Source organism: Arvicola amphibius, chromosome 1 (assembly GCF_903992535.2).
Source record: "Arvicola amphibius chromosome 1, mArvAmp1.2, whole genome shotgun sequence".
Lineage (NCBI taxonomy): Eukaryota > Metazoa > Chordata > Mammalia > Rodentia > Cricetidae > Arvicola > Arvicola amphibius.
In genome coordinates, this window is record NC_052047.1 from 106,937,161 (window position 1) to 107,009,249 (window position 72,089).

Below are 72,089 nucleotides of genomic sequence, written 5' to 3' on the forward strand. Positions count from 1 at the left end.
TCATAAGTTCTATGCATGTTCCTTTCCATTTCTCTTTCTCATGTCCCTGCCTCTTCTACCAAAACCTTTATTCATCCCAAAAAGTTCCTCTCCAATTTTCAAGTCTTTTGGGGAAACACTTGTGTGTGCATTTATGTACAAGCATGTGTGTGTGTGTGTGTGTCTGTGTGCACACATGCATATGTATTATTATTAAACTTATTAAACTTAATCAAGATGACCACATGAGCATGTATAAGAAATAGATTCCTAAGTTTTTGCATTTCCCATTAACCAATATCCCTATGACTGTGCATGTTCCTTTGTTATCATTTGTCCACTTGTTCTTTTGTTCTTTTCAAATTGGAATATATAAGCTTAAATTTTATTAGTTACTTTATACATTGCTGCAACAAAATATATGACTAATCAGCTTTAAAAAAATGAATGGTTTATTTGGATTTGTATATTCAGTAAGATAGGCTCATCATACAGGAGAAGGCAAGTGGACAGGAGCTGGAAGCTGGGTGGTCACATTGTCTCCATAGTAAAACACCAGACAGCAAACAGTATTTTTTACTATAAAACCCAAGGTCTGCACCCTATAACATCCTTTCTCCATCCAGGCTCTTCCTTCTGAAGGTTCTACAACCTTTCTGAACATGTCACCAAATAAGGGTTAAGAGATCACATAGATATCATATCCAAACGACAACAGTAATAGACCAGATGATATTGAAGAACAGCACTTTAGAATTTATATCCTAAATTTATAATATAATATATAATTCTGTGATACTTAAACAAATTCAAACATGTATAGAGAGTCTCATTAAGAAAAACAAACGGAACTTGTAGACAGTCAGGCAGCTTGATTATAAAAAGCACAAAAAAACATTTACAAAAAGTGTGTACTTCATGACATAGAACTGCAAACAATTAGAGAACATGTAGACTTGCTGGTAAGTGATACAGCATGAAATTAATAGAATTTATAGCACTTATGTGCAGAAAACCAAATGAGATTTGCCCTTAAAATATTGCTTTTCAATGTGACATTTAAGAATAGTGTTTTTGAGATACAAGGGGAAAGTTGCACAAACTCAGAGTGATTGTAATAACATGCACGAGACCTGAGCAAGATCAGCCAGACAATACCATAGCATGAAGAGGTGATGTGGGTATGAAGTCCTATATTTAACTAAGGACTGTCTGGCAAATGTTGGGTTCTGGGACAGGAAGCATCAGTTTTATTTAAGGGAGTGACTCCTAACAAGTCAATTACATTCCTTTGGATTTCCTCTCACCTTAAGAGTAATTAGACAGCACAAATTGTACCTGAGTTTAAGATAATGAAGTCACAAAATTGAAATAGTAGAGAAGGGGGAAGATCTAAGAGGAGTTTAAGAAATATTAAGAAAACCTAATAAAATTCATTATATGAAGGTCTCAAAGAATCAAAAAGAGAAATGTTATTTTCTAACCTTGTGAGTTTGAGTAATGGCGTGACTTCATATGAAATTAGTAAACATGATACAAACAGAGGCTTAAAGAGATATTATAAATAAATGCTGATTACTGTCTCATTTGAAAACCTGAGAAAATGAAGAGTATGTCAAACTGAATGAAGTATAAGAGGCTATAAGGAAGAGAATGGATGTGAGCTCTAGGTTTTCAATCATAAGTGACTATGAGTGAGACTGTCTTTAACTATACAGCTACATTGTGATTTATCCTAAAGGAAAGTCTCATAAAAATAAAACAGGGTAACCCAGCCTAAAATAATTCTTTATTCAATGAAAGAATCTGAACTGAAAAAAGCAATATTTTAAGCCACAAACTGCACAAAAGTTGGTTATGTCACAAAAGCTAAATAATGCAACACAATGCAAGAGTCATTTGTAATGTGAATCCATGAACATATTATATGTGTTACCCATGAATATAAGAAATTATAATATAAATTTTAGTGGCAAATTATAGCATGCTGCCTACATTCACTAAGAATCTGTTTCTCGGCTTATGGCCCCAATTCAGACAAAGGCATGCTTATCTCATAGTGTCTGTGATGGGAACATCTAATTGGAAGCATCACCCAGAAAATCTTTTCCCCGGGAGTTGGTCAGAAGCATGAGTTTTGGGGTTAACACAGCTTTTTTAGGCACTTTCTACTGGATGTTGTAAGTATCTGATACAATGTTCTACTCTTTTTCTGCTGTTTTCTATATTACTATTTTGTCTAATCTTGTTGTATACATAACAAAATCATTCTTCAAAACAGAAAGTATTGCTATTGTAGATAATTCTCTACATAAAACAGATGTCTTAATATGGATATAATATTCAGCATATTTTAAGAGAAGAAACAACAAAAATATATATTTAAATGATACAAATAAAGATATTAAAAAGTAAAATTGATCAGGCAGTGGTGGCACATGCCTTTAATCACAGCACTCAAGGGGCAGAGGATGGATGATCTCTGTGAGCTCGATGCCAGCCTGATCTACAGAAGCTAGTTTTAGACAGAAAAACCCGTCTCAAAAAAAAACACAAAAAAGTAAAACTGATGCAGACTCTAAAATCATTGAAAAATTAGCCATTGATCATATTATGGCATAATGATCAAGGAGTTTCTAGACTTTTAAGGATGAGGGTGAATACTATTCAAGACATGTCAATGGATATGAAGGAGGATGTTCTCTCTCAGGCTTTTTGGTTTAAGGAGCTACAGTGTTAAAATACACCCAATCTCTAAAATTTCTACAGGAATGGTGTTTTCAAGAATAGGTTTTTTTTCTTAAAAGGAAAGTGAACAAAATGTCAATAATTTTTTAATGTGTAGATAGTAATTGTGCTCATGAAAACCTGCTAGAGGGCACTAATATTTTATAAGTTCAGAATAGGAGGTTAAGATTATACAGCATTGGGCACCTCACAGAACTGCCATATTTTTTAATTCTGGAGTTTATATAACCCAGCAATATCTGAGCATTTCCTCCAACCAAGACACTGTGCTAGTTCAACTGAAAAGTAAAGCTGAGAGAAATGTTACTTTAATGTCAGCACACAGAGAGTGAGAACAGCAGGCAACTCTAAATGAGGGCAAGGTAAACTGTGTAAGGGTGGCATGAACATACAGAAAGCACAAGGTCATACATGTAACAGTCATGGAGGACTGTCAGTGGGGAAGAATTAAAGGAAAGTACAAATGACTGATCCTGATTGCACATGCAAGACCTTCTGTCCCAAAGACAGAGATATATACTGTAAAATCACAAGTCACAACTAAATGTCTAAAGTATTATTGGTTACAAATGATGGCAATAGATAACAGTAGTTTCTATAGTTTACCATATGAACTTTATAGATTACCACAGAGAAAATGAAAGTTATAGGAAGAAATATTGAGAAATCTCAAATTACTCATCTCTGTAGCATATCCCCCTTTAAATGTAAACAAACATTTATAGACAATATTTGGGGAAATTGAGTATAGTTATTTCTCTCCAAACTGCTTTCTGCTGCTTATTTGTGCAAAGTATTTTCTTTGTGGGGTATTCACAGCAACTTTCAAGGTGTTCTCGGTCCATCAAACCACATTAGCCTGGAATGAAACCACAGGTTCTCATCCTCTGTGGAGACAAAAGAGAAACCTCTTTTCCAAAGCAACATATTCTTATACTGAAATTCTGAAGTCAAGATAACTTTATAATATACATGCTGGTTTAGCTAGCAGCCCACACAATGAAATGTCTCTTTGTACTTAGCTCCTTCACAGTAAAAAAATTCAAAGATAACAAAATAATATACATAATCCAGACTCTCTGTGTATAGTTCATCTTTATGTGGCTTTTTTTACTCTATTACTTTTTAATATTTATTTTATCAACTTTACTCCTTTAATCTATGACTGTCTGTACTCTGTCTCTTTAAAGACTTTACCTTTTTTAAGAACTAACTTTATTTTATGACTCTATACTTTTTTCTTCTCTCTTTCAAGCCTACATACATTATCCAACACTATGACTTATCTGTATTTGTTTTTATTGCATATCTGTAATTATTTTCTGACCAGAAGCACTTCTTAAAATGCTAAGCACTTAAGAATCTAAGCTGCAACATTACTAGGTCAAATATGGTACTGCCTACTTGCCCCACCCAGTTCAGCATGGCAGAGTTGCTTATACATTTGAGCAATGCACACCACCCCACTTCCAGGCACATACCTGGTCCAAGTTTCTACAAGCAAGCTGCATCAATTTGCTCACAAACCCCATACAAATGCTCCATCTCCCAAGAGAGCCAGAAGTCACACTGGCAGCACATCCCAGAAGCAGGCATTTTGAAATGACCGTGGCTATTTTCCTGCTATGGCCAAATCAAGAAAATCTCTCTCAAAGGAGCTGAAGCAGGCCACCAGCAAACAGCAAGAAGCTGTGTAAAACTCTGTATTTTTTCTATAATTCCTCTGAGGCTAGGTCATGACTATAGACTAAATTTTCCTATTTCCAGAATTTCCTTGTTCTTGTCGCCCTGCCTCTACTTCCTGTCTGGTTGTCCCACCATACTTCCTGCCTGTCTACTGGCCAAAAGTGTTTTATTAAAATATGATTAACAGTGTACAAAACATTATCCTACAGCATTTCCCCCTCTATTTTTTAAACAAGAACTCTGAATCTCATATTCTTTGCTTAGTTTTTTTTTTCCTGACCATTATAACAACTTGTAACCAACATTCTAAACAAAAGAAAATAAATATCCATAGTCCATTTTGGGGGAATGTGTACATATTTTTCCAGGTTACTTCCTGCTGATTGGGGACACTGATTATCTTATGGGGACCTAAAGCAAATTTAAAATTATGATAAAGTCATAACTGGAGTATCTTATGAGAGTTGATCATCTAGGCAGAAGTCTTTAATCTGTTCTGGATATAGAACTCAGATGTCTGGGTCATCTACTTCTATCAGAGATTTATCAGGGGGTCTTCCTTGTTCAAACCTGATTTTTCTTAACCCAGAATAAATCCATAGTCTCTCATTTCCTATGGAAACAAAAGAAAAACCTATTCTCCAAAGTAACATATCTTTTGACTTAAATTTTGAAGTCAAGGCATGTACAAAATATTTATGCTTTATTAATCCAGCAGCATTTCTATTCAAATGTCTTTTAGCAGCTCTTGCTCCTTCCTTAGCTGTCAAGCAATTCAAAGACAACATAATAATATACAGTGTTCTGATTCTCTGTGTATTTTCCATTTTTACATGGCTTTAGTTTAAATTCTATTTATTTTATTTTTATTTTAATTTTTTTTGAGACAGTATTTCTCTGTTTATCTTTGGCTAATTCACTTTGTAGGCCAGGCTGTCCTTGAACCCACAGAGATCCTCTTGCCTCTGCCTGCCAAGTGTTGGGATTAAGGGTGTGTGCCACCATACCCAACTACTCTCTTTCTTTTTTAAGTACTTTATCTCTTTTTTCTCAAAAGCCTACATATATTTTTAAACACATATAAACCATTTAGAAGTATTCTTTTTAATCTATCTTTACTGTATATCTCTCTTTTTCTGACCACATTAGTCATTAATCTGCTAAGCGATATGGATAGGATTAAAGCCATAGCTTTGACGGCTGGATCCAGCCCATTCCTTAGCTTTCTGAGATTCCAGCCTCATAGTGAAGATACCAACCAGAGCCATGTTTATTGCCTCAACTCTATGGCATTTCAAGGTCCCTGCCACCACCAAAAAGCTTTTCATCATCACCATTTAAAAGTTTTGTGGCAGGACCTCTTAAAAAAGCTTCAAGGCTTTTTTTTTTTTTTTACAGGAGGAGTGGGCCTGTTTTTCACCCCAGCCACTTGGCTAGCTTAACCCCTGAAATAATCACACAGAAATTGTATTAATTAAATCACTGCCTGGCCCATTAGCTCTAGCCTCTTATTGCCTAACTCTCACATCTTGATTCAACCCATTTCTAATAATCTGTATGTCACCATGAGGTTGAGGCTTACTGGGAAAGATTCAGCATGTCTGACCTGGCAGCTCCATGGAGGCTTCTCCATCTGCCTTTCTGTCCAGCATTCAGTTCTGTTCTCCCCACCTACCTAAGTGCTGCCCTATCAAAAGGCCAAAGCACTTTCTTTATTCAACCAATGAAAGTAACACATAGACAGAAGAACCTTCTACACCATTTCCCCTTTTCTGTTTAAAAAGTAAAGGAAGGCTTTAAATTTAACATAATAAAATTACATATAACAAAACAGTTATCAATCAAGAATTATAGTTACAATATTTAAATCTATTTTATCTTTTATAATAACAATGGAAAACTATAACTATCATTCAACTCCATTAAAGACTCCAGAAGGATATAATATTAACTAAGTAAACAGGAAGTACATTGTAAGCAACTCCCAAAACTCTAGAAATGACAGAGACATCTCGCTGCCTGGACAGACACCCAAAGTTATTCTGTACCATTGGCGCATCCATCTTCAGCCTACAGGCCCATAGTATCCAGCAAACTTTTCCATAAAGCAGGAAATTTCAAAAACAGTTCAGTCACTTTCTTCTGTATGCTGCAGAATGTCTTGCAGAATCTTTTATGAATCAGGAACCCCGAAGGATCATCTTACCTTTAGGCAAGTTCAGCAGTCCTCTCTCTGCAGGTTCTTTGTATCCAGCTTATGCAACAGTCCAGTCAAAAGCAGTTTCTTGCCCAAATGGCTAACCAACTCCATAAGGAGCCTCTTCAATGCCCATCTTCTTCTTGAAGCAGATTGGTGCTGCCAGGAGCAGACGTGACTCATTGTCATCAAAAACCTTAAGTTATTAAAACATCTTAAATGCCATATTCTGTAGTCTTTGAAAGATATGAAGAATGCCTATCTAACTGAAATATATCTCTCTATATAGAGAAAATCTAACTAACATGACTACAATCTTGACTATTATCAAATGATTATCCATTAACAATGGATAAATGATCTACACAATCACAATACCTTAATCAAGATCAGAAATTCATATTCATATAACAAAATTGACCTTAAATTTATATTAATAAATCAAGATTTATACCAATGTAAATTATTCATATCTATATCATATCCACCTTTAAATATAAACAAACAGTTATAAACATTATTTGGGAATATGAACATAGTTATTTCTTTCCAAACTTCTTCCTGCTGTATTAGGGTGCAGGTAATCAGATCCTTCATGGTATATCCTATGTGCCAGGTTCATCTCAGTTAGCAGTTGAGCAAAGTAAGTTTTTGATGGTGTTCACAGCAACCTTTTAGGAGGGCATGGTCTATCATACAATATTGGTCTAGAAACAAACCACAGGGTCTCATCCTCTGTGGAAACAAAAGAAGAACCTCTTTTCCAAAGCATCATATTCTTAGACCCAAATTCTGAAGTCATAATACCATTATAATATACATGATGATTTAGCTTATCCCATACAATGAAATGTCTCTTTGTACTTAGCTCATTTACAGTCAAATATTAAAAGAAAACATAATAAATAAGACTCTTCTGTGAATTTTTCATTTTTACGTAGCTTATTTTTATTTCTTTTTTTAATCTATGACTATCTGCACTCTGTCTCTTTAAAGATTTACACCCCTTTTTAAAGCATTAACTTTATTTTTTAACTTTACATACTCTTTTTTTCTATCTCCCAATCCTACGTACTTTAGCTAACACTATGACCCATTTAGAGGTCTTTTATGTCTGAATATGTCCTATTGCATTGTCTTCAATTCTCTATTATCTTGAAGAGCTTTTAAAATGCTAAGCTCTTAAGAATCTAAGCTGTGACAATCCAGGGTCAATACAGGTACTGACTGCTTGCCCCACCCAGCCCATCTAAAAGTTAACATTTACAAAATCTGGTGCCCCAAACAGCAAAGTCTCAAAATGTCTGATATGATAGCTAACAAAAATTACCACATACAGAAATAATTTTAAAAATATCTCAAAATAAAATGAGGAAGCATATTGGTTAGTTGAAGTTAGCGATAATGCTACAATTGGAGGATAAGAAGTTTGAGGTAATTACTGAACTTCAGTTCATATATTCAAAAAATTAAGATATAGACAATATATGGCAGACTTAAGCTTACCTTCCATAGCATAAAAGTATGGTCTGAAGTGGCAAAATAGAATCAGAGTATATTGAGCATTACATAAAGAAAAGCATGCCTTTTACTTCATTAAATGGGAATAGTTCCACTGAGTAAAGAGAAGCTTGCACTGAAACCTTCCCCTCAAGATTTGGGTGGGGGGAGCTGGAGAGATAGCTCAGTGGTTAAGAGCATTGCCTGCTCTTCCAAAGGTCCTGAGTTCAATTCCCAATAACCACACAGTGGCTCACAACCATCTGTAATGGGGTCTGGTACCGTCTTCTGGCCTACAGGCATACAAACAGACAGAATATTGTATACATAATAAATAATAAATAAATATTTTTTAAAAAGATTTTTTTGACTACTTCCACTTGCATTTTTATGATAATTGCTTCAGGACAAGAGTTGTGATAGGTTAACTCTGGATCATTAAGTTTTAGGGACTGTATCCATTCGATGGTGTATTCAGGAAGCAGACATAAACTATTTGTGGGCTCCATGAAAGACACTGAGTAGACGTGCAGCTAAATCTGAGCATGTGCAGAGGTGTGTGGACAAACCCTGTACCCAAGAGACTGACTTAGTCCCTGCTGGACAGCCAGCCAATATAGAAATAGATTACCAGGGAAGATTCCATTTTGAAAAAAAATATTAATTTTCTCTTGCATGTCTTCTTGTCTCTCCCAGAGGAATCTTTTGAGCTAGGGAGAAGATAAATCGAGATCACAGCAGTTAAGATACCTGAGGCCCATATGTATAACTACCCAGGCCATGTCTTGATCTTGCCAGAAATCTAGCATCCATGGATCCAGAAACTATGCTTTGAGTTCTTGGTAAGTGACTCTGAGAACAGGGTGTCAAAGGGTGTCCACTAACAGAAAATCGGAGACCTAACTCTTAAACCTAGACTTGTGTCTCTTTCCTGGTCATTACAACTGAAAGAGTGGAGACTATCTGTCTGGAATTAGGAAGCAAATGTGAGGAGCTGGCTTTTGACCTCTCTCTTTCTTTCTCTTCCTCCTTAACCCATCCCTTCTTTGCCTCTTCAAGAGGCCAGATTTTTAGTGGAGTGTGAAATGGAAAACCTAGACAGTACAGGCATTGTATAGAGCCCAGGGAGAATGATTGTAGAATGATGTTTTCAGCTATGAAGACAGAATTTCAGAGGTCTGGGGAAAAATATATATTGTTAAGTACATTATTGAGTAGTAAATAATTTTGGAAAGATAATTCTGCAAGTTTTAGTAGAAGTTAATGGATTGCTAAAAACAACAACTTCAAAACTAGAAAGTTATGCATGAAGAAACCACAATCTACTGCCTATTCTGTACACTCAACAATGTCTAAACTAACTTAGAACAGATTCCCTACATTCCCCTCTGGACTTCAGGAAGCCAGAGGAAACAACAATATTGTCACTTCTAGGAACAGGGATTCTCTCTAGTGCAGATCTGTGGCCTTTCAGTGGAAAGGCTCTGGCTGCAAGGTCGTTGTTTTGGGTTTGACCTAAGATTCCTAGGATTCCTCATCATGTCGCTGATTAGAACCAGAGACATTAGATAGATCTCAGCCCCAACGTTGTCATTTTCAACATTGTCTAGTCATAAACCAAGATTAAAAGAACAACTCAGGAGCTTAAATTTTTGGGCTGAACGGGTAGCTTCATACTTGTTGTAATGGGAACTGTAACTGAAAAATGTGCAGGGAAGGGAGAGGGAAGGTGGAACCGTGAATGAGAGGGAAAGAGATAAAATGATCACATGTCATCCTCCAACATTTTACCTAATGATGAAAATAGTTACACTAAAGCTCTATAAGACATAAAGCATACACATTCCTCTAGGCTCCTCCATCAACCTTCATGCTTCAGTCAGCAGATCTTCTATTTGATGGTAGCCTCTGGAGTTAAACCCAAAATTCTTCCTGTTTCCAATATCAAAGTCTTTCCTTTTTTCAGGAATTCTTTGTGATCCACCAGGAAAGTTTTTTGGTCACAGTGAGATGTAGCTCTGTGCATTGTAAAGAACAAATGTCAAGGAATTAGTCAGAAGATGAGGAAGCAATAAATAATAAAAGCAATAAAGAAAAATAAAGATGAATATAGTGATAATAAGGATATATGTAATTACATTGAAGCTGTATGTGCATACAAGTAAAGCAAACAGGGATTAGCTCAATTGTCAGAAATCATGGGCTTAACAGGTATTTGATTCATACCTCAAATACACAGTGAATTATTGAAATAGAAATACCAGGCAGAGGTTTTGATGTCTGTGTCATAGGGAAAGCCCCTCAGTTACAAACTCAGACTAGAAGATGCACTCTCTGGGGAATCTTAAGGCCACCCTCCATTGCTGTCCATCATCCACTCCACTAAGCACATTTAAAACTGCCAAAAAGGAGAAGCTAAAATTGGGGTTGAGGTATGAAGTTAGGAACTGGAAAATTAGGTAGGGGGAATAGGTTTGTCATTTTTTTATCAAACATTAAGATTTAGAATCCCAAAACCAAGAAAAAACAATAAAAATGAGTGAATGAATGAAGAAATTGAGACTTATGAACAATGAGCACAACAGGAGGAGCCCAGATGCTAACAAACTATACTTAGAACTGGGACCGGACATTATAGAAAATCCTAGATAGACAGGTAGAGCGGTAGGTAGGGGGGAGGGAGGTAGGTCAGTAGGTAGGTACATAGGTATGTAGGTAGAGAGATAGGTAGATAGATAGGTATGCATTTATTATGTGTTTGCATGTATCTGTGTATCATGGAGTTCTGGGTCTCCAGCTTCACTATGACTTTGATTCCTTTCTACTGTACCCCAACCCCTGAACTACTTATTTCCTAACATATTCCACTTTAAAAACTGCTAATTATATAATAGTTTAATGCTTTTTGTTTATATGGATGTCTCTATCTGGCCTTGAAATGGGGATCCTTCCTACCTCAGCCTCCCAAGTGTTGGGACTTCAGTTGTGAGCCACTGCCCCTGGAAGTGAGTAAGTCTCTAAGATCAGTGAAACAGGCACATTATCACAGAATCACCTACATCTTATCAGAGATTGCTAACTCCTAGACAGACTTACGTGCAACTGGCTGATTTGAAAGATTCTGTAATATCACAATCTGCCAAGCTACAGTGCTCTTTGAGGCTGTTCTCTGTTTGAGGAAGGGGAAGCATGTTAGAATCTCTGATGTCTGTGCTAGATAAAAACATTATCTACATGTTTTTCTCCTGCTTTTACGCAATGTGAGGAATAGCTTACTCCAAATAATCCGTGTTCATTCTTGGAAGGCACCACTGTGCCAGCACTTCATTCTAGATGCCCATTCTTACCATAGCTCTCTAATTTGTTATCACCATAATCCCACAGGGACTTTCCTACCTTACAAGGAAAGGTTGATTTTACTACCTTATAACAGAGTTTTACTACTTTACAAAGAAGGATAGCTTGGTTTTCCATTTTGTGTCCTTAGGTACTATGTGAATTATAAGGGAAAAAAACTACATGAGAAGAGACTTATAGCAATATGAAAGGTGTAAATATATCTCTGGGTCATGCAAAGAGAAAATAAACATGAACAGGGATAGAAGGTTTTAACAAATGAGCCCAATCATCTTCACTACTGAAATCAACCACTCTCCCTTAGTCTATAAGGTAGGACTACTAAAAGTATGGTGCTCTAAGAAACAGAGTAGGATCAACTATTTTATAAGGTACATTCTTAGCAGATAAAAATTACTTTTGAGGCAAAAAATTGATGGTTTTCACTGTAGAGTTGATAAAAATATATAATGAAAGCAACATAAACACAATTGAAAGGCTATGAAAATTAGATACATATATATGAGTACATTTGTGTCAAGCATTAGTTACAGTAGAGTAGTTAAATGAATAATTTACGCGAGCATTAAAAAGAAAATAAAGAGGAAAGGTATATGTAAAACATACACAGTTTCACCTGCATGTAAAATAACATCCTAAGTCTTTTTCTCAGTCTTAGTTTCTATAAAGATACACCAAGTCTTTTGAAAATGAAATCAAATGTATAGTCCTCTACCTAGTTAAGGTGACAGTAGTATCCAAGTGGAAAAGGTACCAGAAACAAGCAGATAAACTCAGTTGACTTGGATAACCTGTTACAGTTGTATCTAACCAAAGCAACTGGCTCTATCTTCATATGTTTACAGTTAAAATCTAATTATTTAAATTCTAATTTTACAGTTCCCTAAAGGAAAGCTGTAGGACTGTATGGCCAAATATGGCAGCACACAAGAACGACACCATCTCTACTGGAGTTTCAGACTTCCTCCTAAATTGTTTTCTCAGGTATCCCAGCTGGCAGCTCTGGCTCTCCCTGCCACTCAGCCTTCTCTTCCTCTTAGCCTTGGGGGCTAATGCTATTCTTCTGATCACCATTCGAATGGAGGCCTCTCTGCATGAGCCCATGTACTACTTGCTCAGCCTCCTCTCCATGCTGGACATTGTGCTCTGTCTCACTGTCATCCCCAAGGTACTAGCCATCTTCTGGTTTGATCTCAGGCTAATTAGCTTCACTGCCTGTTTTCTCCAGATGTATATCATGAACAGCTTCCTTGCTATGGAATCTTGCACATTCATGATCATGGCCTTTGATCGCTATATAGCCATCTGTCACCCACTGAGATATCCATCCATCATCACTGACCAATTTGTAGTCAGGGCTGCCACATTTATTTTGGTCAGAAATGCACTTATTCCTTTGCCCATCCCCATTCTTTCAGCACGACTCCATTACTGTTGGAGAAATGTCATTGAGAACTGCATCTGTGCCAACATGTCTGTCTCCCAGCTTTCTTGTGATGATGTCACAATCAATCGCCTTTATCAGTTTGCTGGAGGCTGGACTCTGCTGGGATCTGACCTCATCCTCATCTCCCTCTCCTACACCCTCATACTAAGAGCCGTGCTGAGACTCAAGGCAGAGGGTGCTGTAGCCAAAGCCCTGAGCACATGTGGCTCCCACTTCATCCTCATCCTATTCTTTAGCACCATTCTTTTGGTCTTTATCCTCACACATGTAGCTAAGGGGAAGGTCTCTTCCGAAGTGCCAGTCTTGCTCAATGTCCTCCACCATGTCATCCCTGCAGCCCTTAATCCCATTGTTTATGGGGTGCGAACCCAGGAGATCAAGCAAGGAATCAAGAGACTACTGAAGAAGGGGCGGTAACCAGGCCAGCTGTATCTCTGCATTCCTAGTGCACAATGAGTTGTTGTGTTGATAGGAAGTTGCTGAAGCACTAACTGAGGAAAGGAAGTCTAAAGACTCTTCCTGTCTATACCCTTCCTTTAGAAAACTCAATACCTCTCCACAAAAATTCTGTATCTCATCCAGCTGTAGTGGTTGCTGCCTTTAATCCCAGCATTTAGGAGGTAGAGGCAGGTGGATCTCTTTGAATGCTAGGCCAACCTAATCTATATAGTGAGTTCCAGGACAGGCAGAGCTGCTACACAGTAAAATCCTTTATCAAATAAATAAAAATCAAACAAACAAACTATCCTATATCTCTGTGACTTTTTAAGTTTTTCCAATATTTATGATTCTATTTTATCTAAATAGAATAGTGTTCAAAGGTGTGAATGCTATCCTAGAACAATTATTTCCAGCTTCTTCTACATGGGTAGTCTCTGCACATGTATTTTATTGTGACTGTAGACATTGGTGTCCTCAAGTGAAGCTCATTACCATTAATAATATGAATCCAATTGTGCAGTGAGATGATGAACAGTGCACAGTATTTTAAGGGTCAGCTCTTAATGATGTAATGTGGCTGAAGTCCAGATGCTAATCTGCTCTGTATATGTTCACCCAATCAACATCTTTCTCCCATTTTAGTCCGTGTTTTCATGCAAAGGTTCTTTGTTGATAGACGATGCTCTCAAAGGCGGAAGCTCCTTGAAGAACTGACATGTAAAGCATTTCATTCATCTCACTGGGTTTAGGAGAAGGAGTCATCTCATAGAGATTCTTCCTTAGTTTCTCCACACTATTGCTGTGTTTGGAACTTCATCTCTGGGATTCACAAACACCTGTACTCTGTGTACAGGGTAATGTTTATGTGTTTGTCTATATCCATACTGACTCTTAAATATACTACAGTCCAATACTAGTTGGGCAGAACTTTTCCAGTCAGCATCTTTTTTAATTCAGAGGTATTATTAGAGATTAGGTGTACAAAGATGAATGGAAATTCACAATTACTGAGAAATTTAGTTAATATTTAGGCAAAATACAATGGAATCCGGATTCCAGGAATATTGGCAAATTTTCAACCTGAATCCATTCTTTGGCCGAGAGGCATTTAGGTTGTTTCCATGTTCTGGCTATGACAACCAAAGCTGCTATGAACATAGTTGAGCACATGTCCTTGTGGCATGCTTGAGCATCCTTTGGTTATATATATCCAAAAGTGGTATTACTGGGTCTTGAGGAACGTTATTTCCTAATTTTCTCATAAATAACCACACTGACATCCAAAGGGGTTGTACCACCTTGCATCCCCACCAGCAATGCAGAAGTGTTCCCTTTTCCCCACAACCAAATGTGGCTCACAATTGAGGCAGATTGAGAAGCCAACAATAAAGGCACTGGGATTCATCTCTACTGCATGTACTGGCTTTTTGGGGGCCCTATTCTATTTGGATGCATACCTTCCTGTGCCTGGATGGAGGGGAGAAGGCCTTGGACTTCCCACAGGACAGGATAACCTGCCCTGTCTTAGGACTGCTGGAGGAGAGGGGAAACGTGAATGGGGGAGCAGGAGGGAAGTGGGAGGAGGGGAGGAAGTGGAAATTTTGAATGGTATTATTTATAAACTAATAAAAAATTATTAGAAAAAAACACTGATCAAGAAAATTTTTTTTAAAATGCATTTGTAGTCCTAAGAGTCTACAAAACTAATGACCATCATGAAACAGTCATCGTTCAAACTGAAGAGCCTTCTCTTCCCTTTAAGCACAGACATGGGCACTTCCTGTGTTGTTTCCTAAATTAAACAGAAAGAGGAAATGGAAACATTTCCAAATATTCACAGATCAAATTTGATTGTGCTTAAGGAGGGATTGTTTGTATATCCAACTGATTTATGGACCCACTTCCATCCAACTACTGAAAGCAAGCCTATGTTCCTGCTTGAGGAAAATATTCAAGCAGCTACTAGTGAATATTTCACTTTCTGTTTGCTAAAAGCTTTAGTGTTATCTTTTTTATGTGGTCATTCTGACTGGAGTGAGAAGGAATATGAAAAATAATCTAGTTTTGCTGTGAGGTAAGATGATGTTACTATTATTTTGAGAATTTTCAGTGGTATTGATTAATAAATATGCTCAATCAAGTCATTCTAACAAATTAATATTTTAAGTGATAGTCATGTTGGGTGAAGGTGCCCGTGTACTAATAAAGAGTATATTATATGAACTAGATTTTGACCCAATTTTAGGTGTAATTATGTCATATACTCTCAAAGAGACATAAAATGTGCATATGTCTCCCAGCAGGTTCTAACTGCACAGCAGCAGTAGGTCTCGAGACCACAGGAAAAAGTTCAATATTGATTTATTTCAATTACCATATAGGATGTGATAACAAATTCTGGCATGGATATGGGGAAGGGAAACCTTATATATGGTTGGCAGAAGCTGCTTTGGAAATCATTCTGGAGGTTTCACAAAACTAATGTCACCCTAGAAATAGACCTGGCCTATGCAGCTATTCTGGGCACCCTTCATCTGAGTACAGGCTCGTACATCCATTTCCATCACTGTTCTAGCCACAAGTCAGTGAGTCCAGTGTGATCCTCAAGGAAGAAAGCTCAATATTGATTTGGTTTTTTTTTCCCATACAAGATGTAACAAAAGTGACCAAACACATTGGGGAGTTTTTCTGGCTGTAGACTTACATGCATTTTTCATTAGGGGCATAGAAGGTAAGTGTTGTTTGATGTCAGTCATAGGTGCCACAGTAGAGAGAGAAGCTCATCAAGATGCTAAACCTTCATAAAAGACTGACACCCAGCTAGCTCACTCCAGTTACTTTATTCAAACATAAGCAAGGTTAATAGGGGCTGGGAAAGGTTCCAACTACCAAAGTCATCTTGTTCTTGTGAGAGCAGACAACCCACACGAATCTCACTCTATTTTGACTATGGCTTACCATAATCAAATTAAGAACTCCAGGTCTGCCAGGAGAGTCTTAGGACCAAGGTCGGTGTAGCTGCAGGCTCCCACATAGATGGTATCAAGTGCAGATTCTCTAGAGAGACTACATTTCTTCAAGTTTAAACAGTCTCAAAACAATTGCTTGCCTCTACTGATTAACTTGATCAAGCACAGCAAAGGTTTTGCTGAAACATTTCACTTGTAAATCCAGACAGTCTTTACTTTACATGCCACTACAGGCAGGAACATCTAATCTGTGGTTTAGTTTGGGAATTTCTTTGAATGAAATTGATATTATTCATATCAGTCTAGCAACATGATTATCTAAACACAGGATGAGTCCTCAGTATTTCAGAGATAAATATTTGTCTACTGAGGATTGTATTATTAAGTTCTAAAGCAAATATCTACTTAATTTATTAATTTCTGTGAGACTTGTGACTCGTGATTTCAATTTTCACTCACTCCCTTGGATCATCAATCATCTTAACTTAAAGTATTGAAAGAATCTTTTTTAAGTTCCCCAATATGCCTCATGTCCTTTCAAAAGTGTCCCCAAATCACTATTTTATAAAAACATGAGAGCTACTTGGAATGTAAAAATTGAAAACCACAGAGATGTTGATAAACTCAAATCCCATGGCTGAGTTATTGGAGGATCATGATCAGAAACAGTCAGAATGAAGAATGTAATGGATCCTTAACTGTTGATGTAGCATACATTTGTAGAGGGTGTGTATGTAAACATTGTAATAGTATTTCTAAAGTTGTAAGTTCAAGATGAAAGCAGCAGCAGCATAAATATCATGTTTTGTTCATTGTAGTATTCACATCAGACCACTAATAAAATATGTCCGGACTTTCACAAACATTCTAGAATGTCCTTCTTGTGCTAATGTGCCTCAGAACTAATGCTTGAATAGTTTGATGATCCCGTTTGATTTCCTGGGTTCGTACTCCATACACAATTGGATTTAGAGCAGGTGGGATGCGATGATGCAGAACATTGAGAAGGATGGGTACTTCTGAAGGTATCTTCTTTCCTGCCTTGTTTGTGAAGATGAAGACTAGCAACAGTGTATAGAAGAACAATATGAGGATGAAATGTGAACCACAAGTACTCAAGGCCTTGGTGACTGCACCTCCTGACTGCTGACACATAACAACCCTCAAGATGAAACAGTAAGACAGCAAGATGAGCACCAGATCAGAACCTAGTAGGCACCAGACACTCACAAATTGATAGAGCTTATTTAGGTGAATATCCCCGCAAGAGGGATTTGCTACAGAAATATTGGCACATATGCAATTCTCCACCACATTGCTGGCACAGTAATTGAGTCTAGCAGCCAGAACTGGAGTGGGCAGTGTAGCTAGCAGATTCCGAAACACAATAAAAATGGCTGCATTAATGACAAACTGTTCTGTGATGATAGACAGGTAGCGCAGAGGATGGCAGATGGCTACATAGTGATCATAGGCCATGACCAGAAAGGTAGAGGATTCCATTGGAAGGAAGGTATTCATGATGAACATCTGCAGGAAGCAACCCACAAAGCTGATGGGTTTCATGTTGAACCAGAAGATGAGCAGGACCTGCCAGAATTATTATCATTCTAAAAAACTCTACGTATTCATTAACATCCTAGAGTATCTACTCTTAAGACATTCATCAGGTGTATGGTTAGAACCACCCAAATCCTAAAACCACCAGGATGGCGCCCTAATTTGAAATACTCTCTAAGCCCTTGTTTATCTAAAGCAGTGGTTCTCAACCTCCCTAATGTTGTGACCCTTTAATACAGTTCCGATGTTGTGGTGGACCCCAGGCACAAATTATTTGAGTTACTACTTCATGACTGTAATTTTTCTACTATTAAGAATTGTGATGTAAATATCTGATATGTAGGATATCTGGTATGCAACCCCTGTTCAAGGGTAGTTTGCCCCCCCCTCAAGACCCATAGGTTGAGAACCACTGATCTACAGAATCTAATTTATACCTTTTCTATAAGGCTAGAGATCAAAATTTTATTGTAAAGACATTTGATGTCCTGGTCTTCAGTTGATCTCCTTGGTTCTAAACCAATTCCAGTGGATTCTTCTGAATCTCAGGATGCACATTGTCACAGGAGGATAAAAAAAAGTAAGTCCAGTGCTTATATTATAAGACTTTCCAATACCTTCATACTTTAAGAAATCTTTCTTAACATGCTTTCTATCTAATTACATGACAAAAAATCAAATTAAATCCCAGTGAACAAATTCTAGATCCCTTGGACATGGGAATAGGAAATTTCAGCGCCAAAAAAAAGAGTATCTCTCAAATTAGGAGAAATTTGAAATATCACTAACAGACCTTATGAAGTAAATCATCAGTTAGGAGATAATTAAAGCTTCAAAAAGTAGACATTTAGAATAAGATGCAGGAGATGGAAGCTGGAAAGATGCCTCAGCAGTTAAGACCTTCCATAGGTCCTGAGTTCAATTCCCAGCAACCACATGGTGGTTCACAACCATCTGTAATGAGATGTGGTCCCCTCTTCTGGGATGCAGGTGTACATGCAGGCAGAATGCTGTATACATAATAAGTGAATTTTTAAAAAGAACAAGAGGGGAGACAACTTGGAACTGAGAGGGATCTGGTAGGACTGTTAAGTGACACATTGAGTATTTTTCTTCAGAAGTGAGAGGACTCACAAAAGCAAAACAAATAATTATCTAGCTAATGATGAGAAATGAGTGGCCTGGAAGGCTCTGACCTTGGGGATGACTGTGAGGCAGAGGATGACATCAAGCACAGAGAGGATGGCAAGCAGATAGAACATGGGCTCATGCAGAGATGTGTCCCGATGGATGGTGAATAATAACACAAAGTTGGCACCGAGAGCCAAAACCAGGAGAGGAGCCAAGATAACAGATAGCCAGTGCTGTGTGTCCTGCATTCCTGGAAAGCAGATCATCAGAAATTCCATCACCTGAGTCCCTGTGTTGTTCAGAGATGATAGCATGATGTCAGGTAGGGCTGAAAACAGCAGAGAAGAAACAGACAAGAATGCAAGGGTCCCACTGTTTGTCTATAGCATTAATGCATGTCCATTTTCATTCTAATTGAGCCACACAACTTCCTCTTGAAACAATTTCCACTGGCACTCATCATTTTATGTAACTTCCTTCATTTAAGTTCTAAGCCCAAATAGACTCCACAGTTTACACTCAGATGCAGTCATTCTTAGAGAATATGTTTTGCTTTGTGTAAAACACAGTGAGCTTCACATGTATCATTTCTTTCCCTTAGAATACACCCTTTTGGGGAAAATAATTACCTCATTCTTGCTCCATTCTTACTTGTTCCAAAAGCTCCACTTCTTAGAAAAGAGATATCTTGTTAATCATTTTAAATGTCTCTTTTCTTTTACACCCTTGTGATCCTAAAATGGTCAGGCATACTGCTAATAAAATATTAATCAAACTTTCCTGGTCACACTTACATTTTGAATTCATTTTGTAAATGTTTTGGTTGGAATCTTATCTTTTTATTATAGCGCAGAAAAACATTAGTGAAATGGTGGAAGAGAGGCATTCAGTACCCCATTGCAGATGTATAGTCCTGATAGATTATCGGAAGCACCATGTTTTTGACAAATACACTGTGTTATTTACTGTCTCCATATTTTGCTCTGATGAAGACTACTATAACTGCTGCTTGATAATCAGGAATAAATGTGAATGAAGCAGAGAGTAAAACATTATTTCATGGTGAAACCTACTTAGCTCCATAATACAGAAACACAAGCTGGGACTGAGATGGAAGCCTCCTTCCTACCCACAACTTTGATAGTACCAGAATGTGCTATGCAGCCTGCTGGGGAGAAAGGGGGTCATTGTGAACTCTACAAATGATGATACCAACCTGACAAGCAAGATGTGTCTACTCGTACAACCGTGGCATTACTACTATGGGGATAACTCACCATTCTCTGCATTTGAGGCCCATGCCACAGGAGAGGACAGTGTCTAGCATTATAAACCCATCCTCTGGAGGCCATAGGAAGAGGAGCGGACTTAAATCTGTTGTTTGAATAAACTGACATAATACAGAACTACATTTTAAAATACATGTTTATACCCATAGACACTTACCACTATCAACCTTAATTGGAGAAGCCCTTTCTAATGGAGAAGTTCTTCCTAATGAACTGTGATGGAAGAAGAGACTTGCAGCTACTTATGGTACAGAGACTAAATGGTAGTTGGTTAGTGCTTAACCCTAAACAAAACTTTGATGTCATCTCTTCCAAGACTCAGGGGACATTGTAGAATAAGGAACAGAAAGGTACAGGGATGGGCCACAATATAGAGAGAAGTGCTTCTAAAGGACATCTTCTGGGCATTACAGTCACTGCAAACACAGACTGTCAACAACTACTGATGACACACTGAAGCTGCATAGGAAGGGGCTATCAACACCATGTGTGGCCGGAGGAGAGACCTAGGGGACCTTATCCCCACTGCTAAACTTTTACTCTGAATAGATTCCAAGAAAAGGAGTCATTGCCTTCAGCTATGAACCCACTGATGGCTCCCCTGTGTTCCAATGGACAGCCCCAACCTAACAGTCACACAGCTGGCCCTGATTAAATGTGTCCCACAACAAAACCAAAATCATTAATCTGGGAAACAGACAAGTAGGAAGGGACAATGTGGGAAGGCAGAAAAAGAAGGTTAAAAGAGTAACCATAATGCAATATATATGATAATCATATATATATATATGTGTGTGTGTGTATGTGTGTGTGTGTGTGTGTGTGTGTGTGTAATTATCAAAGAACTAACTTAATAAAAATAATAGTAACTAGTGGTAAAAAAAATAAAATAACTAAAGAGTGAAAAATCAACATAAAAAACACATCAATACTTTGGGAATTTGGTAAAGATCAAACATAACATCTGCATTTCCTGAAAAAATACAGGAGAATATACAGCAAATAAGATCCCTAATATAAGAAATGACTAAAGGAATCTCTAGTATCATCATTTTTCCTGAGAGGTTAACTTGGAAAGCTGGGTTGTGCTCACCTCTGGAGAGGCAAACTCATCTCATTTTGAATTTTGAGAATTCTGTTAGTGGTGTTTGTTATATACAATTCAAAAATATTCCTAGTCAAGACTTAGAGACATTCCTTTTTTTTTATTACATACGACAAGCTTCCCATAGCAGTTTTCTGATCAGTCTCAAATCTATTGGCTACTTCTCCCATTATCTTAAGCTACATATGCACAGATCTGACTAATCTCTAACCTTCCAATATGAAAGCACCCACCCCTTTGGGAAATTCTAGATTCCTTTTTCATAGTCTTATTCCTATCTGTGGATCTTTGCCACCTTTCTTCAAATGATCAACACACATAAAGACAGAAGACATGATGAGATTGTTTTTGTCAATGAGCAAGAATACAGACAAGCTCTATGAGCTTAGCTGATCCACACCCTGGCCTGCTCAAGTTCTTCTGACACCAATTATCCTCGGGATCTTCACATACTAGTGTTCACAGAACGTAAAAACATCCTGGAACAAATATCAAAGTTAGAGGACAAACTTCAAGGATCGCTTGAGCTTGGTTTTCTGACGCCCGGTTCTGAAGGACTTACTATGTTTTCTCTGAAGAACAGATTTGACCCCTGTGTGGCCTGGGGACAAAGTGTGGCTCCTCAACTTCTCACTGGATCTGTGATTGTGGCTTTGGTACCTGGACGCTTTTATAAAGATAAATAAACATGTAAGTAGATATAACAGCCATTCTCTAGTGGGTGGGAAGACATAGGTTTGGGAATGTTGCTCCCATGGGATCCTGCTTCTCTGAAGATACTGCTTCCATTGGGAATGAATATCACTCAGGGGCAGACAAGATGTGTGGATGATTTTTAAATTATTTTATTTTAATTATTACTGCTGAGCCATCTTTCCTGACTCAGTGACAGGGAAATCCATAGAAAAACGACATTGATAGTCTTCCTCACTCCTTTTATAATGACCATCACCAAGGAAAAAGTAGGTCATGATGGTAATGATGACAGATAGCAAAGACTCCTATACATTGTTGGGAAGATAAACTACTCCTCCCATTATGGAAATTGGCACAATGGTTCTGAAAAGAATTAAAAATAGAACTACCATATGACCTCCTTCTACCACCTCTTGGTCTCTATGCTTAGGAAAAGGCATAATTTGGGGATGAGAACAGTGGTTTGCCTAGTATGAAAAATCATAAAATCTTTTTGGGGAGCTAAAATAATTGAGACAGGATAAGTGTGATGTTATTGTTCGCATGCAGACATTTGAGACAATGGAGCAATTTACTTCCCTAATGAGTTCATTCATCATAATTTAGGGGTCGGTCCTCTTCTCTACTCATAATTGTGGGTGTAGCTGAATCTCACATGGATATTATCATCTATAAACAGTTACATGTGACATATTTAGGGCAAACACGGCAGAATTAGTGAGTCGGCGGGCTGCTATATGGTAAAGGAATATCCACAGAGAATTAAAACTTCGACTGGTGCATATACGGCCCCTCACCATTACAGCAGGGGTCCTTTCACAGCCAGCTGGCTTCTGCTGCTGCCTCAGGAAGCCCACTCACTGGTCCTGTGCCTTCCAGGCAGAGATGCTAAGCATATGGCGAGTAGCTGCCAAACAAGCAAATGAAGAGAGCTGAAGTAAGCCTTACTGTGGCTGTTTTCCTGCTGCCCCTCAGAAGCACAGTAAGGAGTCTGCTATACATATGGTAGGTGTAGCATATGCTTGGGCTGTAGAAGACACAGAAGTGACAGATGACACAAGAGAATTAGTCTGTGTCCTGCGCATTTAATGCATGCGGAGTGAGAGAGACTGAGGAGAAGAAAATGTGATTTCATCTAGGACTATGATTTCATGGAACATATAACAGTCAAAATAAGATGAAAATGTTTAAGAGAATTAAACATAAATTTTGGTTGAGGTAAAAAAAATGTGCACTGTTACTAAAGTGAAATAAAGTGACTGAATTTCTGAAATAGCAGAAACTTAGTAGAGTTGCTTATTTTCCACACATCTGCATGGGGACCACAGAAGAATGTTTGAAGGAAGTTCTGACTGCTCTGGAAGGAATATTGTGGAGGCATTTGAGGAGTTAGACCAGAGGCAGAGGAATATGAAAGGGTTCACACATAACAGGATATATTCGTGAGGCTTCAAATTAATGTTTCCAAAAGATACCCATATAACCCACCTACCTCCAAATTAATGTCTTATTCAGTTAACAGTCTATGGCTATTGCCTAAATACATAATAGCACAAATCTAAATACTTTTAATGTGTGGAGGTCTCTGCAAACACCACAGCCAGCAGAATGTCAATCCATGTGGGGCAAAAAGGAAGCCAGGTTCAACATGACTCAGTAGCCAGTGTTGGTTCAAACTTCAGGATTCTGATACCTGGCACTTTATTTAAGTACTGTACTTAAGTACAGTAAAATTTGGAAGGAAGATTCTTGGTGTAACTCAAGCCCATTTACACAATAAAGCTTAAAGTACAACCACATTGAAAGTCTCCAAAGCTCTTCTCTTCCATGAAAATACATTCTATATAGACTACACATGTCATTTTAAGGGTCTGGGGGAGGATCTGTTGTGTTCTCAATCATACAGATAATGCAGAGGTTGCAGGCTATCAACCACCTCTAGTTCTGTTTGTCAGAGTCAGGGGAGCCCCTGGCCATACAGACAGCACAGAGATCACCAGGCTATTAACCTCATACATTCCCAATCTTCTGGATGAAAAACAGGTTCTATATCTCTTTCTTTGAAGAGACAAATCTGAGAGTTTAATAGTCCTGGTTTTCCTAGGGCTTGTCTGTGAGGACAAGGACTTTGGACCCTCTACACCAATGGTGAAGGAGAGGCTGTACATTTAAATACAAAGAGAAACAGAGAATAAAGACTTAAAGCACTTTCCAAAAGCATCCTAAATTTCATGGAATTAGAGAAACTGGTGAGGTGGCTCAGTATGTAAAGGTGCTTGCCATGAGAGCTTAGCAACATGAATTCTGTTCCTGTAACCCACATTAATGTGGAGGGATAAAATAGACTCCTAATAGACTCCATAGAGTTGTCTGGCCCACACAAATGACAAAATGGCACACACACACATACACACACACACGGTGTGGGAAGTCCTTCTGTATATGTGTTGCTTTTATTGGTTAATAAAAAAGCTGCTTTTGGCCAATGGCTTAACAGAACATAGCCAGGCTAGAAGAGATAAATAGAGAGGGAGAGTAGGCAGAGTCAAGGAGAAGCCATGTAGCCCTGCCGGAAGATAGATGTAGGATGGAACTTTACCTGATAAGCCACAGCCACATGGCAATACACAGATTAATGAAGATGGGTTAGTTTAGGATATAAGAGTTAGCTAGAAATACTTAAGCTATTGGCCAAACAGCATTGCAAATAAAATAGTTTCTGAGTGATTATTTCATGGTCTGGGTAGCCAGGAATGAACAAGCATCCTCTTACAACACAGATGCACACACATGTACACACATTTCTAAAATTGTAATTGTATTCATTAATGTGCTCGTTTGTAATAGAAAGCTATATCACAGATTTAGGAGTAGACTCCCATTCTATTATGCATATATGTACACACATACATACACGAACATAAATACATACATACATGCACACATACACACACACATATATATATATACATACACCTCATATCATTTCACTCTCCCATTCTATTGCATTCCACACTTTATTAAGATATCCTAGAAGTATTTGCTATACATCTTTTATGATTTGTTAATCTACTTTACCTAGTAGGAAATGCAAAACTGGATGAAATTGATCCTGACATAATGGAACTAAAAAGATATTGAAGGAAGCACATCAAAAGTGAACGGAACACAACTTGGAAGGTGAGTAAGCAATAAGCCTGTTCCAGAGATACCAAGCTACTATATATTTGAAAACATTACTAAAGTCACTGACTTATCTTAACAGAAGGCATTTCTGCATGGCCTCGAGAAAATGTTGCAAGCAAGTAAGAGAAATTAAAATATATTTTTATAGGGCCATAGGTATAACTTAGTGGTAGTGTATTACCTAGTATATGAAATGCTATAGACAAGGAAGGGAGGGGAGATTAAGGGAGGGGGAGAACAAAAGGAAGGGGAAGGGAGGGGAAATAAAAGGTAGAAAGGGAAGAAAGAAGATTTCTCTACTAAATGACTGATCTGAGGTTGTTGGTATTCACAGACAGGTGTGTGTGAGAGTGGTGTGTGTGTGTGTGATGTGTGTGTATGGTGTGTGTAGTGTGGGGGGTGTGGTGTGTGTGTGGTGTGTGTGTGGTGTGTGTATGTGTGTGTGGTGCATGTGTATGTGTGTGTGGTGTGTGTGTATGTGTGTGTAGTGTGTGTGTGGTGTGTGTATGTGTGTGTGGTGTGTGTGTGGTGTGTGTATGTGTGTGTGGTGTGTGTGTGGTGTGGTGTGTGTATATGTGTGGTGTGGTGTGTGTGTGGTATGGTGTGTGGTGTGGTGTGTGTGTGTGTGTGTGTGTATGTGTGTGTGGTATGGTATGTGGTGTGGTGTGGTATGTGTATGTGTGTGTGTGTGTGTTCACATGGTATGCAGGATGCTTGCCCATGAAAGAGTATATGAAGGCTAGAGGATGACATCGGGATTTCTTTCCTCCACCATTCCTTCACCTTCCTTTTCTTGAGGGAGGCTCTCTCTCACTGAACTTTAAGTTAGCCCATTCCCACCAAAGTGGCCAACCAAAGAGGCCTGGACACTCCCACCTCTGCCCCTAGTACTGGAATTACAAGCATGTGCAGCCAAGCCAACTTTTTACATGGGTTCTGGGGATATGACCACAGGTCCTTATGCTTGCTCAGCTAATAGTTTACCCACTGGTCATTTCCCTAACTTCAAATCCACAGCTTCCTTTACTTATTTGTGCAGTGGTACCAGGCTCAACTCTGGGACCTAGAGCAAGTCAAATTAGACAGACAAGAGCTCTACCAGTGAGCTACGTTCACAGCCCTGTGGATAGACATTGCTCTTTCGTTGTGAAAATCATTGCATTTAGACTGAGTCCATCTCAATCATACTGCAAGCCAACTGTCAATGTCTAAAATGAGACTAGAGGATTAAGATTTTAATGGAAGATTTTTTCTTTTTTATTATTATTATTATTTTTTATTAAAAATTTCCGCCTCCTCCCCACCTCCCATTTTCCCCCTCCCCCCACTCCCCTCCCCCTCCCACTCCAGTCCGAAGAGCAGTAAGGGTTCCCTGCCCTGTGGGAAGTCCAAGGTCCTCCCCCACTCCATCCAGGTCTGGGAAGGCAAGCATCCAAACAGGCTAGGCCCCTCCAAAGCCAGTACATGCAGTAGCATCAAAACCCAGTGCCATTGTCCTTGGCTTCTCAGCAGCCCTCATTGTCCACCATGTTCTGGGAGTCCGGTTTTATCCCGTGCTTTTTCAGTCCCAGTTGAGATGGCTTTGGTGAGCTCCCATTAGATCACCCCCACCATCTCAGTGGGTGGGTGCACCCCTCATGGTCCTGACTTCCTTGCTCATGTTCTCCCTCCTTCTGCTCCTTATTTGGACCTTGGGAGTTCAGTCCGGTGCTCCAATATGGGGCTCTGTCTCTATCTCCATCCATCGCCAGATGAAGGTTCTATGGTGATATGCAAGATATTCATCATTCTGGCTATAGGAAAGGGCCATTTCAGGCTCCCTCTCCTCAGCTGCCCAAGGAACTAGCCGGGGACATCTCCCTGGACCCCTGGGGTTCCAAGGCATAACACTATCAGTTTCAAATAATCAAAGGTTTTTTATTTTAAAATACAAGACCCAGTAAGAGAGAAATCATACTAGAGGTTGTGAATGACACAGCAGGCAGGCCTAATGCCTGTGATGGGAACGGTGTGTTAGATAATAAAGACCATCTGTGCTTGAAGAATCTGGAAAAGCAATAAAAATAGGAAAGTGAACAGAGGACTTTGGACTTAGAAGTTAATCATATATGTGAGCTCTCATGGAAAAAATATGTCATAAATTAAGTATTTTAAGACTTTTGATTCACAGAATAAGAAGGCAAATATTATCCTCCTTATATGAGAAAACCAGAACTTATATTGAGATCAAAGGTGCCAAATTGGTATGCCGGGGTTTACACAAAACTCAGCCTTCTTCCAGTGATAGAAGTCTTGGGTTCTGTGGTACATAAGGCTGCACTAAACTGTAAGTTACAAGAGATTTTTAAGGTGTTTTGGGGAATTGCATTAAATAAATATTATCACATAAATCTTTTCCTAAGAAACATTGAAAAGAAATAAGAAACAAAATGTGATGTTTTATTCAACAAAAGACTCACAAAACAGCTCATACTAGCTACTCTGAAGTATATAAAGCTGAGAAGATAAATAAACCACTTCACACAGCATGGAGGAGTTTAGGGATGGGCACACCCATGACTCTAAGATGACAAATTAACTCCATCAATAAATAAAGGAAGGCATTGTGCACTGGGTAGAGAGTAACAGAGGCTCGAAGGATAGGCATAGTGTAAGTGGATAGAGTAGTGTTCCTTCTTTGTAAGAGGGTAACTGCATATATATGTACAGCAGTACTATTAGTTGGTAGGTAGGGAATACAATCTCAGAGAAATAAACTAGCATCTGACTGATGTGTGAGGGATGGCAGAAGTTTATCTGAAGCATTTTATATTTTGTTTAGCATCATACTTTGATGTTATGAAGCATAAAAAAGATCAAATTTATTTGAGGTGAGAAAAATGCTACAGAAATGTTAAATTTATTTACAAATCTCCTGAGAACATTTAGGTTATCCTGGGTCAGCTGTGTAAATATTTATCACTTGTATTAGTTTAATAAAATGCTGATTAGACAGTAGTCAGGCAGGGAGTATAAGTGGGGCAACCAGACTAGAAGTATTCAGGAAAGAGGAAAGGCAGAGACTCGGTCACCAGCCAGATGCAGAGGAAGCAAGATGAGAATGCCTTACTGAGAAAAGGTAACAAGCCACATGGCTAAGCATAATTCTTAATAGATAAGAATTATGGGTTAAATTTAAGTTGAAAGAGTTAGTTAATAATAAGCCTGAGCTAAGAGGCCAAACAGTTTAGAATTAATGTAAACCTCAGTGTATTTTTTTATACAGACTAAATGGCTAAAGAACCTGGTGGGATAAGAAACTTCCTTCTACAGTGCAGACACTGGCTCAAATCCAATGGAACAGTCAGGACAACATGAAGTTAGGCATTGACAAAACATAGACGTGGTGTTTTAAAAAAAAATAGCACGAACTTCTTCTGTTGAGAATTCTCTGTTCAGTTCAGTGCCCCATTTTTTAATTGGGTTAATTGGCATTTTACCGTCTAGTCTCTTGAGTTCCTTATATATTTTAGAGATCAGACCTTTGTCAGTTGCAGGGTTGGTGAAGATCTTTTCCCAGTCAGTAGGCTGCCTTTGTGTCTTAGTGACAATGTCCTTTGCTTTACAGAAGCTGCTCAACTTCAGGAGGTCCCATTTATTCAATGTTGCCCTTAATGTCTGTGCAGCTGGGGTTATGCTTAGGAAACGGTTCCCTGTGCCCATTTATTGTAGAGTACTTCCCACTTTCTCCTCTATCAAGCTCAATAAAATGCCAATTAACCCAATTAAAAAATGGGGCGCTGAACTGAACAGAGAATTCTCAACAGAAGAAGTTCAAATGGCCAAAAGACACTTAAGGTCATGCTCAACCTCCCTAGCTATCAGGGAAATGCAAATCAAAACAACTTTGAGATATCATCTTACACCTGTCAGATTGGCTAAAATCCAAAACACCAATAATAACCTTTGCTGGAGAGGTTGTGGGGTGAGGGGTACACTCATCCATTGCTGGTGGGAATGCACACTTGTGCAACCACTTTGGAAAGCAGTGTGGCGGTTTCTCAGGAAATTCGGGATCAACCTACCCCAGGACCCAGCAATTCCACTATTGGGAATCTACCCAAGAGATGCCCAATCATACAACAAAAGCATATGCTCATCTATGTTCATAGCAGCATTATTTGTAATAGCCAGAACCTGGAAACAACCTAGATGCCCTTCAGTGGAAGAATGGATGAAGAAACTGTGGAATATATACATGCTAGAATACTACTCAGCGGTAAAAAACAATGACATCTTGAATTTTGCAGGCAAATGGATGGAAATAGAAAACACTATTCTGAGTGAGGTAACCCAGACCCAAAAAGATGAACATGGGATGTACTCACTCATAATCAGTTTCGAGCCATAATTAAAGGACATCGAGCCTATAAATTTGGGATCCTTGAGAAGATAATAAGAAGGTGAACTCCCAAAAAAAGATATAGTAATCCTCCTGGATATTGGAAGTAGACACGATCGCCAGGCAAAATTGGGAACTTGAGGGTTGGGCGAGACTGGGCCAAGGGAAGATGGGGAGAGAAAAGTGTGAAGGGGAGAATGGGGGGAGCTCGGAGGAATGGGGTGCTTGGGATATAGGAAGGGTGGATATGGGAGCAGGGAAGAATATATCTTAATTTAAGGAGCTACCTGAGGGTTGTCAAGAGACTTGACCCTAGAGGGGTTCCCAGGTTTCCAGGGAGACGCCCCCAGTTAGTTCCTTGGGCAGCTGAGGAGAGGGAGCCTGAAAAGGCCAGTTCCTATAGCCATACTGATGAATTTCTTGCATATCACCATAGAACCTCCACCTGACGATAGATGAAGAAAATGACAGAGCCCCACATTGGAGCACCGGACTGAGCTCCCAAGGTCCTGATGAGGAGCAGAAGGAGAGAGAACATGAGAAAGAAAGTCAGGACTGTGAGGGAACCTCCAGCTGGCGACAGATGGGGAAGGTGACTGAGCCCCACATTGGAGCACTGGACTGAGCTCCCAAGGTCCTGATGAGGAGCAGAAGGAGCGAGAACATGAGGGAGAAAGTCAGGAACGTGAGGGGTGCGTTCACTCATGGAGACGGTGGGACAGAACTAAAGGGAGATCACCAACTCCATTTGGAATGGGACTGATGGATCATGCAACCAAACCCGTCTCTCTGAATGTGGCCAACAGCGGGGGCTGACTGAGAAGCAAAGGACAATGGCGCTGGGCTCTGATTCTTCTGCATGGACGGGCTCTGTGGGAGCCTTCTCAGCTTGGTCGATCACCTTCCTGGACCTGGGGGGAGTTGGGAGGACCTTGGACTTAGCATAGAGTGGGGAACCCTGATGGCTCCTTGGCCTTGAGAGGGAGGGAGGGGAGGTATGGGTGGAGGGAAGGGGAGGGAAGGGGGAGAAGGAGGGGAGGGAAGGGGGAGGAGGAGCGAAGGGAGGGGGAGAAGGAGGGAAGGAGATGGAAATTTTTAAATATAAAAAAAAATAAACCATGAGAAAAAAAAATAGCACGTGAGGAACGGCTGTGCAGTGCATTTGATCTCCAGACCGCATTTGACCTTCCTGCCTGGAGCCTTGCTCAGCCATCATCAGAGAAGCTTCCTTCTGGAGGAGGTAGAAACAAATACAGAGACCCACAGCCAGACAAATGAGCAGAGAGTGAGAAATCCTGGCACACTCAGCCCTAAAGAGGATGTGTCCATCAAATACCTCCCCTCAGGGTTCAGAGAACGCTGTGGAAGAGGAGATGGAAAGAGTAAGAGCCAGAGAGGATGGAAGACGGTCTAAACAGCACTGTCCACACTATGAGCTCACAGAACTGTGACGGCAGGCATCGCGCCTGCTTGGGTCTGCACCAGACTGAATCCTAGAGCTGAGAGAAGAAGTGAGCACATGCCAACCTAGAAGCCAGTTCCAACTGACGACCATTTGCACATGAAAAATTTGTTTTCTCCAAGGGATTCTTACTAGGAAACAAACCGTTCTTAAGGGTAGGCGGCATGCCCAGACTTAGATGGATGGCCAGCACAAAATGACTCAATGGCCTCTCTGAAGGTTCTTTGTCTTGTACTGTTGTGTCTTGGCAGTATTTAACCCTTACAGGTTCTTTGTGTATATTTTATGGCTTCCATCTTGTGTTTTTATGGTGCTCCTGTGTGTGTGAACATGTGTGTCTCTACATGTTTCTTGTGTTTTTTACTTTGGTTCTCTTTATTCTATGTGTTTGTTTTCTCCTATTTTGATTTGCTTTTATTTTATTTTATTATTCCTAAAATGTCTGGTTTCTAACAAGAGACAGAAATGGAGTGGGCCTGGATGGGAGGGAAAGTGAAGAAGAACTGAGAGTAGTTAGGCAAAAGAAAAGTGTAATCATAATATATTGCATGAAAAGTATATTTTCAATAAAAAATAAAACGATAAAAGTTTTATGTAAAACAATAAAATCAAATTAATTTTATAATGCTTATTTACTATTTCTTTGTATATAGTGTCAATTCAAAATAAATAAATGAAATGCTAGTAAGGTCTGTCAAAGCATCATTCACAGCAGGAAATGGGAATGAGCAACATTAGGGAGAATCAAGAGATTTGACACGGAAGTAGACACTAGGAAGTGCTCAGACTCTTCAAATTATGTTTATTCATTATACGACAAATGTGGCTTTGATTTAACAAGTCCCTCTCACATAGATGAGGTCATAGAAATGTACATATAATTCCAGAATGCAAAACCTTCAGGGCCTGGGTGCAACACAAAGGCATAACCAAGCCAAATCCAGTCAGCTCATCTGCCATATCTTACTCATTTTATATTGTGGCTAACTTGTACTTCACAGAGAGCTGAGCTTCACTATTCAGGAAGAGCCATGTCAGGTCTTGTTCCAATATGAATACTTAACAATGTCACATATATACACTGAAGGTTTTAAGGGATGTATAAACACATGAGAGGCCTTTAAAAATATAATGCCTAGGATGTGGGTGTGGCTCACAGAACACTTGCCTCCACATACAAAGTCCTGGGTTAAATCCCCAGCTTCGCAACAGTCTTACCAACTAACCAATTTTTAAGACGTCCCACCTCCAAAATTCAATTTTTGCTTGGATTCCATTGCCTATGAAAAGAAGCCATGAAGTTGAGAGCAGGGTGGCACGGAGGGGAAGCCTAAGTTGGAAGGAGTGGGATGATGTAATAAAAACACATTGCATGCACGCATGAAATTTGAATGGAATCTAAGAATCAGTCAGATTATGCCCAGTGCATGTTTCTTACCCATGTGTGACTGCTGCAGATTGCCTGTAGAGATATGTTTAAATGTCATTTATGAAATCTTGCTTTCTTTACATTCACACTGTATCAATGACGATCTGGGGGGTGGGAGTAAGACTCAACGCATCATGATGACTTTAAGAAAAAATTCATATTTACTCTGCAGCACTTGAATGTTTTATGCAATGCAAACATTGTTTCTGATTACCAGTATCTTCCCCCAGGACAGGCCTCATCTTTTTACAACCTCCTAAGCAGGTTCCATATTCCCTGCTTGATCTCCCTTGTTCTTACCCCATAAACAATGGGGTTCAGAGCTGGGGGAATGAGGTGATGCAAGATGTTGAGCAGGATAGGGACATCTGGGGGAATCCTCTCCCTGGCCAGGTTAGTGATGACCAGCACCAGCAAGACTGTGCTGAAGAAGAGGATGAGGATGAAGTGGGAACCACATGTGCCTAAAGCTTTGGCCATAGCTCCCTCAGCTTTTATCTGCAGCACAGCCTTCAGAATGAAAGAATACGAAAGAATAATGAAGATGATGTCAGAGCCCAGCAGGGTCCAGCCTACAACAAACTGGTAGAGTTTGTTAAATGTGATGTCATCACAAGAGAGTTTGGACACAGACAGATTGGTACAGATGCAGTTCTTGATTGTTCTTGCACAGTATCTCAGTTGAGAAGAAAGTACAGGGATAGGCATAGTAAGAATCCCATTTCGGGCTGCCACAAAGATGGCAGCCCTAGCCACAAACTGGTCAGTGATGATGGATGGGTAATGCAGAGGCTTGCAGATGGCCACATAGCGGTCATAGGCCATGACCATGAAGGTGCAGGACTCCATAGTCAGGAAACTGTTCATGACAAACATCTGGAGGAAGCAGGCAGAGAAGCTTATGGATTTGTTGTCAGACCAGAAGATGGCCAGGACCTTAGGTATGACAGTGAGGCAGAGCACAATGTCCAGCAGAGAGAGAAGGCTGAGCAGGTAGTACATGGGCTCATGCAGAGAGGCCTCCATCCTGATGGTGATGAGAAGGGTGGTATTGGCCCCCATGGCCAGGAGGAAGAGGAGGCTGAGGGGCAGGGACAGCCAATGCTGCCAGGTCTGGTAGTTAGGGAAGCATATGAGGAAGAATTCAGAGACCGGAATGGAAGAAATATTTTTCTGTGCTTCCGTGTGTTGCTTTCCGATCATGACTGACACCAGAAAACCTTGGGACTAGAACAGAGGTAAATCATCCACACACTATGGATACCCACAAGGAGTTGGTTCATTTCACAAGTAGTCACTTAAAAGTAGTCTAAGTACCAGTGAGTTGGTTCAGTAGGTAAAGGCACGTGCTGACAATTCTAACAACCTGAGTTCAATCCCTGGACTTACGTGGTGGGAGAAGAGAACTGACTCCCACAGGTTGTCCTATGCCCCTCACATATGTGTCATGCATTCACGAGACAACCCTCATCCTCACACACTTAATAAATAAATAATTTTAAAATCATAAGGGTTAACCTGGCATTGTCCTAGGTGCCCTCGAGGAATTGACAGAAAGGCTGTATTTCCCGATTTTATATGAATAATTCCTGTTTATGCTGTTTTTATTTTACATATCAAATTTGATTTAAAAAAATTGTATTACCATCCTTCTTAAAATGGAGTGACGTTGTTATTTAGCTTTGCAGAGGAAAAAGCAAAGGCATGTTACTTTTCTAAATCACAGTACCAAAAACGTGAGTTCTATAACTCTCTCTATTACATTTTCCTGTCACTGAAATAAAATTTTCAGGCCTCAAAGTTGATCAGCCATGAAGTCTTCACCCAACTGTGTGTCCTTTTCCATCTTCCAAGAGAAGATATCACAGTCAAATAAGAAGTCAGGTTCAAGTGAATCACTATACTGTATCTGGTGACTTCATTGGAAATATAGCCTTTATTTGGACAAAAAAAAATGACTTCAATTACGTAAAATAGGCTCTGTGTTAAGATATAATAAAGACATCCCCAAATGTCCTAGACAGTGGGTGAGGTGAGAACAAGAGATTTTAGGAGCCAGCAATTTTTTGGATACTATCCACTGACTTTCATGATTTCTCCATGAGTCATTAAGCAACTTCCCACTAGTTCCTGGCCTGGTAAGAGATAGTCAACTTACGAAACATTTATTGAGCCAAACTTTTACTTGGTTTCCACACCAGGGCTGTTCTCTGAGCATTGGTTGATATGCCCCAGTGACACTATGTTTTTAAGGCTCTGAGAAAGACCACACTTGGACATTTTCAATTCAGTAATGATAGTGGTCCTGATGAGGACTAAGGCCTCCTGTGTCCAGCTTCCCTCTCTTGTCTGAGAGAACACAAGCTACTTTCTTAAAGTAAAGAAGTAAGTGTGAGTAGTCAAAGGTATATTGGAGATAGAAAGAAGCTAATTTACTTTACTCATGTGTTTTACCCATCATGTTATCATCCTATATAGGTAATCTTGATGTTAATTTAATGGTTTCTCTTACTTTTAGGTAGTTTATGGAAACTTATTTTCTTTGGTTTCATTTCTGGATCTATTCAAAATTACAATTTTACTTTCTTTTTGGGAATAGCTTCCCTTTAGGGATTTCTTTATGAGTTGGCCTTCTTTGCTTTCAGCATGGGAACCCACAAAAAACAGGATAATCAGCACATGCATTGCCCCAACACAGGTCCTCACACAGGCATCTTCCAAAGACTAGCTCTCTATTAAACAGTAACTCAGTTACCTCCATCCATCCTACATCCTGTTGTTCCTTCACACCTTCCTTCAGATATAGAAACTTATATCTACTTTTTATTATGAAACATAGTTACTATTTACTGTGGAATGTCAAAATTTTCAGATATCAGCTGGGCAGTGGTGGTGCACACTTTTAATCCTAGGGAAGCAGAGGTAGACTGATCTCTGTGAGTTCAAGGTCAGCCTGCTGCAGAGTGAGTTACAGGACAACCAGGTCTACATAGAAAAGCCCTTTTAGATATCAACAAATATGGCACTAGGCACATCATTTTTGTTTAAGAAATACTTAGAAAATAGAACCAATTAATGATAATAAAGAAAGACAAACCAGGAAAGAACAAAAGGAAAAAATTGAGTTAGAAAAAGATGCAAAATCTAATCACATATAAATCCAAATGAAACCATATTTATCCTTTCCTATAAGTTAGAATACCCCAACTTACCTTGGCTAGATGATAGTCAGCTTAACAAATAAATATCCTTATGTAAAAAAAATCTTCATCATTTCCAATTGGCTATGAAACTCTTTTTCCTAGGACATTAAAGCAAAGAAAAAGAATTATATCCATATTCTGTCTAATGTCTTCAAAGGATTGTGGTGTCTTGAGCAATAGAAGAGATAATTCGATCCAGCCCAAGAGGCAAAAATATACTAACATGTCAGGTAGGATGGGAATTCAGAAGGGTAACTATGGCAGCCAAAATAAATGGCCCTCAGTTATCTAATGCCTGTACAGCAAACTTTTGTAGGGAGGCTGAATTATAGTTAATAACATAAATTTATTGAGACTTTCCTAGTTTCTGGCTCATATATACAATAATAAAAGCATAGATTTAATTTGAGAATATTTAGCCTGAAAATATCTGTTTCTAAATGTGTAGTGTACAGCTAACACTGAAAACTGAAGGACTCATAAGAAAGTAGGGGTGTTCCTGAATTGAAGAATCTAGCAAAATCTAAATTTTGGATATCAGGCTTGCAGCAATCCTACTGGAAGAAATTTTTCTTTCTGACTGTATTAGACACCTGAGTCACCACATACCCCCACCATTTCTTCCTCAAATATTCCTGCTTCTAAGCCAAGATCAACAGCTCCCAGAGGCTACACCACTAATACTATTTATAACAGTTTGTTGCACTATTTAGACTAGCCTCTCAAAGATGCCAAGGGAATTTTCATGACGCAAGCTCTACTCCATCCCTTCTCTCACTGCCCATAGGGACTAAGGCCACTTCATATATCTGAACTGGGATCATATAGCTTATTCCTTGTGGATTGTATGAGAAAACCCAGAAGACAAGCACAATATGGAAGTAATACTGGGTAGGGAAAGAAAGTTAAGTAAGATAAAAATGACATAGGAAATCTAGACTGAGAGTATATGTATTTGAAAGCAAATATTTTTGACTAAGAACTTAAATGTCTCCAGATGAAGTGCACTCTTAGAAGAATGGGCTTAAGCAGTAGTGAAATGCAGCCATTTCTTGACATTTTATGGGGTTGCATAATGGTGAATGATTATAAACTGAAAATTGTTCAAAATTTAAAATATATGAAATTGAAGCTGAGGAGAAGATTCAGTGTATTGCTATAAAAGTACTATGACCTGAGTTCGGATCACCAATACCCTTATAATAGCCAAGCATGGAGATGTACATCTGCAATCCCAGCTCTAGCAAGATGTAGATATGTACATGCTAAGGGCTTGCTCAGTCAGTGTATCTAAAATGGTAAGCTCCAGGAGTAGCAAGAGACCATGTTGTATGCAAAGGCTGCTTGTTTGTTTCCTGGCCTCCCAGACCCAAATAATCACTCCAAAATTATATTAATTGCAACACCGCTTGGCCTATTATCTTATGCATGTTTCTAGCTAACTCTTACATCTTAAATCAATCATCTCTACTAATCTGTGTATTACTATGAGGTCATGGCCTACTGACAAGGTTTCACCATCTGTCTCCTACAGCAGCTACATAGAGTCTCCCTGACTCCACCTTCTTTCTCCCAGCATTCAGTTTACTTTCCCCCCCCCCGACCTAGATCTATTCTACCCTGTCACAGGCCAAAGCAGCTTCTTAATTCATTAACCAATAAAAGCAACACATATACAGAAAGTTTTCCCACACCACCATATCCCAAAAATTAAGGTAAAGAACAATGGAGTGATTACCCCCACCCTCACCCACTATCTGGAGACTCCGAGCATCCTCCACACACCCACTGCCATTCTCTACTACATCTGTGACCACCAGAGCCTTGGCCCAGACTTCCCCTGGAGAGGTAAGTGACTGGGTTTAAACTTGGAGGGCTCAGCTCTCTAGGCCCTTGCCCAGAGAGGAACACCTCATTTCCCCACCCCTACCCACCAACTCTTGGAGACCCCGAGCAACCTCTATATACCCACTACCATCCTCCACGACATCTGCAACCACTGGAACCTTCACCCAGACTGCCCATGGAGAGGAGCCCCAGAGATTTATGAGCACCTACTAGAGGCACGGACCCGCCTGCACCCTGAGGAAGAACATTCACCTGAGCCACAAGTCCCACCTTCACAGACTGAAGGAAGAGGGACTCCTTGAAGCGCAGGCCCCACCTGCACACACTGGAGGAAGAGATGGACAGAAGGAAGTGTAAGAACTCATCCAACAACATAAAGACCAGAACCTAGTGACCTACAACAGGAAGACCTAAACATCCTAATCCACATGAAGCAGAAGATGATAGATACCCTTAAGGAAAAAATGAAAATTTTCTTTAAGAAATGGAGGAAAAGACAAAAAAATGAAAATCAATAAACCTCTTAAAGAAACTCAAGAAAAAACAATCAAACAAGTGAAACAAACAACTCAAACAGTTCACAGCTAAAAAAGAGGCAATAAAGAAAACAAACTGAGGGAAATCTGGAAATGGAAAATCTGGGTAAATGAAAAGGAAATAGAGATGCAAGCATAACCAACAGATTACAAGAAATGGAAGAAAGAATTTCAAAGAGTTGAAGATACAATAGAGGAATTAGATATATCAGTCAAAGAAAACATTAAATCCAACAAATAACACAAAACATCCAGGAACTCTAGGACACCATAAAAACAGCCAAACTTAAGAATAATAGGGATAGAAGGAGAAAAAGTCTGTGCAAAGGCACAGAAAATATATTCAACAAAGTCATAAAAAAACTTTCTCAACCTACAAGAAGCTTATAGAACACCAAATAGACTGAATCAGAAAAGAAAGTCCCCTCGTCATATAATAATCAAAATGATAAACATGCAGAATAAAGAAAGAACATTAAGAACAGAATAAAGGAAAAATGCCAAGCAACATAAAAGCAGACCTATCAGAATTACACCCAACTTCTCAATGGAAACACTGAAAGCCAGAAGGTCCTTGTCAGATATGCTGCAGACACTAAGAGATAATGGATGAAAGCTCAGACTACTATGTCCAGCAAAGCTTTCAATGACCATAGATGGAGAAAATATGATATTTCATAAAAAAAAAACAATTTAAACATTACCTATCCACAAATCCAGCACTACAGAAAGTACTAGAAGGAAAATTCTAACCCAAGAAAGTTAGTTAGCTGCACCCATAAAAACACAGGCAACAAGTAACCTCATGCCTCACACTAGCAAACCTCAAAGAAGGGAAACACACAAATACTACCACTGAAAAATAACAGGAATAAACAGTCACTAGTTTCTAGTATTTCTTAATATTAATGGACTCAATTTACCTATAAAAGGATACAGGTTAACGGAATGGATATGAAAAGGCAGAACATGAGCAAGGAAGTCAGGACCACGAAAGGTGCACCCACCCACCGAGATGGTGGGGCTGATCTATTGGGAGCTCACCAAGGCCAGCTGGACTGGGACTGAAAAAGCACGGGATAAAACCGGACTCCCTGAACATGGCAGACAATGAGGGCTGCTGAGAAGCCAAGGACAATGGCACTGGATTTTGATCCTACTACACATACTGGCTTGGGGGGGCGGGGCTAGCCTGTTTGGATGCTCACCTTCCTAGACCTGGATGGAGGGGGGAGGAAATTGGATTTCCCACAGGGCAGGGAACCCTTACTGCTCTTCAGGCATGAGAGGGAGGGGGACTGGAGGGGAAAGGGAGAGGTAAATGGGAGGTGGGGAAGAGGCAGAAATTTTTAATAATAAAAATAAATAAATAGATAGATAGATGATAGATAGATGATAGATAGATAGATAGATAGATAGATAGATAGATAGATAGATAGATAGATGATAGATAGATAGATGATAGATAGATAGATAAAAGAAAACAGGATCCATCCTTCTGCTGCATAGAAGAAATGCACCTTAACCTCAAAGGCAAACATTACCTCAGAGTAAAGGGTTGGAAAAAGATACTCCAATTAAATGAGCCTAAGAAACAAGTGGGTGTAGCTATCCTAATATCTATAAAAATAGACTTTAAATTAAAGCCAATCAAAAGAGAAGAAGGACACTTCATACTCATCACAGAAAAAAAGTTAATCCATCAAGACAATGTCTCAATTATGAACATCTATGCCCCAAATACAAAAGCATCCACATATGTAAAAGAAACATTACTAAAGCTTAAATCGCACATCAAACCTCACATACTAGTAGTAAAAGACTTCGACACCCCACTCTCCACAATGGACAGCTCAACCAGACAGAAACCTAACAGAGAACTTACAGATGTCATGACTCAAATGGACTTAACAGACATTTACAGAATATTCTACTCAAGCACAAAATAATATACCTTCTTCTAGCACCTCATAGAACCTTCTCTAAAACTGACCACATACTCAGTCACAAAGCAAACCTCAATAGATACAAAAAACTGAAATAACCCCCTTTATCTTATTAGATCATCATGGCTTAAAATTAGAATTTAACAAAAACACTAATTGCTGAAAGCCTACAAACTCATAGAAATTGAACAGTGCTCAACTGAATCACACCTGAGTCAAGGAAGAAATAAAAAAAGTAATTAAAGACTTCCTAGAATTCATTCAATGAAAAGGAAGGCACAATGTACTCAAATTTATGGGACACTATGAAAGCAGTGCTAAGAGAAAAGTTCATAGCACTAAGCACCTACATAAAGAAAGTGAAGGAATCTCACAAGTGACTTAAAAGCACATCTGAATGCTGTAGAACAAAAAAGAGCAAACTCACCCAGGAGACATTGATGCCAGGAAATAATCAAATTGAGGGCTGAAATCAATAAAATAGAAACAAAGAAAGCAATTCAAAGAATCAATGAGGCAAAGAGTTGGTTCTTTGAAAAAATCAATAAGATAGACAATCCCTTATCCTAACTAACCAAAAGGCAGAGAGGGAATATGCAAATTAACAAAATCAGAAATGAAAACGGGACATAACAACAGACACAGAGAAAATCCACAGAATCATACTTCAAAAACCTGTACTCCACAAAATTGGAAATTTTAAGGGAAATGAACAATTTTATGAATAGATACCACATACCTAAATTAAATCAAGAACAGATAAACAATTTAAATAGGCCTATAATGACCAAAGAAATAGAAGTATTCACCAAAAGTCTCCCAACCAATAAAAGGTCAGGGCCAGATGGTTTCAGTGCAGAATTCTACCAGAATTTCAAAGAACTAATACCAATACTCTACAAATTATTCCACACAATAGAAACAACAGTAACATTGTCAAACTCTTTTTATGAGGTGATAGTTACTCACAACTGTACCAAACCACATACCCAAACTACGCAAAGATGCAACTAAGAAAGAGAATTATAGACCAATCTCCCTCATGAACATCGATGCAAAAATACTCAATAAAATACTGGCAAACTGAATCCAAGAACACATCAAAAAAATAATTCACCATGATCAAGTTGATTTCATCCCAGAGATGCAGGGATAGTTCAACATAAGAAAATCTATCAATGTAATCCACCATATAAATAAACTGAAAGAAAAAAATAGGCTCATCTCATTAGATGTTGGAAAAAAACCTTTGACAAAATCCAACACCCTGTCATGATAAAGGTCTTAGAGAAATCAGGAATACAAGAAAAATATCTTAACATAATAAAAGCAATATACAGCAAGCTGACAGCCAACATTAAATTTTAAATGAAGAGAAAATCAAAGTGATTCCACTAAAATCAGGAAAAAGACAAGCCTTTCCACTCTCTCTGTATCTATTCAATATGGTGCTTAAAGTTCTAGCTAGAGAAATAAGACAACAAAAGGAGATCAAAAGGATACAAAATGAAAAGGAAGAAGTCAAACTTTCACTATTTGCTGATATGATAGCATACATAAGTGACCCCAAAAATTCAACAAGAGAACTCCTACAGCTGATAAACACCTTCAGTAATATAGCAGGATAAAAGTAATGTGCCAAGATACAAGATCAACTCAAAAAATCAGCAGCCTTCCTATATACAAATGATAATGGGGCTGAAAAAGAAATCAGAGAAACATAACCATTCACAATAGCCACAAATAACATAAAATACCTTGGGGTAACACTAACCAAATAAGTGAAAGACCTGTACAATAAGAACTTTAAGTCTTTGAAGAAAGAAATTGTGGAAGACATCAGAAAATGGAAAGATCTTTCACGCTCTTGGATAGGTAGGCTCAATATAGTAAAATGGCAATCCTACCAAAAACAATCTATAGATTGAATGCAATCCCCATCAAAATCCCATCACAATTCTTCACAGACCTTGAAAGAACAATACTCAGTGTCATATAGAAAAACAAAAAGCCCACAGTAGCCAAAACAATCCTGTACATTAAAGGAACTTTTGGAGGAATCACCACCTTGACATCAAGCTCTATTATAGAACTATAGTAACGAAAACAGCTTGGTATTGGCATAAAAACAGACAAGTAGAAAAATGGAATTAAATCTGTTATCATTCATAAACGTGGGGTAACCTGAGGCCAGTCCCATGAGGGAGAAGTAGCAGGTCACCAAAGGCCTCCATGGGTCCCCTGGCGGGTAGCCTAAGCCCTCAGCAGGAGAATGGCAGATACACCATGCAGAGAGAGCTTGGGTATGGAGTTTATTTAGTGCATATTGGGAATGGTATAAGAATAAGAGAATGAGGGGGTAGAAGGGGGCCCAAGAAAGAGGTAAGAGAGAGGGTAGAAATCGGGGTGGAAAGGAGTAGGTAGTAGCTACCTCTTCAGAAGAAAGGAGGACAGAGAGAGAGCGCAGGCTGAAGAGGAGGCAAGAGATCTGCTTGCTTCATAGAAGGAGGAGATTGAGAGTGGGTGGGGCTTGTCTCTTAAAGGGACAGGGTCCCCAGGTGATAGGCCAGACCAGCAGTTTGCAACAGAATCAATATAAATCCATGCACCTACGAACACCTGATTCTTAACAAGAAAGCTAAAATTACACAAAGGGAAAAAAACTTCAACAAATAATGCTGGTATAACTGGATGTCAACATGTAGAACAATGCAAACAGATCCATATCTAACTCAAAACTCAAGTCCAAATGGATCAAAGATTTCAACATAAATCCAGCCACACTGAACCTCATTGAAGAGAAAGTGGTAAGAAGCATTGAACTCATGGGCACAGGAGACTACATACTCAATATAATCCCAGTACCATAGACTCTGAGAGCAACAATTAATAAATGTGACCTCCTGAAACTGAGAAGCTTCTGTAAAGCAAAGGGCATGGTCAATAAGACAAAAAGGCAATCTACTAAATGAGAAAAGATCTTTACTAACCCTACATCAGACAGAGAATTGATCTCTAAAATATATGAAGTATATAAATATACTCAAAAACTAGACATTAAATTACCAAATAATCCAATCTAAAGATGGGGTACAGATCCAAACAGAGAATTCTCAACAGAGGAATTGCAAATAGCCAAAAGACACTTAAGGAATTGTTCAACATCCTTAGCCAACAGGGAAATGCAAATCAAAATGACTCTGAGATACCATCTTATACCTGTCATAATGGCTAAGATCAAAAACACTAATGACAGCTTATGCTGGAGAGGATGTGGAGTAATGGGATCACACTTCCAAAGCTGGTGGGAGTGCAGACTTGTACAACCACTTTGGATATCAGTGTGGTGGTTTCTCAGAAAACTGGGAATCAATGTACCTCAGGAAGCAACACCACCACTCTTAGGCATATACCAAAGGATGTTCAATCAAATCACAAGGACATTTGTTCTACCATGTTCATAGCAGCATTATTCATAATAGCCAGAACCTGGAAACAAACTAGATGCCCCTCAACTAAAGAATGGATAAAGAAAATGTGGTGCATTTACACAATGGAATACTACACAGTGGTTAAAAGAAAATGATATCTTGAAATTTACATATAAATGGATGGATCAATTAAAAAAAACCTCCTGAATATGGCCACCCACACAGAGATAAACAAACATGGTATGTACTCACTCATAAGTGGATATAAAGAAAAGGATAGCCACCCTGTAGTCCACCATCCCAGAGAAGCTAGGTAACAAGGAGAACTCTAAGGGAGATATATGGATCCCCCTGGGAAGGGGAACAGACAAGATATCCTGAGAAAATTAGAAGTATGGGAGAAGGGAGGGTGGAAGGGGAGGTAGAAGAGAGAAGGAGGAGGAGGAGGAGAACATGAGAGGGCAGGATGCTCAAGAAGGAGAAAGGACAGTGGGGGAAGCCTATTGACAAGTGTTTTTTTCCCACATCACTGTGGCAAATTCTTTCTCAGTTTGTTTAATGGGGCTGCAACTCTGCAAATACACTGGTTTAACACATCTTGGTAGTATATGTGTGTATATGCATGTCTGTGTGCATGTATGGTGTACGTACAAGGTTTTATGGGTGTGAGCACCTGTGTACATAGATGCCAGAGAAATATGGCATGTGTCTCGGCCTCTCTCTCCCTCTTAATTTTTGAAAAAAGGTTTCTCACTGACCCTGAGCTCAGTGACTCAGGCTGGCCAGTGAGATGGAGCACCACGCTCACAAAGCCTGCACTGCAGGTGTTGAACTGACCGAGCTTTCTCTCCAGCCCAGCACCCCTTAGTAGCTTTGGATTTGTTTCTCCTGAATCAGAATGTTTGCTCTTCCCAGGCTTGGCCTTGGCACTGTCAGAGGGTGTTAAGCACAGAGATCACAGAGGACACATTGCTGCAAGTTAACTGTTAGTGCACAGACACCTACTGAGCGCTTCAATCTCACGGCCAGCTAGAGACTCACAGCCATTTTATGTGACTTCATTTTCTCATCCTCAGAGCACACTAGCGCAAGAGGATGTGGGACTTTCTCTGAGTCCTTCCAGAGCTACTAATTATGTTGACGACTTTGGGAGCATTAGCTGTGCGGGCCTTGAGTGATGTGGTTAATTTTCTTTTCAACATTCAGAAACTGCTATGCAGCCCTTCTGAGTACAAAGTCTCCCTCATTGTCTCCAAAGCTAGAGCAGTGTCACCACGGAGACTGCACTGGTGCCTGGAAGATATGGGGCTGGGGAGGTGGGAGCTCTGGGGGTGACCTGAGGAGGAAGGCTTAGAAAACCTTCCTGAGTCTGGCAACTTTCCCCTTTTCCACTTCTCTGTTGCCGAGTCGCCCTCCGCTGACACAGCTTCAGCAGACACATCTAGAGGACAGCACAGTGACAAGGAAGACAGTGTCCTGGCTGTCACAGTAGATTCTCTCAGATGTGAGCTGGAGCCGTGCCTGAGTGCTCGACTCGGCTGTCTTCCTCTTACAGCAGGGCATTATCATCCACCCACTATCTACACCTCTGGCTGTGTTCTTGTCTTTCTCTTTCCCCTGCTTTCATGGAGTCCAGGTCACTGTTAAGGAGATTAAGGAGAGAGGCAGGCAGATCTCTGTGAGTTCGAGACCAGCCTGGTCTACAAGAGCTAGTTCCAGGACAGGCTCTAAAGCCACAGAGAAACCCTGTCTCGAAAAACAAAACAAAAAAAAAAGGAGAGAGAGTCATGTCATAGCCCATACAGTAGTCTCCGGGCTCACTACAGGTAGTCGAAGAAGTGACTGCTACCTACTCTTATTTTCGATACACATCTAGAACTCTGTCCTTGTCTCTTACAGCTGAGATTCAGCAGAGCCCACATTCTTATGTGTCTTGCAGGGTGGGGAATGTCAAGGCTCAATGGTCTCCTTTCAGCAGACACTCCTACTTATTATGCTCTTAGCCCTGAAGTCTGGCCTCTGCTTCAACAAGTTCCCATAATTTCAGGTCTTTTAAGACCTTTGCGTACTTGCTCACTTGTTATGTAATTTAAACATTTGAGTAAGTGTTTCCTTAGCCAGTCATACACAGGACCAATTGGATTCCAGGTATCCTGCATCTTGCTCTGGGAAGCCTCCCATAAGACATCATCCCCAGTATTCAGGAATTGGATGATCTTATGGAGCAAGGTAATCAGTGCAGGGACACAACCATGAGAGATTTATAGTTGAGGACAAAGAGAGACGTGTCAAACTGCCCTACATCCCTCAAGCACAGCTGGACAAATGACAGATGGTTTGGGCTGGATTTGCATGGGTGTAAGGAAAGCACAGCCCTGGTCCTTTCCTAACTGTCTTCCACTTCCTGCTCAGAGAGGTAAATGCATCTTTCTGTTCATATTCCTGGAGACAAAGGTTTTTCTTCTTTTCAGTAAGGGTCACAGAGGACCACTTACTTACACGAGCAGCTCCAGACTTTTCCTCTGGACACACAAGTCACAGACCCAAAGAGGCGTCTGGAGCTGAGGAACAGCACCATCACCCCTCAGTTACCCTGGTATTGCTCCTATACAACGTGGACACGCTTCCCACATGCAGAGCTGTACATTAGCTTCTGTGCTGAACAATGCAAAGCAGGCTAGGCTTGCATCAGAATGGGATAGCTAGAGAAGTAAATTAACCTTCTCCTTTTGTGGAATACTAAGCACTAATGGGTGAATTTTTGTACATGGATAGATTTGTCATGAAGCTCTCAACATAACTATCACTGTTCACTTAAGTTCGGGGGAAAAGAAAACAGAAGCTAGGAGATGTGTGCGATTAGGCGCTGGCATTTGGAGCTGTTACACTGAGAGTCTCAGGGTCCTATTGCAGTCATTACTGACTTATGAAGAAGTTACTCAGAGTGATCTATCGGTGTGCCATAGCTAATAACTGAGTTGTGCCTGACTCTGTAGATATGTGTCTGAACTTCTGTATAGATTATACTATTTCATAGTGCATCTGTCTCTATGATACAGATAGAAAGTCACAAACATTATCATCCCAACTCTTTGTTGTAATTTTGGATGTGTGAGTCACATGGACCAGGTAAAACAGGTGACTTTTCTGTGCCTATTGTTAGCATAAACAGAGGCAATAGCAATAAATTCTCATAAGATCAAGAGACCAGAATAATGAAAAGTTTGAGACACAGGGGAGCCTTGACTGCCTTAAAACCAAAAAGGTATTTGAGATTTTATTCTTAATCATCTCTTATTAATAATGTTAATAACGGTACCATAACTCATAGAAAAACATGCATATAATTTTTAAATGTAGAACTTTATGGGTATTAATAACAACTTACATGAATGGCATTATTTATTTTACAATTATATGAGAAATCAAGGTTTAGAAATTTTAAGAAGCCTGACATTGTTTCATTACTAGAATACAAAATAGATGTAGGTTACAATTTTTTGTAACTTGAATTTATTTGTTGTAAAGGATAATAGACAAGCTTAAATTATCAAGTTTAATAAGATCTGATTTCAAGATTATAAAACACTGGAAGAGATTTTCTAATGACAATAAATCAAAATGGTATAGATAAATAAAGGAGAATCATAAGATATAGACAATATTCTCAGGGTTGGGAAAGTGCTGTGAGTTCTTGTAAAGGAGAGGACACTGGGCTCTGGATTTCTATGCATGAGAGGAATCAGTTCAGATAAGGGAGGGAGGTGGCAAAAGCACAAGTCCCATGTAAAGTAAAGTGGTGTGATTGTAAAATCACAACAGTGACGTGAGCCTGTGTGATTGCACAATTACAACAGTGTCATAGGCCTGTGTGATTGCACAATTACAATAGTGTTGTAATGTTAACAGCAAAACATATGTGTAACTTGAAATACACAACTGCTAAGAAAACAGCTCAACAAAATGTCAAAGCCTGGCATGCCTGACTGTAATTTATCCCATGCATGACATTCACCAAAATGTTTTACGTACAAGGAGGCACCTGGTAATAGTTGAATTTTAGGAAGATCCTGTGACTTCAACATTGAAAGTTGATACATAACAAAAATAAATATCTAATTGGAAAATTCAGGTAAGAGAGACACGGAATGTGTATGCAGGCAGTGAGAGTGAGAACTGAGATGAAGGGTGACGTGAGATGGTGAAGGTACAGTAAATAAGGACTGTAGAAGGGACAAAAGACACAGTCAGAGGGTAAAAAAATGAGTTTCAAACTGGATACATATATAGGTATTTCGTCACAAAAATATGGACATAAAGTACATGGAGGGTATCTGGGAAGGTTGAGTAAGCTTTGAACATTGAGTGTATGGGCTTAGGGAAGAAAAGAAAGATGCACAAAAATGAGCTTGGAATGAACTGAAGTGAATTAATTAGCTAAAACCAGGTGGTAAATTAGTCAACAGAGGGGAGATGAAGCAGGAAGATCCTGAAACCTGGAGCCAACCTGAAATGAGGTGGAGAACACTATGGGATACAGTCTACATCCGGAACAACTATTGAGTACCACGTCCAGAGGCTGCAGGAGTTGAGTGGCAAAGAGACAGGGAAGAGCCTTCAGCACTACCTGCACAGTGGTAAAGACAATGCTTTCAGGTAGACAGTTTCAATTATAAGTCAATGAATGACAGAGTTAGCATCTCTCTCAAGGCAGCTGTGTTCAGTGTTTGCTCTTACCTCACATTACAGCTGGACTCAAACTAGTTCAGATGTGTGGAAGGCTCATCTGTAAAACATTTGTATACAGAAAAGGTTTTCTTCCTTGAATCTAAGTTTATCCCCTCTTGTTGCAGCTTAAGTCACCTCATTCTGATGAACCATAGCCAGATCTGCACAGTGTCTTAGCCTATGAAGAATGGAGAAGTCATGACTTGAGTGTCTTTTACTCTTCTTCCTCTGCACTGCTGATCATGGCCCTTAGCAATTCCAGCTGGAGGCAACCCCAGCCCTCTTTCTTCCTAGTAGGAATTCCAGGCTTGGAGGAAAGTCAGCACTGGATAGCACTGCCCCTGGGTGTCCTTTACTTCCTTGCTCTAGTGGGCAACGTGACTATTATCTTCATCATCTGGACTGACTCATCCTTGCATCAACCCATGTACCTCTTCCTGGCCATGCTCGCTGCTATTGACCTGGTCCTGGCCTCCTCCACTGCACCCAAAACCCTGACCGTGCTCTTGGATCTTGCTCATGAGATTGGGTACATTGTCTGCCTGACTCAGATGTTCTTCATCCATGCCTTCTCCTCCATGGAGTCAGGCATACTTGTGGCCATGGCTCTGGACCGCTATGTCGCCATCTGCCACCCTCTGCGCCATTCCACCATCCTGCATCCAGGGATTATAGGGCGCATTGGGATGGTGGTGCTAGTCCGAGGACTGGTCCTCCTCACCCCATTTCCCATCCTATTGCAGAACCTTGTCTTCTGCAGAGCCACTGTCATAAGCCATGCCTATTGTGAGCATATGGCTGTGGTAAAACTTGCCTGTTCTGAAACCACAGTGAATCGAGCCTATGGGCTGTCAGTGGCCCTGCTGGTGGTTGGGCTAGATGTCCTGGCCATTGGCATTTCCTATGCCCTCATCCTCCAGGCGGTGCTGAAGGTCCCAGGGGGTGAAGCCAGACTCAAGGCCTTCAGCACATGTGGGTCTCATGTTTGTGTCATTCTCATCTTCTATGTACCTGGAATGTTTTCTTTCCTCACTCACCGCTTTGGGCACCACGTTCCCCATCATGTCCATGTTCTGCTGGCCACGCTCTACCTCCTTGTGCCCCCTGCCCTCAACCCTCTTGTTTATGGGGTGAAGACTCGACAGATCCGCCAGCGAGTGCTCAGGGTGTTCTACATAAAAGCATCAAGTTGAGCATGTCCTAATCACTGGCTACAGAGGCTCCTGCCAAGGACTCAGCCAAGAGCTCATGGCCGGCATGGAGTGTATGGACAGAAGCCATTCTGTAGTGAATACTCCTGCTCCTAGTTGTCTGTGCAAAGAGTACCCACAGAATGTGGCTCAACAATTTGAGATGTATCTGGATAGCTGTGTTCATATATATTCCCCTTTCATCTTATTCTTTCCAATCCCCAAAATTCTCCACTCTTGAAGGAGGTATTGGTAAATAGGAAAAGCACATGGAATTTCTGGACATGCCATATTTATCCAATAATCTGCAATGATCATGCAACACTCTCTGAAATGAGAAAGTTGAGTCCCAGCCTGGCTTACATTTTAGGGTATCTTAAAGACCTCTCAGTTATTGCAATAAAAAGCAGATCAATAACTCCTATGTGATAAATAGTCCCTTAAAGCAGCCAAAATAGTCACAATGTGAAATACCACTACTTCTTGTAACATCAATGCCTTTTATTTGTTTAAAGAACATGAAAGTGAAGAAGGTACTGTACATAACTTATCCTTGGAACAACAAGACATTTTAAATAAAATTTATGTTTTTGTATAGTGACTTTCTTTCAGTTGTCTTTTGTTTTAAAATGTTCACATTTTGCTTAGTATAATGACAGAACTGAACACATCTGTTTTATAAGTATTAATTTAATAAAGCAAATACCACATGTTCTCTCTCTTCTGTAGTTTCTAGCTACAAATCTTCAGACATGAAAACATATCCTGGAGTAACTGCAGAAATCAGAAAAGTAAATATGTAACATGAATTTGAGAGGAAACAAGGGTGATGACATAATTATATCTTAATTTGAAACAAACAATATTTTTAATTTAAAAATAAATAAAATATTTAATTAAAATTATAAGTTTATTTTTTAAAAACCGTTAGCATCATAATAAATTGCAGATATTTCTGATTCTGAGAAGCACCTGGGATCTAAGGTTGGAATATCAGGCTTGCAATAATCCTGCTATAATGATTCCTCCTCCTGTCTATTTTTGACTCCTGGGTCACCATGCACCTAACCATCTCTTCCTCAAATATTCTTGGTTCTAAGACAGTACCAGAAGCTCCTATAGCAGTTATCTTCCTTATACTGTGAACCCTTAATACAGCCCCTCTTGTTACGGTGACCCCAACCATAAAATTATTTCTGCTGCTACTTCATAACTGTAATTTTGCTATTGTTATAAACTGCAGAGTAAATATGTCTTTTAATGGTCTTGGGTTACCTCTGTGAAAGGGGTCATGACCCACAAATAAAGAACCACTGTCCTAGAGGCTGTATCACAGTTACTGTTTATGACAATTGACTGCACCAATTAAAAAAGCTTCTAGAAGCCCCTGGAGGGAATGTTCACACCCTAAGCTCCATTCAATCACTTCCTCACTCCCACAGAGAGCAGGGCCATTTTAGGTATCTAAACTAGGAGCATACACTTCATGGAGTTGGGTGAGAAAACACCAAAGAAAAAGTGCTGTATGGGAATGACACTGGGGAAGGGAAAAGAATTTTTAAAAATCAAAAGAACATAGGGCATTTGAAACAGAGAGCATATACATTTGAAAACAAGTATTTCTAGTCTTAAGAATGCAACTATATTAAGATGAATTATGCTCTTAGAAAAATCTGTTTAAATGTAAGGCAGACAGACTTTGAAAGGGTTTGCATGACAATGAACACATTTTAAACCAAAGGCCATTCAAAATTTAAAATATAAGCTATAGAAGCTAGGGAGATGGTTAGTATGTGAAGTGTTTGTGTGGTAGTTCAAATGAGAAGGCCCCCATAGACTTATATATTTGAATATTTGGTCTCTAATTGGTAGAACTGTTTGGAAAGGATTAGATTTGGCCTTGTTGGAGGATGGATGTCACCACGGGTAGGCTTAAAAGTTTCAAAATATTTCAAAATCCCAAGCCATTCCCAGTTAGCATTCTGTCTATGCATATCTATGTTGATAGATATATAGATAGAAATAGATTAGATTTAGGTATAGATATCTGTCTGCCTGCCTCCTGATTATGATCAGATGTAAGCGTTCAGCTTCTGCTCTAGTGCCATTCCTGACTGCATGCTGCATCCCCACCATGATGGCCCCGGACTCACCCTCTAAAATTAAAGCCAGAATAAACTCTTTCTTCTACAAGTTGCCTTGATCATGGCGTCTCTTCACAGGTATAGAAACGTAACCAAGACAGCTATCTAGCTACACATGCCAAGCCTAAAGATACAAGTTCAGATCCCCAGATCCCATATAAAAGCCATGGGTTGAGAAGCTTCTGTAAAGCAAAGGACATGGTCATCAAGATAAAATGGCAGCCTACAGAATGGGAAAAGATCTTCGCCAACTCCACGTTGGACAGAGGTCTTGTCTCCAAAATATACAAAGAACGCAAGAAATTGGTTATCAAAAGAACAAATAATCCAATAAAAATGGTGTAAAAACCTAAACAGAGAACCCTCAGCAGAGGAATCTAAAATGATTGAAAGACACTTAAGGAAATGCTCAACATCTTTAGCCATCAGAGAAATGAAAATCAAAACAACTCTGAGATTCCATCTTACACCTGTAAGAATGGCCAAGACCAAAACACTAATGACAACTTATACTAGAGGGGATGTTGGGTAAGAGGAACACTCCTCCATTACCAGTGGGAGTGCAAACTGGTACAGCACCATTGGATATCAGTATGGCACTTTCTCAGAAAATTAGGAAACAACCTACCCAATACCACTTTTGGGTATATGCCCAAAGGATGCTCAATTATACCACAAGGATGTGTGCTCAACTATGTTCATAGCAGCATTGGTTTTGGGGGGTTTGTTTGTTTGTTTGGGGTTTTTGTTTGTTTGTTTGTTTGTTGTTGTTGTTGTTGTTTGAGACAAGGTTTCTCTGTAGCTTTGGGGTCTGTCCTGGAATTAGCTCTTGTAAACCAGGCTAGCCTCAAACTCACAGATATTCACCTGCCTCTGCCTCCCGAGTGCTGAGATTAAAGGTGTGTGCCAATACCACCTGACTCATAGCAGCATTGTTTGTCATAGTCAGAACCTGGAAACAACCTAAATCCTCCTCAACTGAAGAATGGATAAGGAAAATGTGGTACATTTACACAATGGAATACTACACAACAGAAAAAAATAAATGACATCTAGAAATTTGCAGGCAAATGGATGGAGCTAGAAAACATCATATTGAATGAGGTAATCCAGACCCAGAAAGACAAACATAATATGTACTCACTAATAAGTGGTTTTTAGACACAAAGCAAAGAAAAACCAGCCTATAAATCACAATTCCAGAGAACCTAGACAACAAAGAAGACCCTAAGAAAGACATACATGGATCTAATATACATGGGAAGTAGAAAAAGAAAAGATCTCCTGAGTAAATTGGGAGCATAGAGACCATGGGAGGGGGCTGAAGGGGAGGGGAGAGGCAGGGGGAGCAGAGAAAAATATATATAGCTCAATAAAAACTTTAAAAAATAAAAGCCATGGGTTACATCATGTATCTCTAATTCTCATGGGATGAGATGGGTGAATCCTAGGAGTTGGCTGGTCAGCCATTCTAGGCAAAATGGTGAGCTCCAAATTCAGTGAGAAGTGCTATTTCAAAAATTATGATAAAGAGAGAAAGTGAGATGCAGACACCTAACACTGACCTCTGACTTTCCAGGTGCAAAGAGACCTGTGCACGTCCCCTCAGGCATAAACACACAAACACACGTACATGCCCCCCAACACACAACTTATATATGCCATTACATAACCCACTGAGCAGCACTCCCTGAACACTCAATGCCCTGTAGTAACCATTGTCTGCTGGGTCATCAGATGGCCAGTGCTGTGTCTAGTGCTGCCACCAACCAGTATCACAAGAAAGTATCATGCTAATATTTACCCAGAGAAGATCATAATTCAAAATCTGAAATACAGTTTCCACGATATACATATAAAATCAAACTCTCACAAAGTCAAGATTTTATTCTCTTGTCTTTCTCCAGTATTTACACATATTTCAATTGACACATAATATTTGTACATATTAAAGAACAATGTGATGTTTTACTTTATATGTGTATTGAACAATGCTCAACTCAGAGAAATCAGCATATCCAACACAGTAGGCAGTAATCACATTTTTCTTTTTAAGATTCTAATATAATTACAACATTTCTCCCTTCCCTTTCTTCCCTCCAAACACTCCTATATCTTTGCATTCTCTCCTTCAAATTTACAGCCTATTTTTCATTAATGCTTTTGCATGCATATATGTATATGTGTATATATTACTAATTATAACCTGCCCAGTCTGTAAACCCTTGTATTCTGTTTTCAGAGCTGACAGTTTGGCATTGTACAACCCACTGATGTGCTCTTCCCTGAAAAAGACCACATCTCTCACTTCCAGATTTCCTCAATTGCCTATAGTCCATTATGTAGGGTTGAGGCTGCACTGGTTTTTATCCATCCACTTTTGCATGACCATTGGTGTCATTAGGGGAAAACTTCAAAATAGTCTAAGACACTTTACTATGAAAAGAAACTCTGGAGTTTTCCTGGCAGAAAAACTGTGGGTGCACATTATCAAGCACTGTTTAAGACAAAGGCCGAGGCACAGGCAGTGGGACAGATAGACAAATCATCCCAGTTGTACCAAGGATGAGTCATGAAGAGACAAGGCTGGTGTTAGAAACTGTATGAAAATTTCCAAATCTGGGTCTGGGGAGATAGCTCAGTGGTGGTTTCTGCTCTTTCATAGGAAACATGTTTAGCTCCTAACACCCATGTGGGACCTAACAACCACTTCTAACTCTGTGTGTAGGATCTAATGCCTTCTTCTGGCCTCCAAAGACACTAGGTTGTTGTAAGGAGGCTACTTGTTCATTTCCCAGATGCCCATACTCCCAAAATAATCACACAGAAACTATATTATTTAAATCACTGCTCAGCCCATTAGCCCTAGCTTTTTATTTGATAACTACATCTTAATTTAACCCATCTCCATTAATTTGTGCATCACCATGAGGTCATGACCTACCAGCAATGTTTCAGCATGTCTGTCTCAGGTGGCATCTTCATGGCTTCTCTCTTACTCCGCCTCCTTTTTTCAGCATTCAGTTTAGTTTTCCCTACCTAACTAAGTTCTACCTTGCTATATGCCAAGCCAATTCCTTTATTAACCAATGGTATTCACAGCATACAGAGGGGAATCTCACATCACCTTTTCTTTTTTGTTTAAATAAAAAGGAAGATTTTAACTTTAACATAGTAAAATTACATATAACAAAACAGGTATCAAGTAAGAATTATAGTTACAATATTTATATCTACTTTATCTTTTATCATAACTAAGGAAAACTATAACTATAAATTCTTCGACTCCATCAAAGACTCCAGAAGGATATAATACTACCTAAGTAAACAGGAAGTGCATTGTAAGCAAATTCCAAGACTCTAGAAATGACAGACATCTTTCTGCCTGGACAGTCACCCAAAGTTCTGTACCATTGGGACATCTATCTTCAGCCTATGGTCCCATAGTATCCAGCAGATTTTTCCACAAAGCAGGAGATTTCAAAGATAGTTCTGCCTATATTGGCAGTTTGTCAGTCACTTTCTTTTGACCATGATGGTGCAGGACTCCATCGTCAGGAAACTGTTCATGACAAACATCTGGAGGAAGCAGGCAGAGAAGCTTATGGATTTGTTGTCAGACCAGAAGATGGCCAGGACCTTAGGTATGACAGTGAGGCAGAGCACAATGTCCAGCAGAGAGAGAAGGCTGAGCAGGTAGTACATGGGCTCATGCAGAGAGGCCTCCATCCTGGTGGTGATGAGAAGGGTGGTATTGGCCCCCATGGCCAGGAGGAAGAGGAGGCTGAGGGGCAGGGACAGCCAATGCTGCCAGGTCAGGTAGTTAGGGAAGCAAATGAGGAGGAATTCAGAGACAGAAGTTTCAGAGTTGGTGTTGGATAATGCCATTGAAGAACTGCCAATCAAGCCAGAAATCAAGAGATTCATATAATGAAGGAAATGAATGAACATAGATAATATATATGTTCTAGATAGAATAGCGCTCAAGCTTCCATCATGCTTAAACCTGCCCCAGTGAAGTTTTGTAATCATCATCACCATTATTCACTAAAAAGCACTGTGTTGAATACTTTCTATTCATTATATTCATTTCCTTCTTTTAAAAAATCGGGAGATGTCTGTCAGTGAATGGCATCCAAAATCAGCCTTGGCTTCCCAAGCATACACATGGGATAGTACATTGGTGCACACATACACACACGTGCATGCATTTTTAAAATATTTTTTAAAAAGAAAAGGATTTAAGCATTCATTTTCTGGCCATCCCTATTGACCAATGCCCTTGACAAAGGCAGTGTTGGGACGAGCTGAAAAAGAGGAAACAAAGCACTCAATGCCATCGCAGCACCAAAGATGACTTACTCTGTTAGTTTGTATGGCAGAAATAATGGAATTCCAGTGAGAAATGGGGATAGGGGAAAGAAGCTTTAAAGACAAAAAAGTTAACTTGTTATGGGCAGAGAAATTTTTATCTTTTTTATTAAAAATAGATTTTTCATATGATATATCCTGATCGTGGTTTCACATCCCTCAGCTTCTCCCAGGTCCTCACCCACATTCCTATCCACACCCTTGCTTTTTCTATTTCTATCTCTTGTTTGAAAACAAGCAGCATGTAAAATAGCAACCAAAAAACAGAGTAGGACAAAATCAGCAAACAGGGGGAGAAAGCCAATTAAAAAGCATAAGAAACACATGCAGATGCAAAGACATCAACATTTGCACACAGAAAAATCCCATAGAAATGCAAAATCCTGAGAAATCTGCAAAGTATCCAGACAGTTTTCTAGCAATCATTCAAATTATAATATGCCTGAAAATGAGAAAATTGAAGTTTTTAAATGAAAATGCTTTTCTTATTGTGTTGGAAAAAATAAACGAGGAAACAGACACAGGGTCTTTGTGTCCAGGGTTACATTGTTCTCACGCTCCTGCCCTCTGAGGTTAACACACAGTCTGGAAAATCTATAAACTGCCTACCTTTGCTCCTCGTAGTCTGCAGTGATCTTATTATGAAGCAAGTATCTTTGTTCTCACCATAGCTGTCTCTGATCTATACTACAATGTAATTAGAACATAAATTCAATTTACTTATTCTTTTTCCATAAGAATGTTTCTGTTATTCAATGTCATGGAAAACCTGGACTTTGATAGTTTTTTTTTCTTTTGTTGACCACCATTTTTGTTTCCCTATATGAAAACCAATTGGTCAAACTCTAAGAAGAGTAATGTAATGGTAATGACGATAATGACGATAGCCAAAGAAGAAGGAGCCAGGGACTAGTGGTAAAATAAAGAGAAGGCCCAGTTCCATGTGCCTAGTGCAAATGGAATCACTGATCCTGCATGCTTGCCCATTAGACCCACCAACTCAGTGGTAGTGGTGTATATGAGAAGTCATCAGTCTGGCTGCCAGGGAAGACGATGGGAACAATTGTTTGACTTAAGAACTTTCATTTTGAATATTCCAGGCTTTCAAAATAGAGATTATATTAAACATCTTAGGAATGACATGTATATGCAAGCATTAAAATGACTCTCAGTGTTAATCTAAGAGATAAGATGGATGGGAAACATGCCCATACTTTCTAAGGGTTTTCCCTTCCACCGACCTCAAGTGTAATTCCTCTGAGCAACTTGATTCGCTTGAATAAGTCAAAAAAAAGTGCTTTCTAGTCCCACTCTAAACAGTGAGAATCCTAGGATACAGCAAAAGTTACTGTCTTCAGGGAGCTTACTTAATGAAGAGATTGGACCTGCGGGCATTCATATTGCAGTAGATGTGGGTGCTGTAACAGTGACAGTTAGACCATGGGAGAGAAAGAACACTGAATGAATCACTATGATATGGTTTAAAAACTGGTCTCAAACCTATTTGCATTCCAATTCTGACTCACATGCAACATATGATTCCCGAAGGAAAATGTCTTGGTGTTCAACTGTCTTATTTGAAATAGAGCAAAAAGCATGCAACCATAAGAAGGGAAGGGGGCTGTGATTTACTGAGGTCTTACTCGGTCAGGAGAGGCAAGTTAGGGCCATCAGAGCAGAATGCAGAAAGGAGGAAACTAAAGGCTGTGCTTTCAGGAATGGCAAGAGCAGAAGCACCTACCTAGGTGGATGCTGAGTAACGATAAAGGATGAGGCATTGGGACCTGGGAGTGATAAATTCTGTGGGGGAAATGAATGAGCAGGCTCCGGGGTTGTGGCAGCCGAGGAGGATCCCTAGCAATCATTCTGAAGGTGTGCCTAGACACTACAGAGAATGGAGGAATATTTGGAAAAGGAAGTGATAAGCTATAGGTATTACTTCATTCCTTTCAAAATCCTATACACTGGATAGTGCATAAACCACAAACAGTAATTACTAACAGTATGTAAATAAGTAAGATTAGGGGATCAGAAAATTCAGCAACTGAAATGGGTGAGGTCCCATTTCCTGGAGAACAGATTGTACCTCTCTCTACCTCCTCACATGGTGGGGCTGAGCTTACATCAATGTTGGGTCCACTAAACACAGGTAACTCAGCTTTATCCCTTAAGGAAACCACTGCCAGGTCAGTGTGCCTTGAATCGTCATCCACCTACACTCTAAACCCTACTGAAGGAGGTCTACCTCCTTGTCATACCTCGTCTTAGACTCCATTCCCTCCTCAGTGTCTGCTTCGTGTTGATTCCCTGCCACACCTGAGACTCCCAGCTTCAAAGGAAGTACTGCCACTGCTCTGGCTATTGGCTTTAACATGGTATTAGAGGCTCCTTTGGGTATCTTTTCTCCCTGTTGGTCATGGACTTAGCGCTTTTATTAGCTAACGAAAAGTGGCTTTGTGGTCTATGTCCCAAAAGAACAAAATTACAAAATGTGTTGCAATTTTTATGAAAGGTCCCAAAGACCAGCAACACCTGTAGAGTCTAAATAAAGAAAAAGGCGTTAAACAAGGTAAAATGTGCCAGAAACGGAGACAAATCTATTGTACCGGCCCACTTTGTGTGCAGAATCTAAAACCATTAAGATTCATGGAAACAGACAATAAAGTAGCAGTTGCTGAGGGGTGAAGAGTGGGGGAAATAGGGTGATGGAGGCTGAAGGGTCCAAAGGCTCAGTGCGGAAGGATGAGAGAGCCCCAGAGCTCAACATACAGCACACAGGCTTAGAATTCTTCACATTTCCTATGGCACTGCTTGCTTGGTTCCTTCCTTCTTTCCTTCTTTCCTTCTTTCTTCCCTCCCTCCCTCCCTCCTTCCTTTCCTTTCCTTTTCTTTTCCTTTCTTTTTTTGATAGTGCCTCACACCACAATCATGCTACTGCCTCAGTCTCCTGAGAATTACAGATGTGAATCACTTCCACTGACTAAGTGTTCTCAGCACAAACACACACACACACGCACACACACACACACACACACACACACACACACACACGTACATATACATACACTCACACATGCAAAATCCCTGGAAACTGTGAAAAGATGGGTATAGGGGTTAGCTCAAGGTTAGTACTCATTCACTGTGCATAGCTATCAGAACATCACAACATATGCCCATGTAAAATCTATAATACTGTTTGAGCTATGCTCAGGATTAAACTCAGGACCTCATGGATGCTAGGCAAGGGTTCTGCCTCTGAGCTACACCTCAGTTCTAAGTTCATACAATTTACATTTAAAGGCTTACAAAAGACATAGCAGGGATAAATGGAGGGAAGGATAACAAGGAAGGGAAAAATATTAAGTGATTGTTGTTGAAGGTTGTTAATGTTTTCATAGATACAATTGCATAAAATAAAACTACTCATTTATTTTTTTTTTCTCTCTCATGGTTTATTTTTTTTTTATATTTAAAAATTTCCATCTCCTTCCCTCCTCCTCCCCCCTCCCTCCCCTCCTTCTCCCCTTTCTCTCCCCTCCTTCTCCCCCTTCCCTCCCCTCCCCTCCACCCATACCTCCCCTCCCTCCCTCTCAAGGCCAAGGAGCCATCAGGGTTCCCCACTCTATGCTAAGACCAAGGTCCTCCCAACTCCCCCCAGGTCCAGGAAGGTGATCGACCAAGCTGAGAAGGCTCCCACAGAGCCCGTCCATGAAGAACAATCAGAGCCCAGAGCCATTGTCCTTTGCTTCTCAGTCAGCCCCCGCTGTTGGCCACACTCAGAGAGACGGGTTTGGTCGCATGATCCATCAGTCCCATTCCAACTGGAGTTGGTGATCTCCCATTAGTTCTGTCCCACCGTCTCCATGAGTGAACGCACCCCTCTCGTTCCTGACTTTCTCCCTCATGTTCTCGCTCCTTCTGCTCCTCATCGGGACCTTGGGAGCTCAGTCCAGTGCTCCAATGTGGGGCTCAGTCACCTTCCCCATCTGTCGCCAGCTGGAGGTTCCCTCACGGTCCTGACTTTCTTTCTCATGTTCTCTCTCCTTCTGCTCCTCATCAGGACCTTGGGAGCTCAGTCCGGTGCTCCAAGGTGGGGCTCTGTCATTTTCTTCATCTATCGTCAGGTGGAGGTTCTTCTTATTATCTTCTCAAGGATCCCAAACTTATAGGCTCGATGTCCTTTAATCATGGCTAGAAACCGAATATGAGTGAGTACATCCCATGTTCATCTTTATGGGTCTGGGTTACCTCACTCAGAATAGTGTTTTCTATTTCCATCCATTTGCCTGCAAAATTCAAGATGTCATTGTTTTTTACCGCTGAGTAGTATTCTAGCATGTATATATTCCACAGTTTCTTCATCCATTCTTCCACTGAAGGGCATCTAGGCTGTCTCCAGGATCTGGCTATTACAAATAATGCTGCTATGAACATAGATGAGCATATGCTTTTGTTGTATGATTGGGCATCTCTTGGGTAGATTCCCAATAGTGGAATTGCTGGGTCCTGGGGTAGGTTGATCCCGAATTTCCTGAGAAACCGCCACACTGCTTTCCAAAGTGGTTGCACAAGTTTGCATTCCCACCAGCAATGGATGAGTGTGCCCCTTACCCCACAACCTCTCCAGCAAAGGTTATTATTGGTGTTTTGGATTTTAGCCAATCTGACAGGTGTAAGATGATATCTCAAAGTTGTTTTGATTTGCATTTCCCTGATAGCTAGGGAGGTTGAGCATGACCTTAAGTGTCTTTTGGCCATTCGAACTTCTTCTGTTGAGAATTCTCTGTTCAGTTCATCGCCCCATTTTTTAATTGGGTTAATTGGCATTTTACCGTCTAGTCTCTTGAGTTCCTTATATATTTTAGAGATCAGACCTTTGTCAGTTGCAGGGTTGGTGAAGATCTTTTCCCAGTCAGTAGGCTGCCTTTGTGTCTTAGTGACAATGTCCTTTGCTTTACAGAAGCTGCTCAACTTCAGGAGGTCCCATTTATTCAATGTTGCCCTTAAAGTCTGTGCAGCTGGGGTTATGCATAGGAAATGGTTCCCTGTGCCCATTTGTTGTAGAGTACTTCCCACTTTCTCCTCTATCAATCTCAATGTGTTCAAATTAATATTGAGGTCTTTAATCCATTTGGACTTGAGTTTTGTGCATGGTGATAGATATGGATCTACTTTCATTCTTCTACAGGTTGACATCCAGTTATGCCAGCACCATTTGTTGAAGATGCCCTCTTTCTTTCATTGTGTACTTTTGGCTTCTTTATCAAAAATCAGGTGTTCATAGGTTTTTGGTTTAAGATCCGGGTCTTCTATACGATTCCATTGGTCAACTTCTCTGTTCTTATGCCAATACCAAGCCGTTTTCAATACTGTAGCTCTGTAATAGAGTTTGAAGTCAGGGATGGTAATGCCTCCAGAAGTACCTTTATTGTATAAGATTTTTTTGGCTATCCTGGGTTTCTTGTTTTTCCATATAAAGTTGATTATTGTCCTCTCAATCTCTGTGAAGAATTTTAATGGGACCTTGATTGGGATTGCATTGAATCTATAGATTGCTTTTGGTAGAATTGCCATTTTTACTATGTTGATCCTCCCAATCCACGAGCATGGGAGATCCTTCCATTTTCTGGTATCCTCTTCAATTTCTTTCTTCAAAGACTTAAAGTTCTTGTCAAATAAATCCTTCACTTCCTTGGTTAGCGATACTCCCAGATATCTTATGCTATTTGTGGCTATTGTGAAAGGTGATACTTCTCTGATTTCCCTCTCTGCTTCCTTATCCTTTGTGTATAGGAGGGCGACTGATTTTTTGGAGTTGATCTTGTATCCTGCCACGTTACTGAAGGAGTTTATCAGCTGTAGGAGTTCTTTGGTGGAGTTTTTGGGGTCGCTTATGTATACTATCATATCATCTGCAAATAATGAAAGTTTAACTTCTTCCTTTCCAAATTGAATCCCCTTGATTCCCTTATGTTGTCTTATTGCTATTGCTAGAACTTCAAGCACTATATTGAAGAGATATATGTGTAACAAATTGAAACATGGAGAATTTAAATCATCTTACAAATTCAAAAATCAGGCAGGGACCCACAGCCAAACATTAGGCAAAGTTCAGGGAATCCTGCAGGGAGAAAGGGAGGAAAGATTGTAGGAGCCAGAGGGATCAAGCACACAACAAGAAAACCCACAGAAAGGTGAGCATGCTCACCTTCCTGGACCTGGATGGAGGGTGGAGGAACTTGGACTCCCCACTGGGCAGGGAACCCTTACTGCTCTCTGGACAGGAGAGGGAGGGGGAGTGGAGGGGAAGGGAGGTAAATGTGAGGCGGGGAGGAGGCAGAAATTTTTAATAAAAATAAAATAAATAAAATAAAATAATAAGATGGCAAAAAATAAAATAAATAAATAATAAATAAATAAATAAATAAATAAATAAATAAATAAATGAAAACCCACAGAATCAACTAACCTAGGCTATTAGGGGCTCACAGAGACTGAACTGACAACCAGAGACCATACATGAATCTCATCCCCCGTAGTTAAAATTGTAATTAATCCTTTGCTAAGTTTTCTTTATTTGAAAAAAAGTGGGAATAACAATTCACAATGTATTTTCCCTTTTATTGAAAATAGATTGTTTTCTCATACACTATATGCTGATTACACTTTGCCCTCCTTCTGCTCCTCCCAGGTCCTCCCCACCTCCCCTCCCATCTTCATTCATTCCCTTTCTGTCTCATTCTAAAAAAATGGACTTCTAAGAGATAACAGCAAAATATAACAAAATAAAATATAATAAGATAAAACAAAAAAATCACATCCAAGTTAGGCAAGGCAAGCCAACAGGAGGGGGAAAAGCTTTATGAGAAGGCACAAGGACCAGAGACCCACTCACCCACACACTCAGTTTTCAGTCCCATGAAAACACTAAACTGGAAGCCATGGCATATATGCAGAAGACCTGGTGCAGATCCGTGCAGGCGCCGTGTTTGCTGCTTCAGTCTCTGTGAGTTCATATGACCATTGTTCGGTGGATTTATAAGGCCTTGTTCTCCCGGTGTCCTCCATCCCCCTCCAGCTCTTACACTCTTTCACCTCCTCTTCCACAAAATTCCCTGAGCTCTGAGAAGGATTTGTTAGAGACTTCCCCTTTAGAGATGTGTTCTTGCAAGGTCTATCTATCTTTCTCCCTCCTCTCATTCTCTCTGCATAATGCCTGTGAGGGGGTTTCTAGATTTGTTTCCATCTGCTGTGGGAGGAAGTTTCTTTGGTGGCGACTAGATAGGGCACTGATCTAGGAGTATAGTAAAATATCTTGAGTCATTTTTTCCAGCACTGTTTTCTTACTTTTAAGGCCAGTAGCATTTGGTTTAACCTACATCTCTGGACTATCCAGTCTCTAGTTCTTGTTCACCCAAGCAGTGTCAGATATGGGTTCATTTCCTGGAATGGCTTTAAGTCAAATTAGACATTGGTTAGTTGTTATACCCACAAGCTTTGTGTCACCATTGCCCTAGCATCTTGTGCAGGCAGGACAAATGGTAAATCAAAGGATTTGCTGATGGGTTTGTGTTTGTGCTTCCCTTTTGATGGCATACAGAGTGTCTTCACATACCAAAGACACTAGAACATAGGGGTGAAGGTTCTGTATAGGCATTAACTCGACCTCTCAGTGTTCAATTTGTGTTGGTGCTGTCCTTGGCAATGAGGCTTTGGTGTCAGTTTGAGGATAATAACTATTGTTTTGGCAACAGCCTGGGTTGTTTGGGGACTTCCATGAGACCTCTTTGGCCAACAACTCAATTGGATGTAACCCAGTCCTGATTCTGTAAGCTTTGTTTGGTGACAAGAGATGTGCAGTTGGTACTCCATGTCCCTCAATATTTGAAGACTTCTTTAGGATTGCCTTTGTATATTTTAGGAAGTTTCCACTGCACTTGATTTCCTTACTGCACCTTAACTGTACCACAGTTCTAGCTGTCTGTCCTTGCTTTCTCTCCCTTAAACCCATCTTTTATCCTTCCCATCTAATCCTACCCATTCCTGTCCCTACTCCACCCCTTCAGTGCACCTATAAAAATCTATTTTATTTACCCCTTGAAGGGAGATCCATGTGCCCTGCCCTCTAGTCCCTTCTTCTATACCTAATCTCTCTGTATCTAAAGATTGTAACTTGATTATTGTGGTAGTTTGAAAGCAAATGGCCCCTATATGAAGTGGCATTATTAGGAGATGTGACATTGGAGTAGGTATGACATTGGAGTAGAATTGGTTGAAAAAAAGAAACATTTTATAATCTGTAGGCAGATTCTTTGTCCAAATGACAGTTCCTTTGCCATACAGAAGGCTTTTAGTTTTAAGTTTTCATTTATCAATTGTTGATCTTAGTATTTGTACTAACAACGTTCTGTTGAGAAAAATCTTCTCCTGTGCCAATACATTCAAGGCTATTCCCTACGTTTTCTTCTATCAGGTTCAGTACACCTGGCTTTATGTTGAGGTCTTTGATTAATTTGAAGTTGAGTTTTGTTCGGGTTGATAAGTATGTGATATATTCGCATTCTTCTACATGCAGACATCCAGTTTCATCAGCACCATTTGTTGAAATCTTTTTCCCAGTATATATTTCTGGCTTCTTATTAAAAATCAGGTATCCATATAAGTGTGGATTTATGTTGAACTCCTCAATTTTATTCCATTGTCAATGCGTCTGTTTTTATGCCAATACTGTGCTGTTTTCATTACTATAACTTTGCAGTACAACTTGAAATCAGGGATGATGATATCTCGAGCAGTTCTTTTCTTGTTCATGATTTAGCTATCCTTGTTTTTTTTTTTCCATATGCAGCTAAGAATTGTTCTTTCAGACTCTGTGAAAAAAAAGTGTTGGAATTTCGATGGGGATTTCATTGACTCTGTAGATTGCTTTTGGTAGAATGGACATTTTTACTATGTTAATTCTACTAATCCATGATCATGGGAGATCTTTCCATTTTCTTTTTTTCTACTTTTTCATCATCATCATCTTCATCTTCATCATCATCATCATCATCATCATTATTATTATTATTATTATTACACATTTTTACCTCCTCCCCTCCTCCCATATCCCTCCCATGTCCTGAGAGCAGTCAGGGTTCCCTGCCCTGTGGGAAGTCCAAGGTCCTCCCCTCTCCATCCAGGTCTAGGAAGGTGAGCATCCAAACAGACTAGGTTCCCACAATGCCAGTACATGGAGTAGAATCAAAAACCAGTGCCATTGTCCTTGGCTTCTCAGTCAGCCCTCCATGTAAGCCATGTTCTGAGAGTCCAGTTTGATCACATGCTCCATCAGACCCAGTCCAGCTGGCCTTGGTGAGTTCCCATTAGATCAGCCCCACCATCACAGTGAGTGGGTGCACCCCTCGCAGCCCTGACTTCTTTGCTCATGTACTCTCTCCTGCTCCTCATTTGGACCTTTCCATTTTCTGATGTCTTCCTCAATGACTTGAAGGGTTTTGTTAATTAAATTTTTTGATTCATTTTACATTCTGACTACAGTTTCCCTTCCTCCTCTCCTGTAATCAGATTAATGACTACCCTAATTGTCATCAGAGAGCCTTCATTCAGTAACTAATGGAAGAAGATGGAGAGATCCACAGTCAACCACTGTGCTGAGCTCCAGAAGTTCTGTTGAAAAGAGGGAGGAGCGATTGTACTAGAGGGCAAGATCACAAGGTGTAACCCACAGAGACAGCTGACCTGGGCTCATGGGAGTTTACAGACTCTAGGGAGCTTGCACAGGACCAACCTAAGTCCTCTGTTTATGTGTTTCAGTTGTAATGCTAGGTCTGTTTGTGGGGCTCCTAGAAGTGGGATCAGGACCTTTCCCTGGCTTTTGGGAACCTATTCCCCATGCTGGGTTGCCTCACCCAACCTCAATGCAGGGGGAGGAGCTTGATTCTGTCACAATTTGATGTTCCATGCTTTGTTGACTTGAAGTTTTTATGATGCAAATCTTTCACTTGCTTGGTTAGAGTTACCCCCAAGATATTTTATATTATTTGAGGCTACTGTGAATTGTGTCAGTTCCACAATTTCTTTTTCATTCCATTTGTCATTTGTATATAGGAAGCTATTGATTCTTATGAGTTAATTTTGTATCCAACTACTTCGCTGATAAAAGTGTTTATCAGCTGTAAGAGTTCCTCAGTGGAATTTTTAGGGTCACTTATGTATGCTATATCATCTTCAAATAATGATACTTTGACTTGTTCCTTTCCAGGTTGTATTCCCCTTGATCTCCTCCAGTTGTCTTATTGCTCTGGCTAAGACTTCTGGTACTATATTGAATAGATATGGAAAGAGTCTTGTTCCTGGTTTTAGTGGAATTATTTGAGTTTCTCTCCATTTAATTTGATATTGGCTATAAGCTTGCTATAAATAGCCTTTATTATGTTGAGATATGTCCCTTGTATCCCTTATCTCTCTGGGACTTTTATCATAAAAGGTGTTAGATTTTGTCAAAGGCCTTTTCTGAATCTAATGAGATGATCACGTGTTTCCCATATTTCAACTTGTTTATGTAGTGGATTACATTTATTGATTTTCATATATTGAATTATTCCTACATCTCTGGGATGAAGCCTACTGATCATAGCAGCTGATCTTTTTGATATGTTCTTGGATTCAGTTTGCAAGTATTTTATTGAGTGCTTTTTGTATCTATGTTCATAAGGGGCCAGCTCTCCCACAAGCCCCAGAAAGGGGCAGAAAAAGCTCTCCGGCATCTGTACACCACAGGGACCAGCTTTTCCAAGCTACCCAGGAAAGGGATAGCCTTTTGTGGCAGCCAGCAGCTGCCCTAGCTCATCACTGCCCTAGGACATCAACTCAGACTCCAGCTACGGTAGGACCACAAACCCAGGCATGGCCTTCTTCTCTTTCTCTCCCCTCTCTCCACCACATATATTTATTCATCATTGTGGCACCACCCACCCAAGCTGTGAGGCGGTGGGTGGGCCTCTACTAACCATGTTCTAAAAAATCAATAACTAATACTTAGCTATATATGAAGAACTAAATGAATGTTATTATAGCTACATATGGTGGGACATATCTCTGAGTCTAGAACTTAGGAGGATGAGGCATGAGAATATCAATTTTGAGACCAACCTGAGCCTCAGTGAGTTCCAGGCTTCATAGCAAGACCCTGCTTCAATAATTAAATGAATAAATAAATTTATTATATATTTAATGTATATATTAAATATAAACACAAGACATAAACTGATAAAGTTATAGATTGTGAAATGCCAAGGTTATATACTGTCCTGATGAACACTTGACTTATGTCATTGGCTTGACAGTGACTTTAAATGCCACTAGAGAAAAAAAGTTTTAGTGTCTTTTATTTATTAAATTAACCACTAAAATTCCAATATGCTCTACAAGCAGGAAGTACGGAATCTTTACGAAGCTACTGGTCCACCCATCAAGTTTTAGAAATCCCTCAGTGATTTCTGAGAACTGAGTTGTCAGTCCTCACTCAAACATGAAGCATCAGTGGAGAACTGGAATTGACCCCTGTACTGATATTCCAGCTTATGGCCACATGGAGGCACTGTTGCATTATCAATAATGTAGAGTCTTCTTCCTAGCAATAATGTTAATGTTATTTAGCGTTGGTGGCAATACAACCATGACATCCAAAACTTGAGGTCCCAGCCAGCCCATAACAACAAGTGGCCCTTCATAGATTTTCCCATTAGCTGGCAAAATGTGGAAGCTTGGAAGATAACTCAGAGGTGGAGAGCATTTCCTATTCTTCCGGAAAACCAGAGTTCAGTTCCCAGAACCCACAATTAGCTGCAACAGCAGCTCCAAGGGTTCAATACCCTTTTCTGAATTCCTTTGACATCCATATACCTGTCACACACACACACACACACACACACACACACACACGTGCATGCAGTTAAAAAATAAATTTTCACAAGAAACTTAGAAAACATGTATCTCAACAACTTTAAACCCTACTTCATTTTATCTACCCAATGGAGCATTCAAAGGCTTCTGTAGGAGAACACTGTCGTAATGTGGGAACCTGAGGATGGGAGAGGCTGCTCTTCCTCTGTTCTCCCTGTTGACTTTAACTGGATGTGAGTTTGCTTCTGAGCCTCTCTGTGTGTCTGGCTTGCATCATCTAGCACCTTCACGGAGCCTGGTAACCTGTGAGAACACTGGGAACTGGTGATACCCAGTGACATCATTTGGGCTCTAACTTTACGAAGCCCATTTCTGTGGTGTTAACACTAGAGAATGGGAGTCAGAAACAGAATTGGGAAAGGGAGCAAACTCTGAAGTTAGTTTTGTGGTTTACAATATAAAAAATAACTGCATAATTCTAAAATGGGGTGGACTCTATTAACTGGCAATTGACTAGCATCTGGGATGTGTCAGGCAGGTATTCATTGAAGAATCACATGGTGGGATCTTTCTCAACTCTGTTCTATCCAAAGCAAGCTGAGACACAGTCATAGGTACCTGCATGGTGTGGTTTTTAGGGTGGGTTGGGGAGCTGTTTGTGTGTTTGGCTGGGCATTTGTTGTTGTTGTTTTTGTTACTTGGTAGAGGGCTGTTTGGCTATTTTTGTTGTTTCCGAAGACGGTTTCAGTGTAGCTGCCAGGCTGACTTTGAACTCTTGATCCTCCTTCCTCAGCCTCCAAAATACTAGGATTATCGTCACATAACATCACCCAGCTAAGATGATCATTTTTTCAAATCATAGGTGTACATTCTGCAGAAAATAAAAATATCAAAGAATGTGAATAGCTATATTGGGTGAAAAGGCAAAATTTGAACTACCAGAGAGAAATTTCAAACAACTAATCTTGAATTCTTACGAGAAAACTTTCCCCTGGGGGCTTTCCTAAGCAAAGCACCTTCTCCTGTCTGAAGCTTTCTTCTGGAACAAGGGTTGTCAGAGCCTCTCAGGCCTCCTGTGCTCACTGTACAGTGACAAACTGAACCCGCCATGTCTGGCTCTATTGCTACACCCTAACCCCACTTAAATGTTATCATGGTCATGGTATCTCTTCACATCAATAGAAACCCTAACTAAGACAGAAGTTGGTACCAGGGACTGGGATATTGCTGTAATAGACCTGACACACTACTGTTTGGAGGAATTTGAACTTTAGTACTTTGGGTTTGGAAAGCAGTGGAATGCTTTAAGCACTGCTTAATGAGCCATACTAGCAGGAGCATTGGAAGACAGCAGTGCTAAGAGTTATTTGAAATGTTGGGTTGGGGTCACTCAAGAGGTTTCACAAAAAAATTTCAATATGTTATCTAGAGATATTTCTTGTGATGTTTTGATGAAAAAAGTGGCTGTCTTTTGTCCTTGTTCAAAGTCTGCCTGAGGGTTAAGTGAAAAGTTTTGGATCAATTCTGTTGGCAGAAGAAATCTCAAAACAGCCTAGTATATGCTACAATATTAGTGGTCATACAGAGTACTAATTCTAGGAATAAGCTTCATCTAGCTCCTGTATGTGTTTTTGGGTTTGAGTCTCAAGTAGGTAACTAGGAACTAAATGTGTATACCCTGGATGCACTTAATAGATGGTGGTCCTCTAACCTTTCAGAGATCTGCTAAATATGACATTTAAAATGCTTAAGTTTCCTACCATGAACCATGACCATTCCTGATAGTAGATTTTGGGGTCTCCAAGAAGATGAAGGGGCACTGCAACAATAATTCCACCTGGATTGTGACAATGCCACTAAGATGACAAATACTACCCAAAGATAAACTTCAGATGACAAACTGCTCAGAACATTCAAATCACTGAGTTTATAGAAGACTAACACAAACATAGTAACTGAATATTTCTTGTCCCAATTGCTGGTCCCAAATAACCACATAGAAGTTTAATATTAATTACAAATGTTTAGCCAATAGCTCAGGCTTATTACTAACTAGTTCTTACATTTTAAGTTAACCCATATTTCTTATTTACACTCTGCCACATGGTAGTACCTTTATCAGCATGGCACATTTGTCTCTTGCTCCCTCTGCATCTGGCTGGTGATTTCTGACTCCACCCATTTCCTTCCCATCATCCTTAGTTTGGTAGCCCTGCCTATACTTCCTGCCTGACAACTGGCCAATCAGTGCTTTATTAAACCAATTTGAGTGACAAATATTTACAGTGTACAAAATGATTATCCCACAGCAAAACATTTTACAAAACTTTGAACTCAGAAATACTTAATCCTAAAACTACCAAATACAATCAAGCTGGACATTGTGGAAAACTTGACAGAAATAGCCTCATTATTGCAAATATTTTTATATTTAGAAAAAATAAAAATAAGACCTTTACTTTTTATTCAGAAAAAAGAGGGAAATCTTACCAGTATTTGATCATGTGACGACCCCTGAGTTTGTGTTATTTGTTATGGAATATTACTTTAGGCAAAGATGTGTTACATTTGCTTATGCTGAATTTGTTTAATTATGTAAAAGTGTGTTGCTTTTGTTTATGTTGCATTTGTTTACTTATATAAAGATGTGTTGCTGTTTCACCTTGCCTGCCTAAGGTACCTACTTGGTCTAATAAAAAGTTGAACAACCAATGGTTAGGCAGTAGAAGGATAGGCAGGGCTGGTGGCAGAAAGAGTAAGTAAGAGGAGAAATTTAACCTCAAGAAGAAGAGGAAAGTATGAGGGAGAAAGAGAGGGAGATTTCCAGGACCAGAGCCAGGTAGCGACCAGCTAGCCAGACACAAGAAGCAGAAATGTAAGATACACAGAATGAAAGAAAGGTAAAAAGCCCTGAGGCAAAACAAAGATAAAGAGAAACAGGTTATAAATAGAGAAAAGATGAGTCTGAGCATTCATAACTAATAGCAAATCTCCATGTCATGATTTGGGAGCTAGCTGTGACCCAAAAGAAAGCCTGCTACGGTTAATTACTAGAAACCTGCTTCTAGTTGTGGTGTGGCTCATCCCTAGCACATACCTTAATTTAACAGCTTTCTGCTTAAATATTGTAAACAGGAGTATATAAAATCAACAACAGGTCAAGAGGTGGAGCAAGCAACCAGTTGATAGGAAGAAACCATAAAGAGTAGAGAAAGTCAGGAGGATAAAGAGACACACAGGAAGTAGAAGGGAGGGTCATCCTATTGGAGGAATTTTTGTTTGAGATGTGTAGGAGAAAGTCCTCTTCTGGGACCATGGCAAAGGAGGAGGTCAGCAGCATACTTTCTCTGCCTCTCTGAGCTAACAAGTTTTTATCTCCATATCTGGCTCTTGAAACTTTATTGATAAAATAGAACAATAAAGACAGTTAAAAACAACAACACTACATAATTTCACTATGGATGGATAAAACTCTGCTGTGTGTATATTGAGTTTACCCATTTATTTGTTGATGGGATGTTAAACTGGCTCTATAGCTTGGCCACAGGTAACAATGCCACAGGAAACACAGATATGTAAATATCTCTGCTGGATGCCGACTTAGTTTTTCAGTTGTTTTAAGTAGGTGATTTAGTGATACCCTATCTTGACAAGCTAACCTTTTTCTGCTTACACAGACATCACTGTTTAACTTGTGTCATCTTGTGGGGCTCAAGTTTGGGTCAGGAGTTATCTGAACCCCATTCTTCTGATCACTCAAGAGAAATATGAGCCATAGACACAGCTTTAAATATGAGGAAGGGCTACCCAAAACTATGAAAGTAAATATAACTCTGAGGGACCCAATGTCAGAGTGCTTTGAGAACTGCAAAATGTATCCAAGGAATTTGAAGAAAATATACAGGAAAGGACAGTGAGGTCTAGAAAATGGAAAGAGAGTGAGATATGACTGAACAGGATCTTTAAGATTAAATGGAATTTTTTAAGTGAGGGGGGCTAGTAAAATTTTCTTCCTGTGTATCCAGATAAGCAGTTATATCATCACATGACCAAATATAGTGTGTGTTTCATGTACAATACCATGTAACTGTGAACATTTCTCATAGAGTTAAGCAAGAGCAACTGAATGACTATAGGACTCCAGATCAATTCCATTCAGCTCCACGGAGCCAGATCTCTGACCTCAGCCATAGGAAGAGAAGCATCCTTCCCTGAACAGGTA

The 72,089-nt window shown here is 39.7% G+C and overlaps 4 protein-coding genes across 4 annotated transcripts; 2 read left to right on the top strand and 2 right to left on the bottom strand.

Annotated features, from left to right (window-relative positions):
• The first annotated feature begins 12,383 nt into the window (after positions 1-12,383).
• On the top strand, positions 12,384-13,331 carry LOC119827373 (olfactory receptor 56A3). Its single transcript, XM_038349024.1, has one exon. The coding sequence runs from the start codon at positions 12,384-12,386 to the stop codon at positions 13,329-13,331; it is 948 nt and encodes a 315-aa protein (XP_038204952.1).
• Positions 13,332-17,191: 3,860 nt separating this feature from the next.
• LOC119821946 (olfactory receptor 56A4-like) lies at positions 17,192-19,329 on the bottom strand. The gene is made up of 2 exons (XM_038341058.1): positions 19,081-19,329; positions 17,192-17,914 (listed from the first exon to the last, which is right to left on the bottom strand). Exons 1-2 carry the CDS (start codon positions 19,327-19,329, stop codon positions 17,192-17,194), a joined length of 972 nt encoding a protein of 323 aa, XP_038196986.1.
• Positions 19,330-32,809: 13,480 nt separating this feature from the next.
• Positions 32,810-33,766, bottom strand: LOC119827399 (olfactory receptor 56A4). Its single transcript, XM_038349064.1, has one exon. The coding sequence runs from the start codon at positions 33,764-33,766 to the stop codon at positions 32,810-32,812; it is 957 nt and encodes a 318-aa protein (XP_038204992.1).
• Positions 33,767-48,497: 14,731 nt separating this feature from the next.
• Positions 48,498-49,448, top strand: LOC119802168 (olfactory receptor 52L1). The gene has a single exon (XM_038313112.1). It carries the CDS (start codon positions 48,498-48,500, stop codon positions 49,446-49,448), a length of 951 nt encoding a protein of 316 aa, XP_038169040.1.
• Positions 49,449-72,089: the final 22,641 nt, after the last annotated feature.

Coding starts and splice junctions, on each gene's coding strand:
- LOC119827399 (XM_038349064.1), bottom strand. CDS start 33,766: ATGATCGGAAAGCAACACACGGAAGCACAGAAAAATATTTCTTCCATT.
- LOC119802168 (XM_038313112.1), top strand. CDS start 48,498: ATGGCCCTTAGCAATTCCAGCTGGAGGCAACCCCAGCCCTCTTTCTTC.
- LOC119827373 (XM_038349024.1), top strand. CDS start 12,384: ATGGCAGCACACAAGAACGACACCATCTCTACTGGAGTTTCAGACTTC.
- LOC119821946 (XM_038341058.1), bottom strand. CDS start 19,329: ATGCTATCATCTCTGAACAACACAGGGACTCAGGTGATGGAATTTCTG. Junction 17,915..19,080: donor GCCTCACAGTCATCCCCAAG/GTCAGAGCCTTC, acceptor TAATTCTGGCAG/GTCCTGCTCATCTTCTGGTT.